Source organism: Pomacea canaliculata, linkage group LG13 (assembly GCF_003073045.1).
Source record: "Pomacea canaliculata isolate SZHN2017 linkage group LG13, ASM307304v1, whole genome shotgun sequence".
Classification (NCBI taxonomy): domain Eukaryota; kingdom Metazoa; phylum Mollusca; class Gastropoda; order Architaenioglossa; family Ampullariidae; genus Pomacea; species Pomacea canaliculata.
Window position 1 is genome coordinate 19,198,008 of NC_037602.1, and position 60,948 is coordinate 19,258,955.

A 60,948-nucleotide genomic window follows, 5' to 3' on the forward strand; every position below is an offset into this window, starting at 1 on the left:
ACGCATTAGCAGTTGTGTTTATCATCAGCATTATCTCCCTAACTGTGTACACTTTTTAAAGATGCCAGCAGTTTCCTTTTTTTAAATTTACATTATTGTCGATATATTGTTTTTTCACGACTTAGACATCTGGACGAGCGGCTCAGAGAAATCAACAGATGTTTTGTTTATTAAAAACGTGGTGTTCGTGTGTGTGTGTGTGTGTGTGTGTTGTTTGTTGACAGAACTTGAGAATCAACCACACAGCGACCAACAGTGCTGCCATGGGGCTGATATCTCCACGAGACTTCGTGGACGCCGTATTGAAGATTAAAGGGGAGAAAATCATCTCCACCAACGGTTAGCGTTCTTGGATCTGGTTTTTAGAACTTCTGTATAAATACAGAAACCTGTAGCTTTGCATTACACAAATAGGTTGGAAATTTGTCAATAATGTTGTTGTTGTTGTTGTTGTTGTTGTTGTTGTTGTTGTTGTTAAAAGAGGTTACATAGTGAGTGTGTGTGTGCATTGTGTCTGTGTGTGCGCGTGTGTGTATGCATGGTTGCTATGTGTGCAGGCATTAGTATCATCTGTCCGGAGTGTCCTCCCAAAGACAAATATGTACGAGGATGGAACTACCACTGCGGCCTGATGTGTATAGAGAACTCCGAGTAAGTTAACTGAGTTAATTTTGACTCCGGTTTGTAGCCAGCCATTCTCAGCAAATGGCGGGATTAAATTTTACAAACTCTCTCAACAATCGCTGGTTTTTCTGCAGCCAGTGTTCTGATTTAAAATATTAAGGCTGGCATGGACAAACTAAATTTCATGCGGTTCTTTTCTTTTCCTTCAATCTGGTTTTGCTTTCAAACCTAATTTCACAGCGACAATGTGAAATGGTGTCCATGGAGCCCAGTAACGGTTTTCATTTTTACCTCGCGTGTAGCGTGTGATCAATGATTGTCAAGGGAACGGATGTCAATAATTATCTGGGAAGGCTTTCAAACTGCATTTCTTCTTTCTCTCTCTCTTCTATTCTTTTTTTAATTTTAGTTTTGTTCTTTTTCTGTGGTTATATCAATTGAAAAATATTTTCAGAATGGCAAACACTTCTTGTAAATGTGCGTGTCACGCGGTCTGTCTTAATGGAGGAAAATACAACCACGAAGGTTGCTTGGAATGTCGATGGAACAGAATGAAAGCAAATGAAAATGAATCCGCGTCATTCTACAATAAGGATGTATTATTGGGAAATTATTTTATTGTTATTAACGTCGGAAAGAAAAAAAAGGTAACAATAATGGAAGAAATAAAGAGAGCAGGAAAAAAACGAACAAAGAAAAATGGAAGGAAGAAAATGAAATCGCTCAGAACTGCTATAAGTAGTTCCTTTTCGGTTCCTGGCCGCATCGTTGAGCGCTCGCCGCATAGCAAGAGGTTAAACGCCGAACATTCCAGAACTTTCTGTGGGCCGACACGAGCTTCCTGCTGCCAGCAAGTGAATGGAGGGCGGAAAGCCCTCGGAGGGTTGCTGCGGTTGTTGCTACAGCTCGTGATGTGGTCATTTCACGCTTCTTTTAAGAGAAGAAAATAGAGGGAGGGAGTCAGAGAAAACATCAGTCACGGGAAGTTGGGGTAGGGGTGGTGTCGTGGAGATGCTATCAGCACTCACCCAGCATGTGAGCTGTTTCTTTCGTTTTTCTTTCTTTTGCTGCATGCTTCAAGTACACCGCCGGAGCCTCCTGTCGTCTGGCTTCTTTCACTTCTGGTTTCTGTGTTGTGCAGACGACCCCAGCAGACGAAGTTGATGACTTTCATTCAACCTGACATCCGGGGAATGCTGCCTCGCTCGCTGGTGGATTCTGCCATCCCGGGCTCGATGGTCGACTTCTTCAACAACCTCCGCGCCTGTCTGAAGGCCGACGGGAAGCTGATAGACTGAGTGGACGACACCAACACCTGTGGGTCTGAGGGACCAAGACAGTGGCAAAGCCTTTTTTTCTTTGGATGGGTGATGATATTACCACAGCTACACCACAGCTGGTTGACTTTTTTGGAGGCTGCACCGACAGCTGTTTATCTGTTTACGCCACTGAAAAACTAAGAAAAAAAAAACAAAACAGTTTTGTCAACAAGAAGAATTAATGACAGTGTGGCGCAGACGATTGGCGGTGCGAAGAATAATATGTGTACAGAAAGATCGGTCATTTATCGTTGCAATAGATGGAGCGGAAAAGTATTTTTTATATGTAGCCAAAAAAACATGGCCAAAATGTTGTTGACAAATATCGGGTTGCTGATTAATGACCAGTATTCTCTCTCTTCTTTTTGAAGTCTGAAGTCTTTCGCGGTGTGTATGTGTTGGGTGTGCTTTGGGTGAGCTTTCGTATATAAGTGGATTGTCTACTCACTTCTCAGATGAATCAGCATTAAATTTGAGTCCAATGATGTCACAGCCTATTAACAACAGACCCTAGCTGTTACTTCCTCGTATGTCGAGTTATGTTCATAATTATACTTTTCTCTTATGTATCAGACATTACATCGAATAAAGCAGTATTTAGTTCTTTCCGTTATAATATTTGTATACTCTAATATTAATATCATTAGTGATACAACATAATTACAGTTGAGCATTTCCGCAGCATCGCTACTGGCCCTCTAGAAAAAGTTCTGGCGTAAGACCACAGGACTGGAGGTGGAGCTAACCGGTTTTTCCCCAGATCGGTTTTTTGTTTCATCCTAGTGCTGCTATTCGAGAAAATGTTGCCTTAGTCATCGCCATTGATTTTTTCCTCAGCAAACTTCAGCCATTGCCTGGTAAATCACAAGCAAATGGAAGTTCGAACAAAAAGGACAATTGATTTTAGTTTGGCGGAGTAATTTTGCGATTCATGAGCGGTATGCATCAATTAGAAACAAAGGGAGGGGGTAAATAGTTTTAGAAAGCTTTTGCACGTAGCTATCACAGAAAAAATGTTGAAAACGATGGAGAGAGAGAAAAAAAAATGAGTAAGAATGTGTGTGCGCGTGCGCTCACGAGGGATAGAATGTGCGTGTATTTACTGACATACCGTAGGTCAGATTTCATTCATTTAATTCCTTATCTGCATAAATATCATTATCTTCATTATCCTCGTCGTCATCATCTTCCCTTACCCCTGACTGAGTGTAGGGGCACCTGACGATTTCACTCCCAGCTCTCGGTTCTATCTAAGCTGTTAGCAACGGTTAGCACCTGTCACCAATACAGTGAGGATTGGCTGTCCTGGGTTCAGATCTCGCCTCGGGCACTCTGTTCTTTCTCTGTATGTGGCATCTGTTTACAGGGCTGGCTGCCTTGCCGTGTTATATCTTTAGTTGTTTGCTCGGCGTAAAACACCAATTGCTCTTATCTGAATGCGCCTAATACAAGGCAAGCCCACTCTTGGATGTTGTCTCCCTTTTTTTTTATTTCTAGTTTTAAGTCTCAGTCTGCTAATATATCGTGGTCTGTCTGTAAGCCACGTACGTATTGTGTCAATATTTTTATGTCTCTTAATTTCTTTATGAAAGGAATATAAACCTGCTTCTTGTGTGGGGAAATACACTATACAATTATCATTATTATTAATAGTGTTCTTGTTTCTTGCATATAATGAGTGAGTCTATTCCAATTCAACTTGCATTTTCTCACCCTGGGTAGCAGAACTATCAAGGGCCTAAATTGTTTTAGTCGGCAGCACCGTTTAAATCTTGAAGCACAGAGACAAAAAACAAATTTGCATATCATGAAATCTTCCAATCTTGGCCTCCGTAAATTTACTACCTCTGTAATCAGTATAAACACTCCACTGCAAACTTTAAACACATATCTTTACATAAACAAACGTGTGGAGTGAGTGGACTCTGCACTGCCTGACCCTCAACTCTCAAGGTGCCTCAAATATTTAAACAGCTCCAGCAGTGTGGGGAAGAAATCCTGTTTATAAGACAACCTTTATTTACAGCCTTTAATTTCAGATTACGAGGCTACAACCCACAATCGCCTCCGTCTCTGTGTGGGGGAGAGACCTACTGATCTGCTGACTTAAAACGGCACAATTGTTCTTTGAGCAAAAGCTTGTACACAAAAATGTTGAATGGAAATTATTCTGAACAGAAGACAAAGGGAAATAACTCAGCCTGTCCAGACTCGGGATTAGCCTCCCGTGCGAAATAAAGGCAACAAGCTTAGTGATAGCCACGGAGTTGTAGAAATGTATGTAACTTCGTGGTTATAGCAATGCTGATGTAAACCTCCGGTAAACAATGTGAAAGATCTTGAAAACGTGATCTTCGGTTCTTGGTAATCCATGAAATGTTATTCTTATTGCGTCAGAAGGTCAAGGCGCTTCAAAGGCTCGGCATCAAGAAAGGTTAAATACAAACAACTTCATCGTCTGCCGAGTGACGATGAAATAGATGTCAAGTCTGATGCGCACACAGGTGCTTTCCGAGTACACTTGCTGTAGCAGAGACACCACAGTAGAAGTATATCTGATACAGCCGCGGCAGTTCGCGGCTCAATAACTATGTTTATGTACTGGCGAGGGCTTAACGAGCTTGCACAGCCTTTCATTAAATCTGTGACGTCATAGATCGATGCATTGTTCAGAGGTCGGGACAGTTGCTGCACTCTCCCACCATCATCATCACCGCCATCAACACTATCTCTCCTATCCGAAGAAACCACTGATAAAATGGTAGTCAGTTGGCCCTCTCTACACACGCAATATGAGTGTGGGTCAGCAATTACTGGGTGGATGCTACCTCCATTGCAACCTAGCGTGTTTCTGGGTGGCGGAGGGGAGACCGGCCTCCAGTAATTGGAGGTTAGCTGCAAAATAAAGTGGGCTTGCTAGAACGAGTCTGCAGTCGCCCTGGTAGATGCTGGACATATCTGCACTATCAACCTGTGTAGGAGATTTACTACTCTGATATACAAACACTTGTAAGATGTGCTTATGTTGCTTTAGTTGCAAAAAAGCAACACAACGCCTCAACGCTAAAGGACAGACAACAAAGAGTTCCTTGACATGGTGCTTTATTAGTCTACTGCTGAAGTCCCCCAGGGAGGAAGCCCACACCCCGATGCCAGTGGTCGTGGTACCCCGTATCGTGGTGGAGCCAGGCTGGCTACAAAAATGAGGAATCATTGCTGAGGGAAACCTTCCCTTTTGCTGCAAGACGACAACAGGACGTTGTGTAGGACCGCTCGTCTTATTGTCACTCACGCCTTCCTTACCGGGTAGAATGTTAATCAGCTACCCGATACAGGCTTTGGGGTAGAACAGCTGCACACGGTGGCTTTGAAGGAGTGAGTGAGGGACCTGGTATGTCTAGAAGCACACAGCAGCCGTCGCTTCTTCTTTCCCCCGCTCTAACCCCGCAACACTAATAAAACCCTGTAATCTCGTGACAGTAATTAATATTTACGACACGATAAATGTAGTTGTTAATATTAATAATAATTTATCTCGCGCTTTACCTCACCTTCAAAGGCAGGTTCAGCACGCTTTACAAAAAAATAAACATTAAATTAGTAAGGATGGGAAAACAGCAGTGAAGAGCAGACATTGCAATCGTCACTCGAGCTGGAATCCTAATCACGTGGTTTCGCTGCGCTGAAAGGCTCAGTGAGGTAACGGACCCTTCTAGTGCACCCCGCAGCCATCCTACCCGACTGGTCCGACATAAATAGATTCGGAATGTAGAGAAAATATCCATACATCCTGTAAATTTCAGCGCTTGACGCACAACGGCTTATTTATTATCTGATATCAAATATGGCGATGTGCACCGACAGTCAGCACGTGCTGCAAGACCTCTTGCGCGTGAATAACATGTGACGTCACAGCCGGGGGCGCTCTCGATGGGTCTCGGTAAGCATGTAATGGCCAGAAGGTGGAGTAATACATCGGATTCATCAGACAATTTTCATTTAGTAGAGAAAGCCCTGTGTTCTCCAGCCCTGAAGGTGTTAAACTTTTCGTGTTTGAACATGACGATTGTGGAGGTTCAAAACACCAAACACAAGTATGCTGCTGTATCACAGGCATGGACTCCTCAAAACCCTCTTGCTTCTTCAACCTAGACATCACTGGGTACCATTCAGCCTGTACATCATTAGGTCACATTCAGCAGAAAGCGGCATTTCTACATAACAGACTGCTATGCAGGCGCAGTGGTCAGCTCTACCTACACCAAGTTGATCCATTGTCTTCTGAACGATGGCTCCTGTGGGAACGAATGAACATTTATTCTGTCATTATATTTTCCTGTGCATTCAACTCGACACAATAGTTTCTATATCTGCACGTGGGCTTTCGAGATTCTGTATTTTGTGGGCAGCTATTTTCCCCCGCTACTAATGTCACACATGGCTTCGGGGCACAAATAGAGATTTAAAGAGATGAGGAAATCGTTTTTATTAAACTTCTCGATATTCGTGCTCGAGGCATTAAAAGTTGTATGAAAAGAGTCCCTGAACGTGTTATGTGTCACCAGTCGGGTAGACCTTGAAGTCACGATGCTGACAAGGAGACAACCAGCGAGGAGACAATAGCACACGGCAAAGCAGCGACGATAACAGTCCCTGACTCTCGAGGGTGAGCAATGACCCCTAACCTAGGGGTCTGAACCTAGGGGTCAGCAATTACAAGTAACTGAGAAAGCCAACTAGATGAAAATATGAGGTGTGATTAAAAAAAAAGTCTTGTTGTAAAAACGCCTGGAGACAATAAATAAAATACAGCAAAGCATGTAATCATGACTCAAAAGTAAGAGCATCAGAAAGATTTCATTTAAAAATAAAGCTGCAGCCACCACAAGTCATCCCCCCCCCCCCACGGAGAAGGCTGCCACAGGGGTATGGTTGACAGCAGGCAAGTGGTTCTGATTCTCACAAGTCTGAAGACCAAATCATTGCTGTCTCTTTGGCATCAAGTGATGCTGACAGCAATGAGGCATGGGGTGGCACCTGCCATGTGCAGGATGAAGTTCATTCCCTCGTAGGAAGAGGAGTGTTGTCTTCGCTGCAGATGCTCTCATTCCCGAGGTTATAAATATTCAATGCCCGAAACAGCAGCCAGGAGTGAGCTATTAAAAGTAATATACGATGTTGAATCTTTCCTCGCAGGTCAAACGCAGAATGTCTGCACGACACTCTAAAGGTTTATATAAATACATACAAACCTTTAACATTAAACAATAAACTCATTCAATCAAAAAAGTAAGTTGTAGCTTAAAACCACAAACTGTGTTTAAATTTCCTCCTCCCATTCTTCTTTCACCGCCACTTCAGAACACACGATTTTCCTGTGGCTCGTCTCACCTACACCTATCTTCAGCTCTTGAAATCCAGCATGAATCATTGCTGGTGCTGCAGCCAAATGGCAGCCTTCACTGAGATAGTCCTTCTGTCCTTGCAATGTTTCGAAAGCAGTTTTTGAAACAGACTTCTTTCTTCTACGGGGAACTGCCAATATCGCTTTGGATAGATCGATCTGTGAAGTATTTGGCTGAGGCGAGTTGGCTGAAAACAATCTCTGTGTCAGGTATTGGTTTTGCATAACGAGTGATCTTATACATCTCATCTTTCTATTTGTTTTATTCATTCGAGCAGTCGTATAGAGTTCTTTGGACAGTGAGGCTTTCACTGCTCTGAGTTCCTGGTAGAGATGGGTAGGCCCGACACTCATGGCTTCCATATTTTGTCAGAGCACAAACTTGTATTACTGGACTGTTTACAGACGATGTTTTCCAATTAACTACTAAAACGAGGCTGGTGTATACAAAGCTTCCGGTTTAGACACGTTTCAGCATAACCTACTTGAACGAGGCCGATGTATACAATGGTTCGGGTTTAGTCACATTCATTGTTTAGGCTTGCGGAGAACTTCGCAAGATGCTAAGAGCTGGTCTCGGCAGACAGACAGCAATCCACCTCTACACGTCTATGTTTCAGAGCAAAGATGGCTGCTTGAAAATCAGAATGAAGAAATAACTGTTACTGTTTATGCTTATTTCCAATTGTTATGTAGTAAATACAGCTGTACTATCACTTCTGTACGGAATACACCTCCAACAGCATTAAAATATTTATTAATACTTGTCTTATGAACACTATTAACTACTCTATATTTTCTCTAGGTTCAATGCATAAACTCAACCTTCTGTGCTTGCATCGTCTGCCAGTCATCTGATGTTGAGCTGTTGTGACATCCACAACATTTTTACCCTCGTGGAGGCCGAGTGCGCTCCCCGCTGCTGCTTCCTCTCGATCAGATTTGACAATCGCTGTCATCTATTAAGTTAGAGAAATAACAGGATTTGTTTGGTGAAAACTGAGGTCTTGTTTTTTAAGGGGAAAATGTCTGGAGAAGGATGAGGAGACGAAATATCCTGCACGGTAGACAAAGGGGAATAACTCAATATGCACAGCCGCGAGTAGCCTCCCGTGAAAGACAAACGACTTCAGTAGTAAATAAATTACAAGCTTTTGATGAACAGTACGAAATATCTTGAAAACGATATAATCTTTGTATCTAGGTAGTCCGTGAAATTCCATTGTTATCTCGCCATAAAGTTTATCATCTGACAAGTGAAACGTGTCAAAGCTCGGCTCGCGAATGTACTTCCTGGGTGCACGTGCACTAGCGGAGTACACCTGCACGAGAAGTCTCTGACATCTGATACGACGATGACAGTTTGCGGCTCAATAACTATGTACTGGCGGGGATTTACTTGTCTTGCTCTGCCTTATGGCAAATCTGTGGATCCTACACGTGCATTGATCGCAGCCCGGGACAGCACCTGCCCTCTCCCACGAGTCTGACAGTCAGACGTCAACGGTTACACAACGGCAACCACACCATCGTCATCGTCATCGTCGACACCGACCCTAGCAACAGCTTTCCTTCCCGAAGAAAACAAGATGTGGATCAATCATAAAATGATAATAATATTCAGTTTGCACGCTCCGAGACAGTTATTTGTCTGTTTTTCTACTCATAGGTTAATGCAGTTATTAAAAATATAATGTCTCCCTTGATACTTTATTTTCACCTGTCCTTTACGGGGCTAGCTACTCCACAGCTGAATCCACGGTGTAGTTAGGGAGGGGCGCCCGGTAGTATTTCTCCACTTATCACCACCACAGGAAAAAAATCGACTGCCAGCAGTCCAGTTATACAAGTTCGTGCTGGATGTCTGACAACATGCATTTACCCAGATACCCATAATATGCATTTTCATTGACTGCTTCACGTGAAGGACCCAGCTAGACTGTTAGAGCCTGCGACACTCTGTCTTCCTAGTACCTTGACCCTCTGACCTGTGGCTGCACCTGTTGCTCTCGTGGTGGGCAAAGCTGTGGAGAGGCTTTCGACATCTGTGGATGATGTGGATCAACCACTCTCGACTCAATTTAGCAGCACTGATAAGGCCGGCAATTAACCGCAGTGCTACGAGTGGACTTTTTTTTCAGACAGTCTAACCCCGATCCAGTTTTCCGAGAAACAAATCATTATTTTGTAAACAAATTGGATCATGATGGAAAGCTTCCTGGCTTTGTCCTGTGTTAAAGTGCACAGTGGCTCTCGGTGACACCAGCAGCACGTGACACAGGAAATGAGGATCACAGAATTATTAATTTAGGTGCTAAGAATTATTAATTTACATATATATTTGTTTTAATGATTGTATGCGAACACATAAACATATTCGTACACACTTAGGATTAAACAACTGCCAGGGTCAGTTCTGTCGTTTGTCCACAGAGAAATCCACCCTCCACGTGCCTGCCGCTCGCGGGTCAAGAATAGCATCACTGATGGCTGCTCCAAACAAGAGTTCAAAACACTGGAGACAAACAAAAGAGCATTGGCCACTGTGGCACAGAAAAATATAGAATGAAGCAGGGACTGTTCAGTTGTTGCACAACTCGCTTCCACACAATGTTTGCTGAACTCTCTGATTCTGTCACTTGGTGAGGAGCTGTGGGGATCGTGCGTGCGGAGGTAACGGGTGGGTGGGTGGAACATCTCTAGAATCCAAAAACAACATACCTGTCTCAGGTGGGGGAGGGAGTTGCTGGTGAGGATGCGATGTTGTACAGGTTAAAAAAAAGTAATGTCAGAACATCAGGTGACAAGGGGTTAAGGTGTTGTGCAGACAGAAAACGTAGATGTCCGGCTGAATGTGACAAGAATTGAACGGTGAGCGGCGCTGTAGTCGCGAGCTGGGGAGGTAATCGATGCTGAAGCCGGTCTCATGCTACGTTCTAATCTTTTCCTTCCTTCACCAACGGCTGGAAGACAGACAGACCCAGGCTTCGCCACCGATTGCACTTAATCGGGTCGACGAACGAAGATTTTTTTTCTCCCTTATTTTCTGCTTGTCTTCCGCTCCCCCATCAGGACTGTAGAGTGTGGTGTGAGTGGTACAGTTGTTGATAAAAAGACAGAAAGTGTTCGCCTGAAGCCGCAGTTATTAAGGGCAGGGAGTTGATCCGGGGCAGAATGGGGAAATTGTGGCCAAGCTTCTTGTCTCCATGGTTACCAAACTGTGTCCAGAATCCGCAGATATTGTTCTGACTCCAATACAGGACATATTTGTCATCGCTTGACTACTTGTGGTCTCGTAGGTAAAGCAGCATCCTTGAGATCTGGACACAGCTTCATCACTACCCAGACAACATGCTTGTTGACGGTTTCCTCATGTTGTCCAGTGGCTTCCAAACCTTCGACCCTTGACCTCATTTCTGTTTGTGACATCATCCTATCTGTGCAACTCTCTCAACATGACATAGGCTGTGTTTGTATATTTGTTATAAACTGTCTGTGTTTAAAACTGTCATTGTGTGTGGTTCTATTATTGCTTACTCATATCAAGCAGTCTTCCTTTGCCTAAAAATGTCGAATAAATCTTTGTTATTCCATGCATGCATCCACTCACATCCTAAAAGCATTATAAAATATTCTGACAGATCATGATTTATTTATTCATCGCTTCACCAGTAAGGTGGCAGCCAAGAAGAGCGAATCCCTGTGTTAAAAACAATAATAATAACAACAACGACGACGAAGATGGGGGGGATGTATATCGAGCTTTTCCAATAATTTTATCAGAGCGCTTTACAGAAATGATAAATACATTGAATCCCCCACAGCCATGCTCCATATTCGCGTATAACAGACATTTTTACAACAGACACCCGCTCATACACAAAATAAACACAGACACTTTACGAAAGCTCAGGGTCAGGACAACTCTGGGCCACAGTGAATTCACCATTCTAAAAAGATATGTCTTAAGTTTGGTAAGAGATCCATTAGCAGGATTCATTTAGTATTCCTTCAATACTACAGCTTCATCAGTTTCCATTTTTTGTCAGAAAACTTCAGCTGAGGCAGAAGTAGAGAGCGTTACTGGGATCAGTTAAGGACGATCCCATAATATCAATACTACAGACCTCTAAGAAGGACCATTACCGACTTCACTCGGAGACTCTCCCCACCTACTGTTCTGGCTTTGGCTGAGTCTTTATTCAATGCACTTTGGATTTGGGAGTTAATTCTGGTGAAAGGTCATTCATTGTGAACTACATCTGAGTCATTACAAATTACTTGAAGATTATTTTAGCTAAAGTAGCATCCACCCGAAGAAACTAACCACAAAGCTCAACACATAAAGGATAACATGTTTGGCAAATACATTTATCCTGTTGCTGATTCTGAAACAGCCTCGTTTCCACCCCTTGCCTTTGCATAGGTTGCCGTTTGTTTCGCAAACCTATTTCTGAAACTGTTTTCTTAAAGTTTTACATGTTCTATTTTCGAGAACAGATTTTGCTCCCGACAAAATGGCCGCCGAAGCAAGAGCCTCTTTGGAAATGTAAACGATGGCTTAACCCTAAATGTAACCACAATGTTGCTACAGATGACATTGGATAGGTTTCTGGATGCGCAGTTTCTGACAACAAGTTTGTCCGGATGACATCGCAAACAACAACAAACCTAGAAAAACTCAAACTGTTTCCGACAGTTTTCAAAACTATTCCTCTTGGGCTTTATTGAACGCTGGCTTGAATAACACGTTTGCAAAACATTTTTTCTTTCTGTTTTGGTAGGGGGGTGGCTTGTTTGTTTTTCGTGGCCTGAAGCTGCAGGCCGTATCACTTGCTGGTGATGCTAAAGAAAATAAAAATGAGTAGACCATCAGGCTGGACAAGAAGACGCAGAAATATCTGACATTCTAGGTAAACCACCCGCTTATTGCACAGGTTGTCCTTAAAGTCTGTAAACAGATATAGAACTCTTTTATGAATTAAAAACCACTAACATTAACACTAGATAAAAGGGTAGAGATAGTCCTTCTCAGTAGTTGTCAGGGGTAGCCCCCAATGGGACGTGGACACACACACACAGTCAACGAAATTAAGTATGTTTAGTGTCAGTGCTACTAGTTTCGGAATGTTCAGTCCCCTTGTACCTTTCTTCTGTTTGTTTTGAGTTTGTTTTTGTTTTTGCGGTGGCCAGATCTTCACGAGGTCAATTTGTTAATGTATTGTGTACATAAAAAATTACCCATTTGAAATAATGACAAAGAACAAACCATAAATAAAAAAATTATTATCAAAATTTACAGAGAAACTTTTTCCTGCTTACGCCGATCCTGCTACAGTAATTGCTTTTCACAAACATTGCGTGTATTCAATGAACTCTCTACAATGTCCAATGCACTATTTTGGATTATATCGCACAAAGGATTCCACAAAATATAAATAATCATACAATCTTGAGCTGTAGGCAGTGCCAAATCATTGGGTCAGGTCAGTAGCATGTCTGAACGGTCACATCAAACAGCTAGCTAGCTATCAGTATTTTATATCCCTGTAAATTAATTTCAGCAAATGCGGCCCCTGAAGATCTTTGAACAAATGACATTTAACAAACCCATCTACACAGTCAGGAATATGACCGGATGTTCATTTAATGGTTTATTTTAATATGTTTTTTACCTCTAAATAACGCTGGTTCTTAACAGATGTACGATACACGGAGACAACAAAACCTGGACTTATGTTCATATCCTGTAGTGTGTTTAGAATTGTGTCTTTGATGAGTTGTCTTTCATAATCGAGTCCATTAATTCTTTCTTTTTGTCTCTCTGCCTGTCCACTTTTTTCAGGTGGGATGACAAGTGTATGGGGAGGATGAAATTGTACAGGTAGATTCATGGCTCAAATTTATATTATAGACTGGCATAGGCATACTTTTGGGCAAAGTACTCAAGGAATCGGAATTCTCAGAAATTACAAACTAAAGATGTGCACACTTCAATGCATCATCCACATCAGGCTGAGATTTTTTTCAATGTTATATCTTCCAGGAATAATAAATTTCGTGGTGTGTAAATCTGAAGTAATTGACCGCTTTCGATGCTGACCTCTTATTTATTTTTCTGTGCGAAACCTGCAGACGTCAATTGAATCTAACCATGTCATGATTTTCAAAGCACCTTTAATCAACCAAGACACAACATGTCGCATGGTTCAAAAGGAATGGTAACTCAAACGACGCTGCCCATCTTCTTTCGCAGCGCTTGTTTTGGGAAAATTTACAACCTCGTCCAAAGCTCCAAAGAGTTTCACCAAAGATGCGAACACTTGCAACAACACGAGCTTTAGTCTCATCAACACAAAAAATTAGCGAACAAGATTCCAGCATTCCGCGAAAACTGTCAAGCTGGTCATTCAGAACAATGTGCGTTACTTGCCCTTGGCGTAAATCTTATACACGTCCGAATTTCTCTTCATGAGTTCCAGACAAGGACCCAGAAGCCTCTCGAAGGACTCGCGCTCCAGGAAAGCCACCTTCACCTTGCCCTCGGCGATGACGTTGGCCGAGCGGGGCTTGTTCTCGATGAGGGCCAGCTCTCCGAAGTACTTGCCCTTGGTCAGGCGGCTGACCGTCTCCTCCGCGCCGCTGTCCTTCCGCAAGGTGATGCGGACGCTGCCGTCTTCGATGAAGTACATCCCGTCCGCCTCCTCCCCCTGCTCGATGATGACATCACCATCGGCGAAGACCTTGGAGTGCAGGGCGTCGGCCAGGCTCATGCGTTCGTAGGCCTCGAGGGTCTTGAGCATCGGCACGTGCTCCAGAAGTTCTTCGTACATGCGCCGCTTCTTGAAGGCGGCCTTCAGCACGATGCGCCGGAAGCTGACCCGATCCATGGCCCACAGGGAGCCGGCCCGTTCGGCCCGAACCGTTGCAGAGCGAGGCATGTTGTACATGAGGGCCAGCTCGCCAAAACTGCCGCTGTTGTCGAACGTGTGCACCTGCAAGAAGAAGTGGACTTGAGCAAGGTGGGATACGAACTCTACATAAAGTATTCATGAGGCTGCAGCTACATAAAGACTTGGACTCCAGCATCAAACGATATCGTGTGCATTTGTAGCACCACCTGGTGTGGACATGCATAAACCTGAGCGAGGGAATATATAAAATATTATTATCAACTTAATGTCAAATATTGGTCGTGTGAATCTGAAAAGGACTGATAATAGTTTGTTTAAATTATTCTCATCAAGATTATATAAAATATTGATGAAGCATTTTTTTTCTGAAGTTCACAGAGAATATAGGAATCATGTTGTGTAAAGGTCATGTGTCTATTATCCATGAGTATTTTATGTGTGAGCCTGACTTGGGTCTGAGCAAAGGGCGTGTAAGCTATCAAATTTACAGACGTACCCGGCGTTGTCCGGGTAATTGTCCAGCGAACGTTTCCAGCTGTGGTGTTATTGTCAATTTTCTATCTGCAGCTTCATTCGAGTCAAGTTTATTTGTGCCCGACATTAGTGTGGGGAAATAGGGAAACAATTGTACTCTTAGTGTTCCTTTCCTATCTTGATAGGTAGACAGGTTATGTTCAGCAACATGACATGAAGCAGCCTCTCGCTTTCTCCTCCACCTCCCTGCCCCACTTGCTGAAGCAAATGTTGTCTCACGGACATGAACACTGCTTTGAGATTGTTTTTCATATAGTAGATTTTTTTTTAAAAATCCGGACACATTTATCTTACCTGAAAGGAGTATATTGGCGAATTAATTAAGAGATTCGCAGCCATGGCAAAGCTATCCTTCACACTCAGTCGATACATTACAGCGCAGATGAAAGATGGGAGTAGAACTAACACCAGCAATATATTCATTTTAATGTTATTGTCCAGTCCCCTTCCTTCTATAAGCCCTGTTTGTGGATTTTTCCTTTTCTTTTTTCATATTTGTGTTGTTGTGTATGTCTTTCCCAGCTTTGCTATTGTCCTAGGCTCTACGCTGCGAGGTAGTAGCGCTGATTCAACTGAATTACACCGATATTTATCTGTGATGGAATGAACGAAGGATAGAAAAATGAAAGAGGTGAGACTGTTGAGCTGTACCGTTTTTTCCTGCCCGTTGCTGTCGATGACGACACTGTAGACCCCGGAATCGATGACGTAGAAATTATCGCCATCGTCTCCTTTCTTGATGACGATGTCGCCAGCCTGTACCCGCTTCTCGAACATGGCGTCAATGACATCGGCTACCTGTTCATCGAAAAGAAAGATTTCTTCTAACGATGGCCACAGCTGCACGATTTCCTGTAGTCCCGGTCTAAGAGTTTCTAGAATTTATTATCGCTTATCTCCGCCACCAGAAGAGCTCATTACTTTGTATGATTTGTGGGTGTTTGGAGTAACACCATCGGTCTTTACACGGCAATTACATTACCATTCGTCAATATTGACAGCAGATTTCTGTTTGAGAAAGAAAGAAAGAACGAAAGAAAGAAGGAAAGAAACAAACAAACAAACCACTGCATCGAAAAAGAATTTGTTACTTGGTCCACTCACCTGGTCTGAGTCCAGTGACCTGAACAGCAAAATGTGAGAGATGGCTTGCGACAGTCGTGACTTCTGCTGGTCCGTCTTGGGATGAACGACCTTCACCTCCTCCTCGTCGTCTGCTTCCGGGTCGTAGCGCTCGGCGGACACGGAGGTGCGGCGAGCGTAGCGCGTGCTCTTGGCACCGGACTTGAGGCGCAGTGACTCGGGGTCCGGCTCGCCCGCCTCCTCGTCGTCGTCGACGATGATGTACATCGGCACGGCCTTCGTCTTCGACGAGTTGCGCATGTTGGCGAAGTAGTCGGCAGCGAAGTCCACCAGACGCTCCGGCTTTTCCCGCAGCACGGCCACGGTGAAGTCTCGCAGCAGCTCGCCTAACCCCGGCGGTATCCTCAGATCCATGGACACGCTCCCTCCACGCGCAGTCGTCCCTCTTCGCAGTGGGTGTGGTGGAGTGGCTTTTTTTTCTCTCCTTTTGTTTCTTTTTTTTTTTTTTCCTTTCCTCTTTTTCTCCCCCCTTCGCGTTCAGAGGAAACAATGCGATGTAAGACCTCGCCAGCTCAAGTGGCAACTCGTCCGCTGCCAGAGCAGGTCGGTCCTGGTCGATTCGGTCAGGTCAAGGCCGAGGAAATTCTCGGACTTGACCTCTCGCTCGCGTGGTGTACGTCATCCAAGTCTTATACCTCTCTTCCTGGCACCGCCACAGTGGTCTGTGATAAACAAGTAAAGGCTTTCTCTCCAGGCCCGGCGCGGCGGTGTCCGCCATTATGACGTCACACCCCTCTACCTTTCCTCCACCCCACTGCCCCGACTCCCCCCCCCACTCCCCCACTGCCCTCACTAACGATCTTGTAGCAAGGGGGAGAACCGCTACAGGCGCAGACGATTGCAAAACTCCGTGTGGGACAGAACCAACCACGAGCGGTTCACTGGGCTCGTTTCAGCTTTTCCGATACTGTCAGCACCAGGACGCAAGTCTGCTTTGATGATTTATCCCATTTGTTTTAATTATTAATCGTTTATCCGATTTTCCTTTTCCTCCTCCCCCTTCCTTTCCTCCCATCCGTTCCCAACAAAACGAAGTCACACGGATGTATAATAGCCGCTGTTTCGTTCCGTCGTTTTAAAGATCTACTAGGGTGCAATGTTTTCTGTTGACTGGGTAAAGCTCAGTACAAGACACTATTTTCCAAAATTCGATGGGAACCCCCTTTTATTCTCGAGGTTCAAATATTATCACGTACTGAAGGAGTAATGGACATCCCGTTTGTTCACCGACATGCCTGATTAACTTATGGTCTCAGCTCTCCCATTGGCTGAAGTGTAAAGGTATCCATGTACAATCCTGAAGTTGGGGTTGTTGAACTTGACCTGTGCATGGTGATGTTTGCAGAACAGAAAGGATGGTGCAGGGTATTCATCCAGATGTGAGAAAACCCATGTTGCAATGAACTTTAAACACTCGTTAAAAAAAATTGCACTTGGCTGTACCTTTAAACGAAGGGCACCTGTCCCGCGTGGGTCGTGTATTTTATTGACAAACGTTCCCACAATGGTGGGGGTCGAGTAAAGAAGGTGGGATCGTCTGGCTATTGTTATTGATCAGCCAGCCTAATCAACAGAAAAAAAGAAGACAGCAAAGACAAAATGAGAAAGTTGAGCTGGGTGATATCAGCTCAGTGCTGCATCAGCGACTTTTGTTGCTGGTTTTGTTTGTTGTTTGCGATGCGATGTCAAATTTCTACAGAGGTCATTAGCGACTGTTCGTGCAATCGGGTACATCACTGAGCTACAGTGATGCCATCTCCAAACCCACCCTGATATAACTAGACGTTATGGGAACGTAAGTGGGAAAATGTCGTTCATCCAGGCATGTATGAAGAAAAAAAAATGTTTTACATCGGATGGACAGAACGAATATGCGAGGAAAGAGCTGTTTGTTTTTTCATGTGTTCAAGCGTGAGCGTTGTATCACACAGTATGTTTTCTTTTTATATTGTGTGAGCGAGCGCACGTGTGTGTGTGTGTGTGTGTGTGTGAGAGAGAGAGAAAGAAAGAGAGTTTGTGAGTTAATGAGTGAGCGAGCTCTTGAATCCTGCGAAATAAAGTGTGAGAGTGCCGGGACACTACGACCAGCTTTATCGCCGATTCTAATTAAATTTATTGATGTTGAAGAAAGCCGCTGTGTGCAATTGCGATACGTCGATATCTTTTTTCCTCTCGAGCCTCCGGCGAGTTCGTTGAACATGCAGCAGTACAGTACATGGGCTCCTGTTAAATTCTTGTTATTTACATCTACATCAGCACATGACTTTCTCATGCTGTCTTTGTTTCTGTCAGTCTGTCTTTTCTCTTTTGCGATTTTGATGCCTGTTTTGTATTAATTCGGTGTTATGTTTTTGTTTTTTTTTTACTTAGAGGGCTAGATATTTCAAAAAGCAAAACTGTTGTTTATTCTGTTACCCTCGTAATAAATCTGCCATTTGTCTTTCTTTCTATCCTCGCGTCCGATAGATGTAAATATAAAGATATCAAATCCTGAAGATAATTGGGAGATGAAAATATCAAATGCAAAGGATAATTGGGAGATGAAAATATTAAATGCCGGGAATAATTGGGAGATAAAGATATCAAATGTTGAGAATAATTCGGAAAATTCCGTTAAATGTCATTCCCCTCCACCTCCCTGTGTCAAGCAAGAAGAGAAAATAATACCGAAAAAAAAATGGTTTGGATTCTGTCCGTTCGTTTTAACCTGGAGGCGTTCGACCGGGTGGAAGCCTTGGAGCTGCCGATATTTCAGCGAGCTAAGGATCTCTTGCAATGTGATTCTCTCCAGACCAGCACAATGCAGTGGTCGTGTGCTTCTGAAAAAGGTCTGAACCTGATGACCTGGTGGTCGTTGCTGTCAACTGACTGCTGTCTAGTTACTTTTACGATCTGCCATAGAATGCATTTCGTAGTTTTATGATAGTCACCCTTGCAGTCCCAGTTCTTTCTTCGTCTTTCGTCGTTTTACATCTTCTCAACTGCTACATTTCTGTGTTCACTGTCAGCACTTAGCGATTTGTGCCATCAACGGCTAAGAACCCGTGCAACCACTACTTCAGTTCCGAACAGCGAGTGAAGGACACTTTGTTGAGTTCCCCGGAACATTTTGCCGAGTTGCCAGCGGTTTGCCGAGTGCACAAAACCTTTAAAATTTAAAGAGATCAAGCTGATTACATCATTTGCACAAAACCTGAAACGTTTCTCGTGTTTCTCTTCACCTTCACCACCACCACCACCACCCCGTCCATTGCTTTATAATCTCATTTCCCATCAAGAATGTGAGTGAACTTTGATCCCAGATTCTGGGTTACATGATCAATAACATTATTAGAGAAAGGAGAAAAGATAAGAGGAACTTGAGGAAAGCGAAATTTTGCCTTATAATTGCTAATGGGTTGAAATCTACATAAATCCACACAGTTTCTCCGAACCTCACAAGAATGGTATTCTTCTCGTTAATTGTAAGGTCAAGAGTTGTGTTCGGTTCATATATGTTGCTCCTGTTCATATTTCCTCTATCTAAGATGCTGCCGGTGGCTCCAAAAAAAAAAGGGGGTGGGGTGGGGGAATACTATATAGATAAGCCTCGCACAAAGCCACAGTTCAAGAGACAGGAAGAAAGTGAGAGGGAGCGAGCGAATCCAGTGGATGCAGGCACCACTGCAATTTTTCCCTCCCCTTCCTACAAACGGTCGGCGGCGTCTCTCTCCTCTTCCCAGCTTATTGCGATCTGCTCTGCACGAATGAGCTGTGCTTATACCTTGCCAACTCTTTGGTGGGACTCTTTAATAAAAAGATAAAACTGCACTGGTTACTTCAAACTCGAACGCTGTGAACTTAGTAACCCCTAACCACCGCCCCTCACTCCTCACTGAGAGAGAGACGAGAGCTTGCACAATAATTTTGATGAGGTACTGCAGTCACAATTTCTTTTGTACCTCACCCTAACGAATAAAAGCAAAAATGTGTGGGAGTGTTTTTGTTTTGCGGCGCATTGCACTGTAAGGTGATAAATAATGGATCGACGATCTTTGATTAATAAAAAGAAAATAAGGGTTTAATGAAACATTCAAACATGGACGAGTAACCTGGCAACGGCTCCTTCCCACCTAAAAGAGTCAGTACACAGGGAACCTGGCTCGCTATTCTCGAGGCCTGCCATCGGTATTGGCCTGCAGTGTAGCAGGCAGGTGCTGCTGGATCTCCTACTTCCGTTTCACGTCGATCTTCCGTCCTCGCCAGCCCTCTTATCAACACCAGCTTCCTGATCATCTATTCTTTTCGCGCCTGATGCAAGTGGGCAGCACTCCAGAGCGGGACATAGAGTGTACATGACTAGTCTTAATCTGTTGTGTATGCGAATGCGCTGTAGCACCGTCTTACGACAGCTGTTACGTTCTGCTCCGAAGGATGAAACGACTAAGTCGTTTTTGCAGATGTCGCTTCGTTATATATATATAAAAGACAATTGAGAATTTTCTACTTACATCACTGTGCCTGAAAATTACACTATAACACAAAGAAATAAATACAAATTTTTACGAATAAATTATGAATTACTCAATATACGCTTTATATAAAAATACATGAACAACACTGATAAAGCTCATCTTTTTATTTGCTTATATAATTGTTCAAGTTCTTTAGATAGTGAGGGCTTCACAGTTCTGAGTGCCTGTTGGAAATGGTCTGGTCCAACACTCACGGCTTGCAGATTTTCTGTCAGGGCACATAATGCTGCCTGCAAAATAGCATTGAAAAAACTTCTTTTACTGTAAATTCCTCCGTGCTTCCAAAAGCTGTAATGCTAGTTAACAGAAAAACGAGATCAAAAGCTTGCACCGATAAACAGATGGAAGGGGAAGACGTTTTAATGGCGAGAAGGGAGAGGAGATCCCAGTCAAAGGAAAGTGGGGAATAGGCTTTTTTTTTTCTCCTGACAATAGATTGAAAACTACTGACAGTGATTTCTTGTGTCACAATTAAAATGCTGCTGACAAAGGGCTAAATGCTACAAGAAAAAAAAGAAAACCAAAGCATTGGGTGTGGGGGGGGGGGGAATTCTAGCGATAAAAAATGTTGAGGTCTCGTATTATTTGTTACAAATCATTTTTTTATAAAAATTAACCACACTCCCCAATTGAAAAATTAAACATTTAAACACATCAAATATCAATAATTAATCATTAAAGAAAACTTAAACAGGGTGGCATAAATGCGGTGCGATATTGACCCTTGTGGATTAACCTTGCCTACAGGAGGTATGACATCTTTTGGGTTTTTGCTTATGGAATTGTAATAGAATTCATGTAGGCTTCAAAGTTGTAAACACGACTATATGAGAGAAAGATATGTGGATTGCAGAATGTGGTTTAGAATAGTATGACAGTCATAATTCGACTTCCTCGGGGAAGGAACAACCGCTTCTAGTGAATTAAAAGTGTAATTTGTGTTATTCGTATTCAAATTGACTGGAGATGCGAAGGGCGACAACCCTAGCTTAGTTGTGAGCCGAACTGCGAGTGATAGATGGTCGTGACCATCTTCTAGAAAGAACTGTGCATTGAGACATTTTTATATATATATCTGTGTTCTACGTTGTAAAGTCCTGAGCAAGTTGATAACGAAAATAACATGATTTGGACAGCCTCAGGCAATCGTTTTATTGTGTGTTGAAAGAGCGCGTATGGACGTCGTGTGTTGCTCTTGGGAGAGCCGGCGTCCGTGATAATTATGTAGCATATATACACCACAAATACTTAAAGCAAACAATTTTGTTTTGGAGTCACACTCTGAACTAGACAATAAAATCCCTAGCTTCCATGCATTTGTCACGAAAGTACAGTGGAAGATTATTACTGAATTTTGCTACATGCTGAATGTGCAGTTAAGGATCATGTGAAAAAAAAATTTGCAATAAATATTTCACATTTACAATCAGTGGTTGACCTTAGTTTTATGTCATTTAAGACTTTACGAGCATTCTCAATTTCACACCTGTTATACCTTCTCATTCTGTTGTTTTACTCTCCACATGCCCCATATATATATATATTTTGAACAAGTATCATTTTCTGCATTTTTTTTTCCAAACTTCTTTCTTAGTATAATTACTGACCTCTCTACACAAATTTTCAATATCTGCTCCAGTGTATCCTTCCATATCAGATGCCAGCTGGTGAAGATCCACTCCTCTTTGTGGCATTTTATGTGTGTGAACACCAAAAATCTGTAGACGAGCCTGCAAGGTTTAAAATTCCATTAAAAAGCTACTAATTGTTAAAATAAGTCAAAGCATTTCCTCTTAGGTTACCTCTAACTACAACTATAAAATCACTGCTACAGAAAAAAAATAGACCTAACATGATACCTCAGTATCAGGAGGAGGTACGTAAACCAAATGATCCATTCTTCCAGGCCGCAGCAAAGCTTCATCAACCAAGTCTGGGCGATTTGTTGCAGCAACAACCAAAACACGAGTGTTGTCTCTAAATTCTGACTCCTTTATGTCTGCTGGCTTAAACAGAAACAGCACAATTTTTTATAAGAAGATTTTTACTTTTCATGAAAGAGGAAAAAACAGTATTTCATTAAATTTTAGATTTAGTTCAAAATCAAAAACTGTGGTCTAGAAGAAAATAATCAAACACAGCTTGGCTAAAAGAATAAACATAACTGGAGTTCTTTAAATTTTTAACATGAGGATAACGTTATTAATCTTAAAGTACAGTAATACAATCAAACAAACCCCCAACATTTTTTTTCCTAAAAAAATTTTTAATAATAATGTAACCAACACCTCGATTCCTGATGGCTAGGTAGGGATGGGCTAGTCGCACAAGAACATGATAAAGATGGAAACTGCCACACAACTGTAGATTTTTATTCAGAGATTCACTTGGTGGATGGCCTACCTTCTCTCCACTCTCACTTCCAAATCCAAAATGAATTTCACAACTCCAAACCTACACTACTTATCCTATCTCCATCAAATAATCCAGAAACCATCCCCCACCTCTTCCCACAGACTGGTTACATAGTCACGACCTTTCCCCTTTGACGTGGCGGCAGTGCCCCCTACCCCACCCGCACCCCCACACCCAGAGTCCAAGGATGGACTTCCTAGCCTTGCTAAGTGTCTACATGTGAAGTGTGATTGAGAGTGTGTGTGTCTGTGTGTACGTGTGAGTGCGATGGTCATGTGTGAAGGTGGGTATGAATGCATGTACGTGCACATGTGTGTACACAAGCAAGTGTGTGCATGTATGTGCATGATAGTCCTAAGGGTGCACATACAACCCCCATCCTGTACGCAGCAAAGGAGGGAAGGGACAGTCATGGGAGCTGTTCGACAACTATCCTTTACAAAAATAAAGAAATAACTTAGTACACTACTAGAGTGCTACAATTAAAAAAATCTACACTGTACAAAATTTTGCTATGGTGATAACATCAGAAAATTGGTTCCATCATTTCAAGTAATTTTTTTTTTAATTTAGTTCTTTTACTAACTGCATTTGTACAATAGCCTTCCTGCACGTCTTCCTCCAACAGCCGATCAACTTTTTCATCTTTCCGTATTCCAACTCCATCCATTTCATTCAGCAGTGTAGACAGCACTCGCTCCTGGACGCTGTGTGAGGAACTGCCCTCTGACCGCCTGCCTACTATAGAGTCCAGTTCATCAAGGAACAAAATGGAAGGAGCCAAGGCTCTAGCTTTCTGAAATGCCTGCACATACATAAAACATAGAATCAGAAAAGAACATGAATAACACATCCATATGCTGAAAATATCTACTATCTACATACTTTGCCCTGAAGAGGATTATTGTAAGAAGTTTCGGCCTCCTAAAACATTACTCTCTTGATATTTTTCATCTAAAATTTTTTTTAAACTGAATTACAATTTGAAGGTGCATATATAAGTAGAAAAACTTAGAAGTATTCATGACCAAATACATTTCTTGTGTGCACTTTATTTTTACAGTCATCATGCCTTTACCTCTGTCAACAGCTGTTCTGAATCTCCAACAAATGGGGAATACAGCTGAGCACCACTGAGTGACAAAAATGTCACACGACTTGCTGTGGCTGCTGCTCTCACCAAGGTAGTTTTGCCACAGCCAGGTGGGCCATATAGCAGAACTCCCCGTGCAAGTGGCAGACCCATACGCTTATAAGCACCGGGATGTATTAACGGCCATTCTACAGCCTGTGCAAATGAGAAGCAACTCAAAACTAGTATATAAATTTCTAACCTTCTACAATATTCTTACAATATTCAACATAAAAACTCAGCTGTAATATGTAATGTTCATGCATATACTAGGAAACTACTTTTAATTTATATGGCATATATGCCTAAGTATGATATAAAAATAGATTAAATGAAATAAAAAGATGACTTTGTCATACCTGTCTGATTTTCATTTTGACTTGTTCCAGACCACCAATGTCTTCCCACCTCACTGGTTGTACATCAACAACACATTCTACACCTTTACGCAAAGATGGTTGAACAACCGACAAGGCTCCAATCATCTCCCTCATGCCCACTTTCTGGATTTTCCAATACAAGATGCACATAATTGTAAAAATATATCAACACTTAAATGAGCAAATAATCATTATGAACTTTGCGTGATATAAAAAACTTCGAGAAACAGTCCTGAAGTTAGATAATTTTCTTTCTGGGTGGAAATGTGGGTATTTGTTTTCAACCTAAAGTTCAGACTATACACTCTCAATGAACTAAAGTCACGCATAAAAAATAAAATGTAAATACTTGGAAAGCAGAAAGAAATTTTTACCATTACTGTCTGCTCTTCCTTTGAATTCAGATGCAAATGCACACAGAAACTAAAACTTCAAACTACTGCAGTTATATACTTGCCTTCTTTTGCTTTATTTAACTACTTTATGTTTGAAGTAAATCTGATGCTATGTAAGCATTAATATTTAAAACTGGAAGCAAGATTTCCTTCGTTTTCTTATCCAGCAGAGTATCTGCTTACTTTTGAAGGCAAACCTTGCCCAGCACTGTCCAGAAGAACATGCCTGACAGCTTCTGTGCACAGTCTGGCCAAGTCAGCACCAACATAGCCGCCTGTCATGCCTGCTAACATGTCCAAATCAATGTCATCTGCTAGTGGCATGTCTTTGGTATGAACCTCGAGAATTGCACGTCTTTGAGAATAGGAAGGCACTGATTTGTATACCTTAAAAAAAAAATAAAAAAGAAAAAATCAAAAACTGCACTGAGCAAGAACATAATAGCAAGACTGCTACAAGCTCATTTGGCACTAACAATATGGAATCTGTTTAAATTTGATGAAGTAATTAGCACATCCCTATATTTACATACACATACAAATACATACACCCTCTCTCTTTCCTTCTGTATATCTTTCAGAAATATTTAAAGTAACATTTTTTCTGCAGTCTAATTTTTCCATATTATTCAACATCACTTCTACTATCATTTATCAGCAACAAGAATAATCATGACTGAAGATGAGGTTCAAGTGCCTATTCCAACTGCCGATTTTAGCATCTGTTACAAAATTATGTCAAAATTTTTCCAGCTTTCTGTTTTTCTCTGTAATCCTAAAAAGTCATAGTCTTATTTCATCTTAGCATCTATCTTTCAATGCTGTCTGCAAATACAGATATGCTCAAAACTGTTAGCAGCTGACTGCACAGAATCTAAACCAATAACTGCATAAACCTTGATAGTTTTTTTTTCAACCATACTTTGATTCCAGCGAAGCAATCATATTTAGTGGGCAGGGTCTTAAACATTAACTACTTTACAAACAAACAACAGGCACCCTCCTTCAAGACACTCACCTCCTCTTCTAGTCGGCCTTGACAACGAACAGCAGGATCAAGTGCTGATGGTCTGTTTGTTGCTGCCACTACAAGGAGACCACATTCTTGTGCAACACAGTCAAGCTCTGCCAGCAAAGCACCAGTGAGTCTGGTGCTGTTGCTGCTGTTTGACTTAAGACTCCGCTGACAAATGCTGTCGATTTCATCGATGAAAAGAATGCACGGGCCTTCTCTGCTTAATCTCACTGCTTTTTCAAATACTTTCTTCAAGTTAGCTTCACTTTCACCTGGATATGACCCTATAATCTCTGGTCCACTAATTGCTACTAGTGCTGCATGGCATTCATGTGCCAACTTATAAACCAGTGAGGTCTTCCCACATCCTGGTGGACCTCTTAGTAGCACACCCGAAGACTTTGGAATGGAAAGAGTATCAAACATTTCCTGATGTTTCCGAGGCATCCAAAGTAAATCTGTCAGCAGCTTCATTTCTCGCTCAACACCACCCATGCAAACTCTGTATTTTGAGATTTGTCTTTGCATAACATTATAATGCTCCCAGCTTTCAATGTCTATGACTTTGATAACTGTTTTTTCTGTAATCCTAAAAGCTGTTGTATCATTAGCTTCCTCATCATCTCCGCAAGAAAGCACTATGCAGACACACATGCCAAGTAACCTTCCCAGCCTAGATTGAGAAAGCTCAACCTTGCAGCCTGGCGTAACAACCTTATTATAAATACAGTGAAAACACTTTCTACCTAGTTCTGCTGCCACATGACTATCCCAGTATTGGCTTTTATTCACAACTACTAGCTTAACTTCCAACTGTTCAGCATGTTTACATTCAAGGAGCTGCAAAGTAATTCTTTGTTCGAGATCTGCTCTTTTTATAATAGAATGAATGGACTGATTTTCTGTAACAGTGGGATCAATGTGAATACCGTTAAATGCCAAGGAAGGATGACAATGGTGTATGGTACCAATAACTACTAAATCAGGTGTTGACATGCGTACACATGATCCATAGGCTATTTTGTAACCATCTACAATTTCTGCACTCAGTCTAATTCTTTGTGTTCCAGAATCTTCTTTCCTTGTAGGAAGCAAAGATAATATGTGAAAAGATGTGTTTAAATTTTGTTCCTGTTCCTGCATATGATGAGGCGATACGATGTCCCTGACAGACATACAAAGGCAATCAATAAACATTAAAATGCAGTTTCATGATACCAGCAAATATTGTACATTATTTTAAAGTTTTTTTTATCAGGTGTTCCCATTACATGGTTATATAATAGACATTATTACATGTATAATTACAGCAAAATATAAATATATAAAATAAAAAATTTGCATTTACAGTCTGTAGATAAATTCCTGAGTTCCTTAGCATTACTGTTTAACAAAAATTTTAAATGCAGAAAGATAAGGAAAGCATTCCCAGCATAATAATGGGCGTGTCGATTCATTTTTATTCTTTATTGGTAACATGTCGAGTTTGTAAAATTTTGTTTTGAAATAATGCTTTGATAATCTTGTCCGTGATGTTTGGTCTGTAGATGTTTGGTTTATATATTTCCGAGAGTAATCTGTTTAAGGGCTAATATATATTTGTGCTGATAAGTATAAGTAACTTTATATTCTGTTGAAGCTGTTGCTGGGGCCCTACCCTCTACAGCCCCGGTTTTCAAGTCCTAGACTAGTATGTATATAGGAGGTTGGGTTGGGAGGTGGTACTCGGTCAATTCTAATTTTCGAAAGACTACTAATCTGGAAAACTGAAAACTGGGGCTCTGTAGCACATATTACTGTCAATATGATCATGGGAATGTAACAAATTTTCAAATAACATAGATGAGGTTTGCAGAGTTAACCAATTATTATAATTTTCAACGCACATTCTGTAGTTACTTGCACAACCGAAAGCAAGTTCACACCACGAACTCGTATAACACATCCATGCTTACACCATGCTGGCTTATGAAAATTTCGTGTAGCTCTGTCGTAATTCAAAGAAATTCGTATAAATAAAACTATTCTGTAGAAATGCATTAAAAAAATATTCAATATAAAATATTATGTTTGTTGATATTTTTCACTTTTTGATTTATTTCTGTTATTTTCTGTTTTTATGTAAAAAAATCCGCATTTTATCAAACCCACAAAAATGGCAGCACGCGTGCTTACTGTTGCCAGTGGGATCTCAAATAAGTATTTGGTACCCACTAGCTGGTGCCGTATGCTAGCTGCTCATTATGCAAAAAAAGTTGGTGGCCCTGGTAAGCTATTTAGTAAATCTATATATCTTGTTTTTACAATTTCTTGTAGATGAAACCTGTAGACTGGTATCCGTGTAACCTACCATAATCTTTCCCATTAAAGGAAAAACCTTCTAATTCAAAGCCTGTTCCTAAGAAAGACCTTTGTAAGGTTGGTTGGCAGAAAGGGAAGGGGGATTGTTGGCGATGTTTTGTGCCTAATTGGCAACTGAAATTACGGCTATGTCCATAATAGGCAAAATACATGTGACCAGGCCCGTTCTTACCCCCCGCGGGGCCCGAGGCATAGGGTATGTGCGGGGCCCTTGACACCACGATCGCCACGGTTGTTATTTAATGAAATGTAAGGGCCCCTAGGCAGATGCCTCGTCTGCCTGCCCCTAAGCACGGCCCTGCATGTGACTGTGGCAAGAGCTCGCTGCACACACTATCGTCTTGGCGTTAATAATTGAAGACGAAAGTTCAAAATAGAAGATAAAACCTAGTACAAAATTTAATAGGAGTCATATCTAAAAGAAACAGCCATCATTTTCACTAAATTCGGGGAATGCAATCATTGGGGGGGGGGGGACTTCTACAGATCATTTCCCAAGATGTGAAGAACACTGAACAGAAACATACTAGTGATCATTAGGTCATGAAATCTTCATCATTATTGCTAGTTAAAGATATTTATCATAAATATAATTTTAGTTTCCTTCATTTTAGTTAAAATAATATTTCAATCCCCATTACTTTTATTTCACAGGAGCGAAAATGGGTCAGCCAGTTAAAAAAGTGAAATTGGAAGTTGAAACTGACCCCAAAAGACTTGTTCGGTATTGCTGTGGAGCCAATATCTACATAACTGGTTCAGATCCAGAGCTCAAGCCTGACTCAGAATATCCTGAATGGCTGTGGACATTGAGGTTAGACCGCCGTCCCCCAGATCTAAGTGAGCTTGATCCGGAGGACTATCCATACTGGAGACGATTGCGCAAATTGACTTTGAGACGCAAAAACCAATTGCGAAAGGTGGATAAAATTAAATGACACATATCTTTTTTGCTTTGTATGCTTGAAAAAAAATGAATGCCTGCTTTACAATAAGTAAAATACTTTTATGAAAATTATGTCTGTGTCCTGATATCAGTTTTGAATGTGAATGCAAACCTAAAACAATAAAATGCAAGATGAACTATGAAAGAGTATATCATGATTATTATGTAGTTTACCCTACAAACTACTGCTCACAGAAAACATGGCAAATCACAGAATTTATATTCATTCATCTGCATTACATTGCATTCTGTGGTAAACTGTCTTCTATTTGTGCAAGAGATTTTGCATGATACAGCATGGTTCTCACTTTCCTGTCCCTCAAATTGAACACAATAACGTATTAAAAAAACTACAATGAGACCACAAATGCCTACTTCCCAGAAATGATTTCTTCTACTTATATGTTTATTGTTATGTATGAATGTGTTTACATTTTTTTCTTGGAAGAAATTAAATTTGGGCCAATGACTGTTGGCAGATAAAAAACAAGACAGTATTTATATATATGTTATCAGAAAGTGATTCATTTGTTGATGTGAACATAAATTATTATATTCTTGTTAATTTACTGGCCACAACAATTGATCTTGTATATAAGGACATTAATAAGTTTACATAGATCTCAAGAAAGACGTCCTGGATTTATTAGGGTTGGTGAGGTCTAGCAGTTCATTTTTAGTGCCTGCCAACAGATCTATTCCTTGCATTCCTGTTTGTAGTTTCTTCCCCACCGTGCTTGAGCAGCTCAGCCTATGGATTTTTCTCCCTTCAGAATGTGTACACCTCTTTCGACCTCTTCCCATAGGACTGGTAGGTCTGCAGGCTCACTGACTCTAGCCTGGTTGTTTTAAAAGATATTGATGTCAGTCTTTAGCTGAAAGTCGTACAGATCTTTGCAGTATTCAGTCCATCAATTGAGTACAGCATTGCTTTCTGTGGGAAGATGGCCATTGCTGTCTTCAATAACTGAGGTCTTGTGATCTTAGTGAGGTCCTTAGTAGTCTGAAGGCCTTTTTGCTGTCATCTCTTGCTATTCCTTCATCTATGTCCCGGCACTTAGATGAACCTATTCCTTGCTATTAGTGCCTAGGGAGCCTGTCAAGTCCGCCATTGTGGTGAACTATATTGGTTTCCATGTCCGTCATCTTTTATTCTAGATTATTTGCCTTACTCTTTTATTTTTTTCCATAGGTGGTTAGGTTGTCCAGTTTTTAACCATTTGCCTATCTTATATTAGTGTAGGGTTTGGGTGGCATGTTATTATTGATGCTACTAATTAAAGCAGACCTGGGCAAGGGGCGGCCCGCGGGCCGAATCCGGCCCGCCTCCTGTCTCTGACCGGCCCGCCCGCCAGCCAGTATACATGTATATATATATAAGGTATTGGGTAAAACTGAGTTAACTATATTAGTCCGGCCCTCTATAAAACCATCCCAATTTCTCATGCGGCCCCTTGGGAAAAAAATTGCCCACCCCTGAATTAAAGTCTATTATTCCATAGTTCTTTAGGTGGGTTGAAGGTCTGTGGTCCATAATGCTATGTTTCTTCCTGAAATGGCGATAGCAACGACCACATGGTCTTCTAAATTAGTTAATTAGGGCTTACGGTCTTGTGCAAGCCTATCTCATAGTAGTTGGAATATGTTTCGCTCTGCAGCGTTATACAAAAGAAAAAACATTACAAAGATGGATGAAGTATTAGATGAACCTTCTATTGATGTGCACACAGACACGTAAACAGATGCCTATAGCGATAAAAGAGCTGTCCACAGTTCAATCAGTTACGCTCTGAATACAACACATGGTGCATGTGAGGTGGGGTTCACGTGTACGCACAACACGACCTGTTTGGTGTGAACAAAACATCTGCATACACACCAAAATTAACAATAATGAGATTAGAGAAAATAGCGAGGCGCTCGATTGTGAGCTTTCTTCTCTTGGTGTGGCCTTGCTTCTAGCGGCCTATAGTATAATCACGACATTCGCAGCGCAAGCAATAGTTTATTAGTGCTCGAACAACGCAGTATACTGTTGGCAACATTTGGCGTGAAAAGCTATTTGTGTTATCAGTGACTGGTTGGTCTTTTGGGCATGGGTCATTTCGACTTGTCGAGACGATTCGGACATGGCAGGTCAGAGTTGAGGTCGATGTGGTTTGGGGTCGAAATGATCGATGAACGTCGATTATTGGATAATCCAATAAGATTTTGCATCCTTATATAGTTAATATCCCCATCTCATCGCGTCACATATGATTATGCATATGTACGTAAAGTGTGTCATTGCAGGAGATTGATAAGGTAATCCTGCTATATAGTCATACTGCGCAGTCCATTGGGTCTTTCACACAGCCACGCGTCTAGTTCATAATTACGAACTTGTATTACTGGACTGCTAACAGACGATTTTTTTTCCCGGTCAACTACTAAAAATAGGCATGAAACACAAAGCTTCCGGTTTATTCACATTTCAAATTAACTACTTAAACGAGGCATGAGACTATAAAGCTTCCGGCTTAGTTAAAGTCTTTGTTTAGGCTCGCCGAGACTAACAGCGGAGAATTTCGCAAGTGGCTAAGCGTTGGTCTTGGCAGACAGACAGCAATCCACCTATACACGTCCATGGTATAATCCAAAACGAGGCACTTTCTTCTGCGCGTACTTCCGCTTGGACGTGTGTGCATGTGACGACTGACGATGCAAGCTAAGGCCTACTTCGAATGCCTGATGGATAACTAAAAACGTGCAAGTGTTGTTAGACTCACTGTGCTATGCCTGATGATATAAGGATCTGGTGACCGTCAAAGATGGAAAAAATTTCAAAATGTGCCTTGGCCTTTGCGTTGATATCTTGTTTCTTATTTGTGTCATCTGCTAACACCAAAACAGCCGACGGACAGACGGAAGTGCATAAAGATGGCAAGAACGATACAGAAGTAACTAAGCCATTGGTTTCTGGGGATTTGGAAGGAAACTGCACTGCAAATGGGACTAACAAGTGTCCATCGGAAGGCAACGTATTTCAGCGAATCTGGGAAAACCGTGAAATGTTGATGCGAACAATGTATGTCTTGTTTGCAGTGACTGGCATAGTAGTTCTCTACTTTGTTGTTAGAGCTTTCAGGTGAGTTGTTTCTTTCGTTCATGAAATAGCCTATCGTCATTACTGTGTGTTATGAAATTTAGTTTATTTTTGATATTATTTACACATGACCAGCATACCTTTTTTTGCTGTCATGATCAAAGGGAATGCTACTTTTTTCTTAACAACAGATAAGAATACGAAAAGGATAATGATGCATCCAATACACTGTGGGGGCAAAAAGTCGTTACTGGAACAAAATGTAATATTAAGACTAAGAGAAATCCTGTTTAAGTACACAAAAGTGGAAGGATAGTGATTGAGGCAATAGTAACATTAATTATAGAAAAGGACATGAAGACAATGTAAGTGGTATTGGTGGTGATTTGTGAGCCAAGGCAGTGAACAGGGGACAGGTCAAGTGAAGGGAGGAAAAGAAGACTTAAAAAATCGCTTTTGTAAGAAAAGACTTTACCAGTTGTTTGTATAAACTAGCTTCACAGATAAACTAGTTGATTCAGTATGCAGGGAACATTTATTATTAACCATTTGGTTATGTCCATAGATTTTCATGATTCTTTAATTTTGATCTTATGTCTGAAGGCCTGTTACCGAAGAAAACAGGGATTATTTTCATCATGTTGATATTATCTTGTTCAGAGCTCTGCTATGTTATTTGAAAAAGAAAATAAAACATGACATTCAAATGGACTTTTAAGATTTAGCTATGTAATCTGAAGTTGGCGAGAAGTTGAGTATCTTGTCTTTTTCTGATTGCTGCTCAGAACACTAGGTTCGTTTTTTTAATGGGCATCTCCACTTCATTCAGATTTTTTAGTTTAGTTTATTCCTTGTTACTCCTTGAGGAGCATAGGGCCACTCAGATCTCTTATTTAGTATTAATTTTTCTTTCTTTCTTAATTCAGAACCATGTAGTTTTAGTTTGTTTAAAAAAAGTAGCATAAAAGGCAAGTTTTGATGCATAACTGTTTTCCAGTAACAGAGTTGTCTGTGGAGAAAAGCAGTATTGATTTTTGTACAAACATGTTTTAGCTCTGCAGCATCACAAGAACACTTGTGTGCAACCAACAGCTGTTGCCATTATAAAGTTGTTGTATGTCTGAATAGTTTTTTTGTCATTTACTGCATCCATAATCTATGCAAATTTTTGTACACAGAAATTTTGTTCACAAAGGACATCCTTAAAATCCAACTGTTGATTTTTTTGTTGTACACATTACATCATTGTGTAGCATCCATTGTAATTTTAAAATGTGTTCCTTCAACCTTTTCTCAGTAAGTCCATGTAAACTAAAATTATGGACCGAAGGACAGATTGGTTGATGGAAACTCAATAGCAAGGACCATATTTTAGTGTACATATAGATTACATGTAATAGGTAGCTTTTACTGCTAAAGTGTTAAGCTGACTCACTTTAACTCTGTTACTAACAAAAATTAGCATGAAAACTGCAGCAGCTTCTAACAAAGGAGAAAACCATTCCCTAATCACAGGCTAGAATCCAGGTTAAATTTGTTTTGAAAGACCTAGTAAAATAAGGCATTTATCTTTTCTTTTGCACAGTACAAAATCTAAGTGATATATCAACTCCACCTTTCCTTTCCTTTTTTCCTACAAATATCATCATGCACAGAAATCAGTCAAATATAATATGACTAATGAAACCATTTAATATACTGTTCCAGCTTTTTTATTGTCAGGTAAGGTATCAGTGAATATTTCTGATTCCAGTAATGGTAGCAGATTATTTCTATAGTTCATCTTCATGAATTAGTATTCATTTGTTACTTATTTCAGGTTACACAAACGACGTAGCAAGTCAAGAAAGTATGGTGTAATCACTACTCGAGGAGACTTGGAAATGGAGCCTTTAGGCCAGGGAGGCGATGATGAGGAAGACTACACTGTTTTTGAAGTGAATGGGAAACATAAATAGCATTGCCATACGACAAACGTCCTACATAACAATACTTGGTAAGTGTACCATTGTATTTATGTCCACAAATCTGGCTTTGACTGTGAAAATAATTTAATCAGCATAAAGAAAAGCAGAGATAGAGTCAAACAAATTTATTTGGTTTGAATGAATAAATTGGGAGTCATAAATGTATGATGATTGTCATTGTAAAAAAAGCTCTTTTTCTTTTCAGCTTTTTCGTCTCCACATGACAGACATCTGAAAGGGGCTCATACTTTGCAAATCTGCCATATATCTTATCATTCCATCTGCTAATTTGATTTGACTAATGATTTAGTCAAAGTTGGGTGCATTAACCAGGATTTAATTATTTGTATACATTGACTAATTTTTAATTCTAGCATTGTCAAAATATAATTAGGTTAATTTAGTTATAGCAGTGGAATATTTCCAGCTGTCATTTCCATTTTTATTGTTATTTTTTTAAAAGATTGAAAAAAAAAGATCCTGTTGTTCCAGGCCTGAGAAACTTTCTTTTAATTTGATGAGTCTAGTAGGGGGAAAGGGGAAAAATATAGTTTCTAAACAGCAAGTATCAGATATGATTCCCATCAGAATAGTCCTTAATTTTCACAGCCATCACCACAATAGTCATTTGTTGAAGGTCATTCAAAGTTTCTCTGGTTTGAAATGCGTAGCGCCTAGATTGGTAATATACCTTCTTCATTAGGAATGGACAGTGCACAAATACCACTATTTCAAATAAAGCAAGTCCAAATGACAGTTGATATATAAGATGTCCGTCATCACTGACATTCTTCAACTCCCAAGCCTGGATAAAATCTGCATAGTGCCTAAGATTTTTATAAATCTTTTAATTTAATTATTTTTGAAAAAGGACAATGACACTAACCACGTTGATGTGACTTATTGTTGACCCAGTAGAGGTTAGTTTCACACAGTCAGTATGGTGTGTTTAACTCTGGCTTCATTAAGCAAATCCATCTTTGAGTTTCTTTTTTTTATCCATCCTCCTTTTTTTATTTGCTGTCATAGATGACTTACATTATTGAGTTCATTGATGTACACCTGTACCCATACATGTAGTTAATGACAAAAGCAAAGCAATTGTGCTAATGAACCAATATATTAGTTATGTGTATATTTTGATGCCTCCATTACTGATATTTTTTGTTTCACAAGTCAAGATAAGAGATGCTTGGTGTATAAAATTTTGATAAATATGTAACTTTGATCATTGTCAGAAGCAAAACTGCTAACCAAAGGAATATTAACACAATAGCTCCATTAAATAGTAACATATTGTGCAGATTAGAAAACAACTAACACAAGTGTGGCTATTGACTTTCTTTAACTTGCAAGTTTGAGTTGATTTAGCAGATTAGTATTAATAATCAGTTAATAGGTAAGCAATTGCAGCATTTTGGTTGTATTTTTTTTTTACTTTGTTGACAATCTGTTGATATAATCTTTTGGTTGTAAACACTCGCTTTAATATGTTATTTGTAATAAATTGGACAGGAGTCTTTTTATATTATTTTTTCACTGTTTAAACTTAGTTGTATAAAGGATAATCACTGGTTCAACATGCTCTTTATATCCTTTTGTTTTAAATATCTGAATGTTTCTCTTGATGCCCAAACTGTACAGTAAAATATGCAGCACACCTCATTGTGATGGCATGTTTCACACAGTGTACAATATTTATCATTGTTAAAAAATGTATCTGAATGCTAATACCTCCCAGAAATATCCCTAAAAAGTTTTTTCTTTTCAATTCATTTTGTTATCCATGCTTTTTCATAAAACTCACATCCTTTGTTTTATTTCGCTTCTTCAGGTGGCAAGTAGTGTCTTCTTAATGTAGTATGCAGCTTGATTGAAATGTTGCCAAAATTGTGCAAATTAAAATCATGTAATGACGATCTTTTTCACACAGATTAGGGAATCAAAATTTCATATTCGATCTGAAACTTGAAGAATTTGTTTTGAACTTAGCAAATGTGCAATGATCAGTAATCAAAGCGAATTCATATTAATCAAGTATTATTGAAATATCCTTGAGGTGTGACATGACTTTTGTTGACCCATTCATATTTAATTCCAGTTCTTTATACTTAGCCACAGCTTTTTGTCAGAATTTCTGAGCTCCCCATTTGTCCTCTGTATTTCTGGCACATGGAAAGAGCAAAGCTTAATTTAAATTTGTAGGGTCAGCAAGTTATTTTCTCAGCTTATAATCTGCAATAGCAAATTGGTAGTGCAAAGGATAACCTGTCTACTCCAAGGACAGTCTTTAACAGTGTCTTCATCAAAACTACACAAGCTTGTGACAAGTGTCATGTGTTGCTGTTCAGGACGCAAAGCAACATACTCAGACTTAAACCTTGAAGTGAGCAGTAGTGTCTTGCTTTATGGCTAAAGATACTACTGGAAAAGTCAGTTCACATTATGTTTTCATCTGTAATTTGTATTACACCCCATTTCTTACATTAGACCACTAATTAGAACATGTTAACCTCTCAGTTGAAACTACTTTGCCATATGGCGCACTGTCAACCTTTAACTTTGAGAAGGGGGGTTTAGTTTAAAAACTCACGAGGCTCCAAGTGCAATAAGTGTCATGTAATAGCTGACAGCATCTGTGAAACTGGAAGATCCCTTCTTGCATTCCAGCTTCAGCATGTTGGCATTTTCTTGAAATTTTATTATGTTGATGTATTGTCTTTATAAGCAAAATTAAAAGTATATATACTTCTTTTGAGATTATGTTTTGGGCAAGTGAAAGGCATTGACTACAGTGAAGACAAATGTGGCAATATCCCACTATGAACATACCCACAAACACATATCACAAGCACTTTGTGCCAAAAGAACTCAGCCAACTATAGCAGCAAATTTCAAAAGTCCATTCTTTTAATTCAGCAAATGAACAAAGCAGATTGATCTGCTATGGTGTTTATTTCTTTGCTGGACGAGATTTCTTCTCTTTCTTTTCTTTTTTGTCTCCTTTCTTGGCTTTAGCAATCCTTGCAGCTTTGGCAGCTGAAGCCTTTCCTCTGGGAACCAGCGGAACAGGTGTTGTAATCTGAAATACAAATTTTAAACTGGTACTACTTTTTCTGCTAGATTTACAAGCTGCAATGAAATGTCTTCATTGAAATATAAAAGAAAACTGATCACAGTTGTCGGCCATGAAAAAGTGTTCAAGTATATCTTACCCCTCGCTTTTTATTGAGCAGTTCTTCCTTCCTCCTCTTTCTCCTTAGTTCAATACTTTTTGCAGATGCTTTGGCAGCGGCAGAATAAGGATTAAGTCGAATCATCACTCTTTTATTTTTTAAAGGATTCTTTTTCAATATTCGCCTCTGTACTTCTTTCCTGCAAATGTTCATATTTTTTAAGTACACACACTATTAAAAAACTTAATGCTTTAATACGTTGGCTACAATATATAGTAAGCTGATCAGAGCTGGTTAAGCTTTCTTTTCAGTTTATATCAACAACACGGACCAAAATGCTCATCATTTCAAATGCATTACACAGAAGGCAGCAACACATGATGGATGCCAGCTGCCTTGAACACATCAAATGAATGTAAAAACACCAGCACAAGATTCTTACTTTGGTGCTCTAAGGGCAGCTTGCAATTCCCGACTCTTCAGCAGACGGCTCAAGTCTGTATTGGACATCTTGTGCATTGGAAGGCTGCACAAACAATTCTTAGGTAAAACATGGAGAAGAAAACTGCTCACTTAAAAATTAAACGTTTACATACTATTGATCAGAAGTGGTAAAATTTGTTTTCATGTTGTTCAACAACACGGACCAAAAATTTCATCATATCAACAGACAATTTTCAACAAGTTAGCAGACAAAGCTACTTACTTGTATCCAGTCTTTTCTTGAGAAGCCTTCTTCCAGGTGCCATAAATCTTATCCAAACGACTAAAGGCAGACTGAGTCCAAATACAGAAACGACCCACATGACCACCAGGTGCAATCTTCAGCAGGTTGAGACGATCAACCTTGATCAATGTAATGCCTGCAGATGACAAACAGCAAGTCCACGTAAAGTTTTGCAAACCAAATCCCTAGAAACAAGAATTCACTTAACCTTTCCTAATTAATATGATGCACTAGACAATTACAAAACACACCTGGAATGTTTCTGAAAGCTTTCGTGATGCCGCTGTCAGTGTTGTAAATAATGAGAGGACCACGACGCTGAATTCTGCGACGATTTCTCATTTTACCTTTGCCAGCTCTGAAGCGCTTGCTGGCATACACCTAAAAAAAAAAAACAACACACACACATTAAATAGTAATGTTAAAGGAATCTTCCCTCTAAGCTGAAAGACCAGATAAAATAATAGGTTGCTATTTCACAAATGTAGCAAAAGACTTCAACATAAAGCATGCTGTTCAAGGCACATCTTTAACAATTTACCTTTTCAATGTCTCTCCAGGCCTTCAAACGCTTGAGCAGAGCAACTGCTTCTTTGGTGCGCTTGAGCTCCTCTGCCTTATCACTCACCACAAGAGGCACTTCTGGGATTTCCTCAATGCGGTGACCTAAAGCAAGATTTATTTATAAGGCAAATTTTAAGAGATATGTAACTTTCATGTAACAGGTCACAGCACAATATTTTGCGGATGCTTTGGCAGCGGTAGAATAAGGATTAAGTCAAATCATCACTCTTCTATTTTTTTAAGGAATTTTCAATATTTGCCTCTGTACTTCTTTCCTGCAAATGTTCATTCTTAACACATTATTTAAAAAAAAACTTCATGCTTTTAAACATTGGCTACTATACATATAGTAAGCTGATCAGAGCTGGTTAGGTTTTCTTTTCATGCTACATCAACAACACGGACCAAAGTGCTCATCATTTCAAATGCATTACACAGAAGGCAGCAGCGCATGATGGCCAACTTCTTTGAACACATCAAATGAATGCATAAACACCAGCACAAGATTCTTACCTTGGTGCTTTATTTTGCTATATGTCTACCAAAAAAAAAAACCAGCCAATGCACCTTACCCTTTGACATAACAAGAGCAGGAACGCCGGTAGCTGCAATGGCTGAAGTGATGGCATAACGACGCTGGTTGACATTTATCTTTCTGTGCCAACGGCGCCATGTCTTAGTGGGAGCAAACATACGGCCTCCACGGCACATGTTTCCAAAAGCACCCTGACCAGATCTGTGGGTTCCACCACCTCGAACACGGGGGATACGAGCCACAGCACGACCTGTACCCCAAGACTCTGCTGAAGTTTGGTGACCTGAAACACGATAATTCAACAGAAAACTGGTTACCAGTGACCGTGTCAAAAGCTTAAGTTTATACTAATACAACCTGGATGCTTTTTCTATGATTTAAAGCATTGAAACAGGTCAGTGTGTTCTTTTTACCAGCTTTAGTTGACACTGCATAGGGCTGGCGTGTATTTTTCAGCATCTCAAAGTGCACAAAGTTGACGATGTCAGGTCGGATCGGGGCCCTGAAGACTGCAGGGAGGGTGATGGTTGATCCTGTTGCCTCACCCTTTTCATTGTACACACTTATCAGAGGACGTGCAGCTGACAACGCCTAAAAGGAATTACAAAAGTCATTTTTTTAATTACCACGCTCGCATAAAATACTCTCTCTTTAAATCGCGAATAAGATGTGAACATTCGCGCATTGATGTTAGCCATCTTGGATCGCGGACACGTGTCTGTAAAACATTTTTACTTTGGGAAAGCTGGTAATTTAGGTTTTCTGTCTAGATAAGCATTTCTGCTGCACAACTCAACAGGAAATGCCACTGTTATGCCTGAACCTCTCACACAGTTTTCAAGATGATGTAAAATAACGAAACAAAATGATTACCATTTTCGGATACGTGCTCCCTGGCTGCGACGATGTAAAAGGAAGTTACCGGCCTACGTGCGTGATCATAGTACAATCCAATCCCACGTGATGCTTCCGCGGCACAAAACGGGATAATTTTATTAAGCTAAAAAAATTAGTTATAAACTTCACTACAGGCTAAATTTTGATATTACTTTTGAAAAACTTTAAGAAAAGGAAATAAATATTTTTAAAATTTATATATTATCTACATAGTTTCAAGGACAGCAACTCTGTGCGTCAAATACCGCCATTTACAAACAAGTGCTTACAAATGCTTCACGAATTGTTGCTCGCATTAACTGGTCACAGTGGTGGTGTTTTTAGAGATTCTGGGGATGGAATAAAGGTGCAACAATTTTAAATGTCTTCAGACCAATGTTGCTTCAATACCAGGCCGAGAATTATTGAGCCCTTTAGAACCTTATGTAACTTTGATTTTCTAGTTTTTCGTGTAGTGTTTAATGTCGTCATGAAGTCAAATCTTCCATTGAATGTGTGTGAGAGTGACCGGGTGAGTGTATGTGTCGGTCACGACGACACAAGCAGGAAAGGATTTGACTGAACAGCATCCTGCCCTGACAGATCTTCGATTTGCCTATTCTAATCCAAATATTCTTGACTATGCTATAAGCCGTATAAGGGTTCCTCACCAGATTATGGCGTAGATTGCATCACAATTAAAATCATTCTCATACCATTTTAAGTGCCACCCAGTAAATCAAGACAAGGTTTTAGTTTAGTTTAGTCCTTGTTACTCCTCGAGAAGCATAGGGCCGCAAAAATCAAGACAAGGAGTTTGGTCAAATGCCTTTTGTTACATCTCCCGTAATCTGACGTATAATTTTTTTTTTTAAGGTTGTTGCAGATTTGCCTTTCATTCACCCATCAGAAGTGACAATATTGAATGATTTATGTCGTCTTGGAACCCAGTACAGTACTTTTCAGAGATTTATTTGTAACCATGGAACTAGCTTCAGCATCAAGACCAGACGTATGTTTATCTTCAAGCAGCAAATTTGTTGAGAGTGCAACATATTAGCCAGTGTTATTTACAGATTCTGTTCTTGAAAGTTTATTTTTAATGTTAGAACATATTTTCCTATCAGTTTAATTCCAATGGGTTATGCTATATTATGTTGTTATAGTTGTAATGCCAACACATCAAGGATATTAAAAAAAATACCTTTGAAGGAGCCATAAAAGCCAATCTAATAACATTCAGTTATTCTTATACAAACTTTTTACATATATTAACACAAAAATGAACAACTCTGCTGTTGATTTATTATTGTCCTTTACACTTAAATAGTCTGTGATCTTTGCTCTGCAAGGTTAATTTCAACATAATTATTAGCTTTTGCTCTTGTTAATTTACTTATGCCAGTTTTTCAGTTCTAAATATCTTAAAATTTATCCCTTCTCCTATGCCCACCAGGAATATGATTACTTGCAAGGTACTGCTGCAACTTGAATCTTATCGTGTTATGTTTTTATGTAGTTCAAGATTCGAAATCTGCTCCACATGGGCTGTACATACAGTCTTTCTGCTGTGGACTAGACCAGGTTTTGCAAGACTATCGCCAAGCACTTTTAGACCTCGAACAAGAAATTCTTCGAGATCCACATTTGCCAGTGTCACATCTACAATACAAGCTGCAAGACGTAAGTCTGACAAATAAAAACCAATTATTTTTAAAGGAGAATCACAGTTCATGTTTATTTTGATAGTTTGGCATTTGAATGGCATTGAATTACATTTTTTGCATGATAGTAAAGACTGAGTATTTTTATTTTTGTAAACTGTTCACTATATTTGGCGTTGTTCATTATTGCCTTCTACTCATATTGCTGAGGGAGCAGTCTCTGTTTGTTCATACCTAGAATAAAATGGCATTTACTCTGTAAATTACAGGATTCTTTCCAAGGTTGTGACTCATTTTTGGCCTTGACAGTGAACCCAACTTTTAGATCAGTTTACTGGTTGCATCCATTTGGCTAAAGAGCAGGCAGACAAGAAACAAAAAACAGGTTGGCGGTTTGCCAAGCCTGCTTGCCAGCTGTTTCACAAACCAGTCTGGGGACTGCTGGTCACACAGCAAAACATTCAAGCATGCTGTTTTGAAAACTTTGTGCACAATGACAGAGTTGATCTGATCTACTCATGTTAGTTTATGTGTGTGTGTGTGCATATCTCAAAGCCAGCATCTGGTGCTTATTTGTTTTCAGCACTTATACCTCCACAGTCTGGGTTTTCGAGTTATTTTCTGCTATGGTTGTATTTGTAAACTAAGGAACGTAAAAAAAAGGAATGTCAGAAATTGCACATCTCTTAGGTAATAATAACATTGGAGCTGTTGGGGAGCTTCCCCAACAAACAAGCTTTCCTTTTTTCTTGCAGATGTCCTGTCTCACTAGTTGATGAAAACTGAGACCTGAAGATACCTGGAGGGCCAGCTGTTCAGTAGTGCTATTAAAGAAGAAACAAAATAGCCACACCAAAAAACACAAGAAAAATGTGGTTTTTAACTTTTCACTTTTCAGTGACAAAAAGATCAGAAGACTACATTTGCCTACTTTATCACGTCACTAGAAAAATAATGGCATGTAATTAAATAACATATATTTTTCTTTTCTAGTTTCAGCTTCTTTTCCAAGCTCTGGGTGCAGTTCTTGATCAGATTATCACACACAGGGTAAATATTTCTTTATTTGTAGATTTCTGTTTATCCTTTATCAAATTATCATGTATGGGGTATTTAATTATTTGTTGACTTCTCTTTAGCCTTTATCAAATTTTTATGTACAGGCAAGTATATATTGGTAGACTTCTCTTTATTCAATGTCAAATTGTCATGTACATGGTATGTATCTGTTTATTTGTATGCTTCTCTTCATCTGTTATCCCATTTCCACAAACATCTGACCATATCAAAAGTCTAAACTGGTTCGTAATTGAATTTCTAATTATTTATTTATTTCAGGGATTATTTGTTGCAGTGAAACTGGTACTGTTATTTATTCATAAAGTTTGCATTTTGAAGTAGAGGAATTTACACCAGGACAGGAAATGGTGATATAGATGGCTATTGTGTCTTATCTTTGACCTTTGCTTTTAGGCTCATGGCTGTTACTTGTTGGATATTCTTCACAGAAATGCAGTATGTGGACTGCCAAAAGTTAAGGATGCACTGGAAAGGTAAGTCATATTTAAATTTGTATATGGTGTCATGCAGCTCAGTTCATTTTATCAAGTATCAAAAATCAATTTTAAAGGACTTCTGCAATCAGTTTTAGTGACAGAACATTTTTGAAAATGATTTGATCTCCTTTCTCCTAAAGAAAGAGGGATGGACAGTTGACTTACCTTGTTCAAGGGTAAGAGTAAATCATTTTTATAAAAGTATTCACAAGTGGACTATATCTGCTGTTTAGAAATTGATATCAGAAATAATTAGTTGGTTATGCATTACTTTTAAAGCAGACAGGTGGAGTACTGTTGTGAATGTCTCTCATAAATGATGGATTTTGCATGTCAGTCAGAGCAAGAGATAGTAAATGCTGTATCTTGCTATAGGATTTTGCATATCCATCAAAGATCATGAATGGTGTTGTCTTGACTTAGGATTCTTCATGTCTGCCATGGAGTGATGTTCAAGCAGCTATGCTCATGGATGCTGCATGGACTGATTCCGGACCCCAACCAGGAATTTTTCATCCAGCATGCTGTAGGGAGCCCAACTGATGCCAAAAGTATGGCTAAAGCCAGTCCACAAACTCAAGAGGATGAAGGAGATCTAGGCATCATGGGAATTACTGGGCGCCAAATGCAGGCATTGGTATGTGGGAATGTGAATCTGTAGATGACATCATCTCGTACTTTTCAGATAGTAATAATGTTAATTTATTTAGTACTTTACCCCACCATCAAAGCCTAACTCTAAGCGCTTCATAAAAAATATATTATAATAATAATAACAACAACAAAAACAACAACAACAAAATAAAGAATTCATTGAGTTCACAGTTAGTGTAGCTGCTCTTGCTAAGAAGAAGGTAAATACCTTTACCATAAATTCTAATACCACTACCAAACTATTCCTTTCTAGCCTTCTCCATTTCCTTGACAGTCTTTTGACTTAATAATAATAATGAGGATTTATATAGCACCTTTTCAAAATTTTTGTTCAGAGTGCTTTACATAAATCATATATAGACTAGATCAGACCTGGGCAAACGCCGGCCCGCGGGCCGGATCCGGCCCGCCTCCTGTCTCTGACCGGCCCGCCCGCTGGCCGCCCACCAGTAAATATACTATATATACAGTATTGGATAAAACTGAGTTAACTATATTAGTCCGGCCCTCTAGAACCATCCCAGTTTCTCATCCGGCCCCTTGGGAAAATTAATTGCCCACCCCTGGACTAGATCATAAACAACCATGGATCCATATTCACATATAACACACACACACTCCTACTACAGTTTCTACTCATATACAAAGTAAATACAGACATACGTCATGCATGCTCAAGTTCAGGACAGGGTCACTGTGAAGTCATTTTGAAAAGATTTATCTGAAGTCTGGACTTAAAGGTGGTAAGAGAATCAGAGTGATAAAGGCTGATGGGTTATCCATTCCAAGTTGATGGGACTTGGTAGGAGAAAGACCTCTGTCCATATGTCTTTGTCTTAGTCAGTGGGACTCGCAGAGGCTTGGCGTCAGAAGATGACCAAAGAGGTCGAACGGATGTATAGATGGGAGTGATTTTGGAGGGATACCAAGGACCGGTGCTAGAAACAGCAGAGTAAATCAAAGTGGAAAGTTTGTAGGCTATACAGTCCACAATTGGCAGCCAGTGAAGAGAGCGAATGGTGGGTGAAATATGTTTGTATCTAGATGGTCTACAGATGAGGCTAGAAGCATTATTCTAGATCCTTTGAAGTTTGTCCAGAAGATACTTAGGAATTCCATTTAAAAGAGAATTACAATAGTCCATCCTTGATAGCACAAGGGCACATATTTGAGTTTTAGTTGCATCAGTGGTGAAATAATGATGAATGGTACTGATCCTATGAAGTTCAAGGTAGGCATTTCTGCAGACATGAGAAATATGCTGATAAAAAGTGAAAGGCTGATCGAGAAAGACATCCAAGCTGTGGACAGAGGTGGAGAAAGGAATAGATGAACTGTTTATAAAGACCGAGTGAGAAAAGGATGACTTAGAAATTTCTTTGGACAAGTAGCAGTTGAGTCTTATCGTTGTTCAGTTGCATTCTGCTTTGTAGCCTCCAGGACTACATATACATTCCTGTGTCCGTGACTTGCAGATGTGATTTGTAGTTGTAGTAGTCGGTTGTAATAGTGGTGGTGCCAGAAACAATGTAGAATTATTTATTTTTGGTGCACACATAACTGTCAACGAGGTAGCATCAACACAATGGCAGTGAAGAAAAAGAATAAATCAAAAGGTATTCTAGTAGACAGTAGATCAAAGAATCAAGTCCACCCTTGTTGACTCACATAGATCCAAAATCTAAAGCAGTGGGGAAAATGTTGCAAGGAAGATGGATGGTAAAGCAGAAAACATTGAAAACCTGTAGGGAGTGGAGAATTAATCCAGCAATCAAAAAAACGGAATCCAGATGGCACAGACGGCGTTTGAGACTGTTAGAAGATAAAGAAAACAGCAATGGAGGCACAGAAGAAAACATTCAAGAACAGTTCTAGGCAAAAGCAACTAAAGGCATTGATCATCATTATTCAACAGACATCAATTAAAGACAGCAAAAACCCAATGGTGCTACAAGAAGAAGAGGGAGAGCTAGTCTTCTCAGGCTGGTAAGGATAAGGGATATCACTCATGTCTCATGTCTTGCAGAAGGTAAATCTACTTCTGATGTGTCCCTTTGTTGTTGTCATTTATTTATTATTTGGCAATAGTTGGTAGTAATATTGCTAGTTAGGCTAAAGGAATGATGATAACGATGATGATTTTGCAGCGGAGCTTGACCTTACCAGATGTTGACAGCACAGCAGATTTGACTGGGCATGTTGTCCAAGCTGAGCTGCTGCCCAGCTACATCCCACTACGTGTTGCCAACAAAATATTATTTGTTGGAGAATCTGTGCAGATGTTTGAGACAAATCAGCAGGCCACCCAGCATTCTGGTGCAGATCACTCTAAGCATTAGTTCTGCTTTGTTTTGTATTCTTGTAGTGCATAAAACATATCTGGAGTATGCAGCTACATATCTTTTTATTGGTGGTTCATGAATGAAAACTCTGAAAAGTGTTTTCAAAGGCATAGATGGCATAATCTGCTGTATGTACAAAAAGGGAGTACATGTATAAAAAAAAATAAAAATAAAATAAACACAAAACATGAAACAACTGGGCTATGCCAGAATTTGAGAGTGCAAAGGGGCTCAGTTCATGAAAGATTTACCTAGCACAGTATTGTTAAGAAGTCAGTTCTTGAAGAGTTGAAGAAATGATGACCTTTTTTTCACCATTTTTCAGACATTAATTTTATTCACTCTTCCCTTGAGGGATGTGGAAAAAAATGACATTATAGACAAAAAAGCAGTTCACCTGTAAGAGTTTGAGTTAAAGTACATGAATGTTTTATTATTCATGGTGTCATTGGTAGATCAGTTAATGTAGTTCATGGTACCTATTGCTAGGTCGGTTCATGAAAGGACGGGAAGCAGAGTTTACAAGAGACATCCAGCAGCTTGCTCAACAGCCACTGTTCAGTGCCTCAGTATTTGAAAGCCTCGTAGACAAGATACGCACACATGTTGCAGAGGTGAGATAAATCTGACATGTAATCTGTACTGTTATAAGATATTGACTCTGCTTCCCCCAAGTGTTGTATGCCAACTACTGACATACTGTTATCAGCAGAACTGTCTCTCTACTGTTCCAGCAACTGTGGGTAATGGTAGTGCAGGAAGCAGACCTGACTGGCCAACTGCGAGTCATGAAGGATTTTTTCTTGCTGGGACGTGGGGAGCTAATTCTTGCCTTCATCGATCAAGCTCAGCACCTTCTAAAAGGGCCCCCCACGGGCAGCACAGAACATGGTGGGTTTTTCAATCTCAGAGTCTTTGATCCATCAGTGAGCATCAGAAGGGTGGTTTCAATACTTTTCAAGTTTTGTCTGCAAATATTTTATCAAATCATTCATCCAGGTTAGGTACAAGATAGTATTTCCTTAAACACTCAAATAATCACTCTTCATTCTCAAGATACACTTCAACAGAATGCCAATAGCAGAGTGAGAACATATGTTTACTCATTAACAACTTCACCATGTGTGTCATTCAGATACTCAGGTATGCATGAATTTCAAGCATTTTTACTGAATCATAGAAAGCAAAAAGTATGATCAAAGTGCAAAATATTCAGAAATGAACTGTTCATAGCTCATTTTTTTCTGACAAGGTTTTATTTTTCTCTCATATTTCAAAGACAGTAGGCCATGTGCTCACCAACGAATTCTTCATTTAAAAAAAATTCTTGACAAATTTCGTCACAATCAGATAGATGAAATAAATTTGTTTCACAGATAATTTCAGACTAGAGCAACATGTGTAAATTGTATTACCTAGATGCCATCTTTTGTAAAAAGAAGAAGAGAAGTTTGAGAAATCTATACACATCCATTAAAACGTCTTCCTCTTTACTAGTTAAGGGAGGGAACCCCCTCTGAAAATATTTGTTTCTGTAATATTATTAAAACTATTCTCATGAGTGCATGACCGGCCCCACTTGCATGAGTTCACCCAGCCTGTGTACGAACATGTTTCCTTTACATCGGGTACCACTGTTACCATCTTGTAAGAATTCAGGGATGTGGAAAAAACATTACTCAGTTTATGTCTGCAGCAACTGAGATTAGGCTGCAGTTTGTATGTGGCATCCTACACAGTAATCTCAGCATGTTAATAAGCATATACCTGGGCATTTGTGACCTCATATATTTGACTCTGTTTTTGCGTGGTGATGTTTGTAGGTCTGTATCTCAAGAATAGCATCGTACACTGAACTCAATTCACTGGCTCAAAATAGTCGTTGTGCTCTGTAGACTTTTACATTGATAATAAGTTATTTAAAATAAAATCTCGTTTGTTATATAAGATCATGGTATAACATTTTGGTGACATGAACTTAAACCAGTAAGAGGGAAGGTGTTTAAGATCCAGTTGGATAAAGGGGAAAAGAGTGTATGTTTTATTTCCTCCAGATGTGAACACAGCCTTCCAGCAGGCAGCACGTAATGTATTGCTGGAGAATGAAGCAATACTGCAGCGTTTTCGATTGACAGTCACCACAGCCAGTCCCACTGGCATCACTTCCAAAACAGAGGAGAAAAGTAAATAAATTTGCTTACTTTTAAGACCATTACCACAACTTTATTCGTTATCGTAGCACATCACATCACTACAAAATAATTTCCTCTCTCTTTTTACATCTATCTCCAGATTCAATACTAGAATTTCACAAATGTGACTAGAGTGACTTAAGCTCAGAAAGATTTTTGTCATCCAAAAGAATTCCTAGAACTAAAGTTGTTTGTTCTTTCAACAGAGACTTTAGATGGAGCTCAGTTGAATTCTGATGCGGCTGTAGAGACAGGCTGGAACTGTCTTGGTTTGGTCTACACTGTTCAGTGGCCTCTCCACATTTTCTTCACTCCATCCATCCTCAAGAAGTAAAGTCTGGCAAGATTGATGCATCTTCTCTGAATTTTGGTTGCCAATACACATGTACACAAACACACCCCTTAAATTCACATACATTTTAAAATCGGCATTCTTGTCTAGATTCAGTAGAATTTAGTTCCTTATGAAAGGTCACTGTGTCAAAAAACTTATGGTTCCCTTCATGCCTTTATATTTTGTGTGTGTGTGGGTTTATATGTGGGTGGAACATTAATACAAACTATTCACAAACACTGAATTCTTTGTGTTATTAACAGCTAATTTTAAAGTTCATGTTGGAGTGGATTCCACTTGTAAATCTTTTGTTATAGGTATAATCGTGTTTTCAAGTTCCTGCTAGCTGTGCGGCGCACACAGCAAGACTTACAGTCACTGTGGTCACTACAAATGTGCAGTAAAAAAATGAAAGATGGTGCACACCCTGCAGATACCAAGATGGTGTGGCAACTGCGGCACCACATGTCCTTTTTGGTTGATAACCTGCAGTATTATTTGCAGGTCAGGGTTGTTTGACAGTATTCTGGAAGACACTGTAGTTAACTTTGAGCAGTTATATTTCCTTCTTTTATTCTCAAACAATTACACATGTCATGGACTCATGCTGCTGTATATGTTAGGTCAGTATAATTTCTGTATGACTTTTATCTCCATCAAAATCTAATGCCTAATTGAAACATATCATAGTAGATTTTCTACAGTCACACAGCCACTCGCTTGAAAAGGATGCTCATTTGAAATTTAGATATACAGGTTGTGACTGGGGTATACATGCCACCTTTCGTTTGAGTTTTCTTTTTTAAATCGTGCAAAAAGGACAGTATTGTGTTTAGGGTAATCATTGTTTCTAAGATGTTTCTTTCAAACATCAGCATTTGAATAGCAGCTATAATGCTATGGCCACTGACCAGTCAAGGCGAATGTGTTTATTGAGGTAGATGTGAATGTATCCTTCCTAGAAATAGGGGTTAAGGTGAGAGAAATAGCCTCCACATTAGTTATTATTAGTTAGCCTCCTCTTAGTTATTGTTCTGGATCAGAAGAGTTTGTTTACAGAAGGCAAAATATGATTGCAAAGATTAATGTGAAGTCCTTCACCACTTACCAGAATGAAAAGAAAAACTTTTTGCGTGATATGGGAACTGGGATTTAAATCAGAAACCTTAACCTGTTTGCTATGTGTGACTATAAAATTGCCATTTAGGGTCCATGTGATATGGGTGTTAGTGGTTTATTTGGGGCTGCTATTGTCTAAGCAAATTTAATCTACTGACTAGAACAAACTAGGAATAAAAGAACAGAAACTGAGGATGTTTATTAAAATACACTTTATAGAATTGAAATGTAGTGGTGATTCAGTAAATTTTATTAGCCATTGGTTTTCAAGAGTACAACTTTAAGTCTCCCCAAAACAAAGTTATCTTACTTGATGTTTACTTGCACTGTGGAGCTCTTACATTTTGTTATTTTCACAACAGGTTGATGTTATTGAGTCACAGTACGGATTGTTGTTGGATAAGATTAATTCCACACGTGACTTTGAGGCTGTCAAACTGGCACATGAGCATTTCCTGGCAGCATTGCTGGCACAGAGCTTTGTGCACATGAAGTCGGTATGCCCTTTGATTTTATTTCCTTCAGCTGTGTAACCTTTCAGGTAGTTACTCCTTTTGATGTTAGTTTTTGTTGGTCCTAGGAGAGGTTTTGAAATGTGGGCACACATTTCAACATGGAAAAAAATCAACTAATGAATAGTGTATACTGTATCAGTAAGTGTTTGTTTTGCGCTTTTATGGCACAAGCCAGCGAAGACCTTTTGAAGGTTAACAATACTCTTGGTGCAAATTAGACATAGTATGGCAAGAGGATGTGTTGTTTTATCTGTTGCAGTTTGTTCTGAGGGATAAGATGTGCTACAAATTTATCAAAATTTTCCAAGACTGACTTTGTAGAACATGAGTTCTTAAAAACAGTCAAGGGTTTGAGAGTACAAAGACAGGGTTGATGTAGAGGTAGCAGAGATGGGTGATAATTCACCAGCCTTTTGCTTTCTTATTTTGTGTTGAAATGTTTACATTCTAAAACAGATTAGTAGGTTAATAGTAATTGCTCTAAAAATGATTGATGCCCACCTGTTGCCCCATAAAGCTGTCACTGATTGCAGGTTTCACACTGTTTATATGAAATCCTGGATCTCTGCTCATCCGTCTGTCGTCTCCTTGCTGTCAGCACCTCACCATCTGTGGCCACAGAACATGCACAGCTGACCACTATCACCAAGGTATATCAGCAAATCATTCTTCCTGACCTAGCATGAAAAACTGGCAATCTAAGTATTGCCACTGTATTTTTCTCTTATTCTGTTTCCAACACTGTATCTGTTAAAAGAAATTTCATTAAAATCATGTGTTAAGTAGCACTAAATGTGTTTGTTTTTTGTTTAAACAGAGCTTCCAGCGACAGTCCAACATCTTGTTTCGCATTTTATCCAGTGTGTCCAGCCACAACGCTAGCCCTCACCTGACCCAGCTACTTTTGCGTTTAGATTTTAACAAGTACTACACAGCTGCTGGAGGTCAGCTTGGCAGGTAAATGGTTAAAAGAAGCAACTTCTCAAGCACAAACAAATGCCTTTCAATAAGCATGGCAGCTTTTAGAAGTTGAAATAAACATGCCTGATCCTCAGGGGAGGTATTTCCATTATTATAATAACAGCAAGGTTTTCTGCACACATAAAAAAATGATGTAAAAAGAAATGCAAGCACAAGATTCCATTCAGAATCAAGAGAGATTGAAGGTCAGCTGCAAGGAGTCAAGGAAAAGTACATTTTTGTTTTTAGTAACTATGGTTTTGCATTTTAGTTCAGCATTATAGTTGCACTTTTCTTTCATTACAAATAAAAATATTTTTAACGTTTGTTCCAGTGTCTGATGAGATTTTGAGAGACACCAGGCATGCTTCTTCCTGGATTATGTGCTTTATGAACCATTAAAAAAAAAACAACAAAGATTGGACATAAACTAGAAGGGTTTGGAATACCATGGACAATCCAGATGAAAACAACCAATGCAGCATGAAATAGAATATATATATATGTGACTTTTTCCTCATGCATGTCAATTTTTTGACATTTTCTCTCTGGAAAAGAGCTTGTATGCAGCCAAAATAAAGCTGAGAAAGAACCCTGCAGTTACAGCAAAGACATTCTGACTGGGCAAGCCGTGGAGAGCAGAGAAAATAAGTGTATATAAGGTGAAGGATGAGCTCAAAAAAGTGCAAAAAACATGCACATCAGCAATTTAGTATATAAGCACCCAAACTCCATTACCTTTGCACTTTGGTGCAAGGTTTTCAAGTCTGTTCCTGCTGTGCTCATCTCTCAGAGACAGCTTATTGCAACATGCGAGGGAATATGATTTGCAAAAGTTCTTATAACTTGATAACGGTCCGATTAGTTTACATTAGAACTTGCCTCTCATTTAGGGCATCCTTGGGGAAGAACAGAAAACCAAGAAAGTAGGCACGAGTAAACGGTAATGTTGTCTAGTATAGTAATAGGGGAACCTGACACTATTGCATGTACTTCCAACTAAGGGAACTGATATTGGTAACCAGAAGGTAAGTCTCTCTGTCAAAGACAAAAAACACATCTGCCTTGCTCCTATTATTTTAAAGTTCCCTGAGACTGATAAACTGGGCTGGATTTATATTTTGGGCTTCACTATGTGCAACCTCTAAGGCAGTGCTACTGAGACGCTCTGGGCCAGAAAAAGCTACATGTCCTCACTATTCCTATATTTATGACCACTTGTTGACTTGTCCTATTTGGCGGCAGGAAGTTGTCCTTTGCAGATTTTTGGTAGGCCACATCCATGCCACACATTCCCATCTTTCACAAGATGACCACCCAGTTTGTTCTTGGTGTCCAGGAAATTTTACTGTTGTACACATTTTTAATTATTTATCCAGAGATCCACCAGCAGTTTTTACAACTAGGTCATTGCTTTTGTTCAGGTCCACTCTGCTGACAACTATTTTGTTTATAAAAACCACATCTTTTAGCAAATTGCTTTCCCTTTTTCTTCAACGCTTATCCATTTTCTTTTTTTTTTTGGGGGGGGGGGGGGTAGCGCTGGTATACATATAGTTTATTCAGTGGTTTTATCATTATATCATCATCAGGAAGTTTGTTTCCACAGCGTCAATAAATCGAACAGTCTCTTGCTGTGATGCAGGCTTTATTGCTGGCATGGCATGAAATAATACCTACCACCCTTGTTTTGAGCCATATAGGGTATCACCTCGAGTGGCTCCAGGCACTGTAGTTACGAAGCAAGAGTAAGTAGTTTTTCCTAAGACAAAATTGGGAACTCAAGCAAAAAAGTATTTTTTTTTTTTTTTTAAGTTACATTGCCCTTACTTCAGAACTACAGCCCCAGGAGGCTTCAGTTGTGTTCACATCTAGTGTGGACAGGACAAAAGAGCATGGTCTGGAAGCTTGTGCCGCAAAGACAATCCAATCTGCATAGCAGAAATGAACCTCAATTAAGTTTCCCCTAGACGAGTGTCGAGAAAGATTAAGCCACTGTCGCAGAAAGAAAAAAAAAAACAGGCTCTTGAGTGTGAACACACATTTTCACGTATCAAGTGCCAGCTACGCGGAATTTATTTTTATTGCTTGCAAGAGAGTCGGAGAGGGGGTATGGAGGCGGACACTGTGAGAAGTTCGCTGACGTTGACACGCGGTTACACCAGGAAGATAGGTGGCTCGAACAACAGTAGCACATTCGTCACCAAGACACAGGATGGTGGGTTGTTGGTTCAAATCTAGCCTTGGCCACACGTCAGCATTTTTAAGCATTCTACTGAGAATAATTAAATTTGAAATGGTGCTGTATCAACTATAGTTGGTGGTGTCAACTTAATTCAATGGTGGAAAGGTGTTTCAGTACTGGAAAGTACATAAGCTCAGAGCAAAAGAAACTTGCATGTTTTGTGTGAGACGGCAATGAAATTTGTGGTATGGTGATGAGAATCTGTTCAAAACCCAGAAAAACGTCAAGTGCCGAAGAAAACATTTTAAAAATGCTAAACACTAACAGTCGTGCCTGTATTTTAATCAGAAACCGAAAGAAAATGTTACTAAACAGTCACCACAACAAACAGAACTTGACTGCGGTCCAAAATAAGATCTACCGCCGATCGCCAGGAATTGCGTGCGGTGCATGTCCCTGTGGGGACGCTGAATGACGGGCTGCTGTGGAAGAGCTCATTTCCAGGTTAAGGGAGACAGGGATCCACCAACCCACTCACCCACCCCACTTACGTGACCGAGAAAATGCTGTCCAGCGCAGAAAGGTCATTGACTTTCCTGCACTAAACTTGTACTTTCGTGCCCCGACGCCCGCGGGAGAACACGGTCGCTCACACCCAAGTGCGAAAGAAAGTACTCGTCTTGCACTAGCAGTGTACTTGTACGTGTACCGCAAGCATACACTGTGCACTTAAAAATCCATTCCGCACTTAAAAAAAAAAAAAAAAAAAAAAAAAAAAAACAATGACCGATATGTTTCCAGCGCTGAACTAAATAAAGATCAGTATAGGTTCAAGCGATTTTGATTTTTGGGTCGTCGCTTGTTGTTTTCGTCTGGAATCGGTACGCAAAGTTCTTCCTCTCACATGTTCGCAAACTGTTCACAGCAGGTTTTGGTTATTATATTTATTGACCTGGAAATAATTAATATAATTATTTGTTTACATCCTTTCGCATGAACACGTAAACTCGATCTTCAACTGCAAAAATTAAAACAAATAAGACTTGTCCGTCCTTTGAAAGATATGATATATATCACATATATTTTTCAAAAATAATGTTTCTAATATATTTCACATTTTTAAGGACTGGGACATCGGGAAGATGCTTTAAATTGTTCACTTCAGCTTTTTAAAAACCAGAAAATGAATTGTATGAGATCCTCGCTAAGGATGTCTGGGGTAAAATTGAGAGATCTACAAGGAGATGGAAAAAAAATACAATAACTTCCTCCAGATCCTAGTCCTCGCTCGAATGCGTGTAAATATATACACATACGAGGTAAACAGTGACCTTTGTGGCCCTGAAAATGACCTCTGCACCTCTCGTCTGCTGTGCTGAAGGTTACGACAGAAGTTCAAGTACACGCCCACTTTTGGGATTTTTTTTAAAAAGGCGATCTCATTAAAGACACGGGGGGTTCAAGATACACAGATGCAGGTCAGGAGGAGGGATGGGAGATACCGTCGATCGACTGGGTTGGGGAGAAGAGTCCATTTTAGGACACTACTAGGATACCGATACAGGAAGGACGGAACCTTGAGTGAAAAAAGATCTACTGACGTAAGAGAATATATTCAGTGGAAGATGCTCGGCTTTGGTGGGGAAGAGCCCAGGGGGGATCCATGATGACAGTTCACATTCTTGCCTCCTCGGAATTTTGTTTTGCTCCTCCTACGCCTCTGATATGTTAAAAGGTGCTGTACACACCCGTGATGCTAAGACAGACAGGGTCGAGAGGAGAACCCAATTATGGACAGGACGATACCATGACGAGCAGACAAAGACGGGGGCGAGGACTGGCTTAATTAAACGCAGTGGAGGAAATAATTCGTTGTCCTATTTTTAATAAACTGACATTAGCAACAGCAAAAATAACACGCGTTTAATTTTTGTTCATATTCTTTCTCATTTGTTTTAGAGACTTCGTTGCCTTCTGCTGAGATTTGTGGGTGCGGACGTTGATCAGCAAGGGACGTTATCAATAAAAAGCCAGCGAAAAATGAAGGCTGGGCTCCCTTAGACACGATGAACCGCTTATAATTCACGACCCTTGTGGTTTCTGCATTATGAGATTAAAAAAAAATCTTTTCTTCCACTTACTTTTTTATCACTGACCCTTATTTAAAAAACGGTCCTATCACACATAAAAGAAAGCAACAATATCAATCCAACCATGGACGTAGATCAATACCACAAAAATGGATCCTCCCTCTCGCTCTCTCACACACACACACAGGTTAATGGAGGAAAGATATTAGGAAAGGCTATGAAAGGATAAAACGTAAATAATAACCACTGATGAAAAAAAATTCAGATAATAGTCACAAAAAGCTATTTTCTTTTGAGATAATTCAGCATGGAATGTGACTGGTTAGGGCAGCCTTTTCCCTTGGCCTTCTTCCCCAGTCCTTGAAAATTGTTTGATTCTACTAATGAAGTAGCCATATTATGTCTTTGTAAAGCAACATCTGCTGCAACTTCCCGTTGGAGGAAAGGGGGAAGAGATGCAAAGAGATCTGGTGCAATGCCTGCTGGGACTGGCATTATTTCACTGGAAAATTTGCTCGACAGACTGTTTCTTCTTTCATCTTTTTCATAACAAGTAGACTTTGGTACTTCAAGATCTCTAGCATTAGAATTAGTATTAGCAAGCACCAAGGATTTCTTTGCAGACATGTCAGGCGCTTCACCCGCTTCAGAATTGAATCTTCTCTGGCATGAAATCCATGACGGTGACTCTGAGGGCAGTGTCTCATCTTGTGTTGTTGTGCTCATGTCATTTACTTTTGGTGCTTTCTCACAAAAGTTCACCTGTTCACCCTCAATGGCCTCTAATGAGTTTTCCAGAGATGCAGAGTAAGTGCTTTCCTTTTTCCTTTTCTCCTCCAGTATTATCTTGGAAGGACAGAAGAAAGACTTTATTGATAAGGGATTGGTTGAAGAAGTTTTGACCTGTGAAGACTTTGCTACATTCTTGGGGCTTTTACATTCAGCTTGTTTTTTAATTGTATGTGAAAATGCAGGTCTACTTTCACCTACAATTTCTCTCTGGATCTCTAGCGGGAGCTGAGCAAAAACCTCTGGGTCTACCTCCAGTGGCAGAGCAGACATATGAAGATCCGAAATTTGAGCCTTTTCTAAGCACCACGTATTTGCAAAGCCTTCTTCTCTCCCAGATTTTTTCTGCTTAACGCCAAAGAAATCCAAGGGCATAGCACTCTTCCTCTTGCTCTTGGAAGCATGTGTTGTGTGCGATTGTGAAGCCTTTACAGTAGAATCTGGTACTGGCGAAGATGATGGTTCAATGCTAGCATCAAACCTTTTATCCATTGTCTCAGTCTCACAGTCCAAAGATTGTGTGGTGTGCTGTAGGTGATCATCTCTCTTTGTCTCTTCTGCTCTATCATGTGATAATAAATGTGATGTGGAAGTTGCTAGGCGATGACATTCTTCCCCTGAAGCAACAGCAGGAGTCAACTGACAGGCTGAGTTCTGTGCAGGCTGACAAGAAGAGCTATGGAGTGGGTGATGCAAGGATGATGATAAGAAAGCACTGATGCTGTTACTGGATATCTCAACCATGTTTGTGAAGGCCACATTTATAACTCGGAGATGGAAAGGACACGTGACATCCACCACCCTTTTGAACAAGTCCATTGCTATGGTAACTAGACGCTCTCGTGCAGTTTCCGTGCATCCTGCAAGAATCCATCACAAATATGAATCAATTAGGATGGAGGAATCCAGTGAAAATGTTAAGGTTTATGAAGACACATAAGCATACATTTCATTTAAGCTTTCTGAATACTTGGATTCTCTTCTCTTTCAATCCTTTGGGCACTAACACTGATTCTTCTGGTACGCATTTTTTTCAATAAAGAAAAAACTAACAATGTTAAATGTGAAACATCAAATTAAACGGAATAAAAAGATTTCCAACATATTTTAACTTTAGAGAATACAAAACATGGTAATACTGGTGATGAAACAGCATGACTTACCAGCTCGCAGCTTAGTGAAGACACTAGATGGCAAGGAACACTGTCTGCTTTCACGTCTGTTCCATCTGTGCTCACTATCTTTACGCACACTTAGTCGTAGGGTATGAGGTGTACGTCCATCTTCAATCAACCTGATTTAGAAAAAATACACAGTAGCAATATTTTTCCTCAATCTGAGGAAATGTCTAAACCTCTAGACTTTATGCCCATGTATTGGTGAGAACTCAAAAAAAAAAAAAAAAAAAAAAAAAAAAAAAAACCCATCAACATTTATAATTAAGAATACTTTATCATTTTTAGAATGCTTGCGACAAGAACAGATCAAAACTAGAAAACTTTCCAAGAAACAAATTATTCCATTTATATTTCAAATATCCATTGTTTGAAATATTTTCTGCACTTATTAATTTTTTTTCTTTTCTTTTCCATAATCTAAATTCAAGATGTTCTGGTGCTTTATAACTGAATAAGAAACCAGATATTAAACTGCATAAAACACCTTGGTAGCAGGCTGTCTATTAGTTTTGAAATGCCAGTCTGAGCATCTGCCTCACTGCTACACTGTTGGAATGACTCTTCTTCACTTAAAGTCTGTCCGGAGAGAAAGCTTTAGCCATGAAATGTTAAGAAAGGTCATTTCATGTAATATTTAATTTTTAAAAAATAATCTGTCATGACTTTGTGACCACCATCTTGCACAACAGAATGTGTATAGCGTTAAATTTGATTCATGTCCGAAGGTGTAGGGGGGGTGTGTGTGTGCATGTGTCTGTGTTTGGATACTTAAGCATGTGCAGACACAAACACATACAAACACGTGTCTCTTGTGAATACAAGAAGAACAATGTGAATGCTAAAAATACTGTAGCAAAAAATGGTACTCATCATAAATCAGCATGAACCAATTACCTGTGGCTTGCTGAATTTCACAACTGGTGAATCATCCACACCAAAACTCAAATTGTGTACCATGGCTGCTGGGGAAATGCCAATTTCTTTCTCAAGAAGTTCAAGGGAAAATTTTTGCAGGTCTGTAACTGATACAATGCCTAATGTCTTCAGTCGTCCCCAGGTAGCCCATCCTATCCCTGAGATGAAAAAGCAAATACAGAAGATCCATTTAGGGGTATATATTGACTAAGTAATAAAGCAAAGGTGGATAATATAAATAAATGGTCCCTGATGCAACATATGTTTTCTTAGCATTAACCATTTTGTAGAGAACTACAGTCTTAACTCGTTATCTCACCAAACCACCTTCCTTCTCCCAGTCTTTATAGCAGAAAGGATTTCCCCTAAAGTTGCCTTCCCTAGTGGAACATATAACCTCTTTATGTTGCCACCCTTATCTCTCCCTTAATATTTGCATGGGAGGGATAGTGAGATAATAAGTAAACTGCAGTAAACTAAGGCTGATTCTTCAATGACATAATCATAATAACAATGCTTATTCCATGTTTCAATGTTGCAATATTTGTGTGTATGCATGTCACATTGATAAAAGAAATTAGTCACATAACATCTGTCTCTTTCACCATCACTACTTGCCTGGGATCCTGTGTGGGCTGTCAAGATGGCTAATATAGTGCATAGCATGACCTGGAAACAGTGTGGTCTGCTGGTTAGGTTTGTGTTGACTACCGACCAGCTTAGCCAGCACCTTGTTGTGGGCCACTCCTGCACAACCTGTTACACCCAGTTCATGGTACAGTGCAGAGCGGATGTCGGCTGCTATTTGTGAGCCAACTGCTAGTCGATGGTGACATCCACACTGGCATTCAAATGATGATGCATTTGCTGAATCTGTTTTGAGTAACACAGTCATGAATATTCTATAATCAACGAGAAGGATATTTCTTTATTCTTTTTTGAAAATTGAAAAACACATATACACACACACGAAGTTCTTATTTTTGAACTGTCCTATTTATATGCATTTACGCACCTTCTGGTAAATACAAATGACCTTCCACATCTGGCTTTGCTAAGCCACCATTTATTCGATGATTCACCATTTCTGTGACGTCAAGAAAATTCTCATCAAAGCCGAGCCTTTCAACATCTGGGGTGTACTTCAGCAAAAACTCTAAAGATAAAGAAATGAAAACAATTTACTCTTGTATCTTATTACTTAATAACACACACCTTTCATTCACCACTCCAAACTATAATGATCATAAAATTCAAAATGTATCTGCTAAAAAAAAAAATGATAATAATGAGAAGCAACTTCAAAAGAATTACACATCAAACCTGAAATCTTGTAGGACATTTCCCTGTAGTGAGTCAGATCCTCTCCATTTACGACCACAATCTCTGGGCATATTTTGATGGCTTCTGTTATGCTTATACCTTTTGTGACTCCTTTCTCACGAGCAGGGTAGTTACATGTCACTAAACAATACTTCTGCTTGATACCTGTATGACACATTTCAAAAGCATTAGCATAGCAACTGGAAAAGTTTGCCTCAGTGAAACTTCATTAGAACTTTTATAAGCTCAAATAAAAAGTGAAACAAACTTTTTAGTAACACCAAGATTTAATGGCATCTGTCGGAGTCCCCCAAATGATTTACGAAGACAGAATTAATCTACATACCAAGAGGCACATTTCTGAGTTTTGGGTTGCGAATCATCTCCACCTGAGCGTAAAAACAGTCACTGTCAAAATGGATGATTGTCCGCCGATGACCAAATCTTGACAATGGGCATTCCGACCCTGAGAAAATGTCAACAGATTATTATTTGTTGTAGTTTATAACTGTCACTTCAAAGTAATTCTTAAGTACATACGCATTGTATTCTCATCGTCGAGTTATATATATTTAATTCAACGTTTGTACAACACCTGCACTTCTGTTTTCGCAGTCAAACGCCGCAGAGTTGCTGGGATCCCCAGTGAAACGACTGTCATGTTTTGTGTCTGAAGCAGAAGGTAGCGACCAGTCCTGCCCGTCATCGTCGCTTCCTTCATTTCTGTCGCTTTCGAGATCAAACATCGCATTTAATCGCCTATCAACGTTTAATATGATCTTGCTTTTATAATAATAAAAAGGCAGCTGTCACACATTTTTATATACTGAGAAAGTGAATACCAAGCTCGAATTCAGACGTCAACACGAGATCAGCTGGCGCCAAGTTTTTAGTGCCATGAGAGTGGTCTCTCTTGAACATCGCAATGAGAGTGGTCTCTCTTGAACTTCGGAATGAGAGTGGTCTCTCTTGAACATCGCTGCTGTGCCTGGGAAACTCGCAGATTTCTAGAATCATAGAACCGGCCTTAGGGCAAGAAGACTCGAGCCATACGTTCATTTTCTTTTATAGAAGCTATCTTTGTGGTCCTTATTCGAATTGGCTGT

At 39.8% G+C, this 60,948-nt stretch overlaps 7 protein-coding genes across 7 annotated transcripts in view; 3 read left to right on the forward strand and 4 right to left on the reverse strand.

Annotated features, from left to right (window-relative positions):
* The window catches only part of LOC112554200 (stAR-related lipid transfer protein 5-like), a 21,142-nt gene extending 17,565 nt beyond the window's left edge, over positions 1-3,577 (forward strand). The window contains exons 4-6 of the mRNA XM_025221852.1: positions 225-339; positions 558-651; positions 1,766-3,577. Coding sequence (XP_025077637.1) covers positions 225-339; positions 558-651; positions 1,766-1,922 — 366 coding nt within the window. The 3' untranslated portion in view covers positions 1,923-3,577. The remainder of the gene's footprint in view (positions 1-224; positions 340-557; positions 652-1,765) is intronic.
* Positions 3,578-12,735: 9,158 nt separating this feature from the next.
* Positions 12,736-16,660, reverse strand: LOC112554691 (cAMP-dependent protein kinase type II regulatory subunit-like). The gene is made up of 3 exons (XM_025222644.1): positions 15,900-16,660; positions 15,447-15,593; positions 12,736-14,342 (listed from the first exon to the last, which is right to left on the reverse strand). Exons 1-3 carry the CDS (start codon positions 16,290-16,292, stop codon positions 13,773-13,775), a joined length of 1,110 nt encoding a protein of 369 aa, XP_025078429.1. The 5' UTR covers positions 16,293-16,660; the 3' UTR covers positions 12,736-13,772.
* Positions 16,661-20,541: 3,881 nt separating this feature from the next.
* LOC112554610 (spermatogenesis-associated protein 5-like protein 1) lies at positions 20,542-27,757 on the reverse strand. Its single transcript, XM_025222498.1, has 9 exons — positions 27,676-27,757; positions 25,793-26,954; positions 24,958-25,161; positions 24,359-24,502; positions 23,946-24,155; positions 23,454-23,672; positions 22,312-22,458; positions 22,060-22,182; positions 20,542-20,682 (listed from the first exon to the last, which is right to left on the reverse strand). Exons 1-9 carry the CDS (start codon positions 27,732-27,734, stop codon positions 20,548-20,550), a joined length of 2,403 nt encoding a protein of 800 aa, XP_025078283.1. The 5' UTR covers positions 27,735-27,757; the 3' UTR covers positions 20,542-20,547.
* Positions 27,758-27,928: 171 nt separating this feature from the next.
* Positions 27,929-29,165, forward strand: LOC112554022 (39S ribosomal protein L54, mitochondrial-like). The gene is made up of 2 exons (XM_025221590.1): positions 27,929-28,056; positions 28,805-29,165. Exons 1-2 carry the CDS (start codon positions 27,945-27,947, stop codon positions 29,086-29,088), a joined length of 396 nt encoding a protein of 131 aa, XP_025077375.1. The 5' UTR covers positions 27,929-27,944; the 3' UTR covers positions 29,089-29,165.
* Positions 29,166-37,036: 7,871 nt separating this feature from the next.
* LOC112553909 (60S ribosomal protein L4-like) lies at positions 37,037-40,134 on the reverse strand. The gene is made up of 9 exons (XM_025221392.1): positions 40,024-40,134; positions 39,564-39,741; positions 39,188-39,433; positions 38,593-38,717; positions 38,303-38,432; positions 38,031-38,187; positions 37,767-37,850; positions 37,364-37,523; positions 37,037-37,230 (listed from the first exon to the last, which is right to left on the reverse strand). The coding sequence occupies exons 1-9, from the start codon at positions 40,024-40,026 to the stop codon at positions 37,102-37,104; spliced, it is 1,212 nt and encodes a 403-aa protein (XP_025077177.1). The 5' UTR covers positions 40,027-40,134; the 3' UTR covers positions 37,037-37,101.
* Positions 40,135-40,271: 137 nt separating this feature from the next.
* Positions 40,272-51,959, forward strand: LOC112554575 (gamma-tubulin complex component 4-like). The gene is made up of 16 exons (XM_025222410.1): positions 40,272-40,393; positions 40,903-41,038; positions 41,546-41,709; positions 42,684-42,740; positions 43,164-43,243; positions 43,670-43,883; positions 46,048-46,216; positions 46,732-46,856; positions 46,977-47,133; positions 48,297-48,425; positions 48,641-48,764; positions 49,086-49,272; positions 50,250-50,384; positions 50,936-51,052; positions 51,220-51,359; positions 51,697-51,959. Exons 1-16 carry the CDS (start codon positions 40,319-40,321, stop codon positions 51,701-51,703), a joined length of 2,016 nt encoding a protein of 671 aa, XP_025078195.1. The 5' UTR covers positions 40,272-40,318; the 3' UTR covers positions 51,704-51,959.
* Positions 51,960-54,394: 2,435 nt separating this feature from the next.
* On the reverse strand, positions 54,395-60,740 carry LOC112554639 (DNA polymerase iota-like). The gene is made up of 9 exons (XM_025222551.1): positions 60,438-60,740; positions 60,189-60,308; positions 59,843-60,007; positions 59,535-59,675; positions 59,138-59,392; positions 58,499-58,677; positions 58,089-58,180; positions 57,590-57,720; positions 54,395-57,286 (listed from the first exon to the last, which is right to left on the reverse strand). The coding sequence occupies exons 1-9, from the start codon at positions 60,586-60,588 to the stop codon at positions 55,920-55,922; spliced, it is 2,601 nt and encodes an 866-aa protein (XP_025078336.1). The 5' UTR covers positions 60,589-60,740; the 3' UTR covers positions 54,395-55,919.
* Positions 60,741-60,948: the final 208 nt, after the last annotated feature.

What these genes read in the sequence shown, in the direction of transcription:
- LOC112554691 (XM_025222644.1), bottom strand. Translation starts at nt 16,292, where the DNA reads ATGGATCTGAGGATACCGCCGGGGTTAGGCGAGCTGCTGCGAGACTTC. An exon ending in GGTCACTGGACTCAGACCAG is followed by an intron (nt 15,594 to 15,899) that starts GTGAGTGGACCA and finishes TTCGATGAACAG; the next exon opens with GTAGCCGATGTCATTGACGC. An exon ending in GCAACGGGCAGGAAAAAACG is followed by an intron (nt 14,343 to 15,446) that starts GTACAGCTCAAC and finishes TTCTTCTTGCAG; the next exon opens with GTGCACACGTTCGACAACAG.
- LOC112554610 (XM_025222498.1), bottom strand. Translation starts at nt 27,734, where the DNA reads ATGTGTTATACGAGTTCGTGGTGTGAACTTGCTTTCGGTTGTGCAAGT. An exon ending in CAGAACAGCTGTTGACAGAG is followed by an intron (nt 23,673 to 23,945) that starts GTAAAGGCATGA and finishes ATGTATGTGCAG; the next exon opens with GCATTTCAGAAAGCTAGAGC. An exon ending in AAGGCTATTGTACAAATGCA is followed by an intron (nt 22,459 to 23,453) that starts GTTAGTAAAAGA and finishes TTTCTGTTTAAG; the next exon opens with CCAGCAGACATAAAGGAGTC.
- LOC112554022 (XM_025221590.1), top strand. Translation starts at nt 27,945, where the DNA reads ATGGCAGCACGCGTGCTTACTGTTGCCAGTGGGATCTCAAATAAGTAT. An exon ending in AAAAAAAGTTGGTGGCCCTG is followed by an intron (nt 28,057 to 28,804) that starts GTAAGCTATTTA and finishes TTTATTTCACAG; the next exon opens with GAGCGAAAATGGGTCAGCCA.
- LOC112553909 (XM_025221392.1), bottom strand. An exon ending in AGCTTTCAGAAACATTCCAG is followed by an intron (nt 38,188 to 38,302) that starts GTGTGTTTTGTA and finishes TGTCATCTGCAG; the next exon opens with GCATTACATTGATCAAGGTT. An exon ending in CAAGAAAAGACTGGATACAA is followed by an intron (nt 37,851 to 38,030) that starts GTAAGTAGCTTT and finishes TTGTTTGTGCAG; the next exon opens with CCTTCCAATGCACAAGATGT.
- LOC112554575 (XM_025222410.1), top strand. Translation starts at nt 40,319, where the DNA reads ATGCTTCACGAATTGTTGCTCGCATTAACTGGTCACAGTGGTGGTGTT. An exon ending in ATTCTGGGGATGGAATAAAG is followed by an intron (nt 40,394 to 40,902) that starts GTGCAACAATTT and finishes TTTTTTTTTAAG; the next exon opens with GTTGTTGCAGATTTGCCTTT. An exon ending in GCAGGCCACCCAGCATTCTG is followed by an intron (nt 46,217 to 46,731) that starts GTGCAGATCACT and finishes ACCTATTGCTAG; the next exon opens with GTCGGTTCATGAAAGGACGG.
- LOC112554639 (XM_025222551.1), bottom strand. Translation starts at nt 60,588, where the DNA reads ATGTTTGATCTCGAAAGCGACAGAAATGAAGGAAGCGACGATGACGGG. An exon ending in ACTCAGAAATGTGCCTCTTG is followed by an intron (nt 60,008 to 60,188) that starts GTATGTAGATTA and finishes TGTGTCATACAG; the next exon opens with GTATCAAGCAGAAGTATTGT. An exon ending in CTTCACTAAGCTGCGAGCTG is followed by an intron (nt 57,287 to 57,589) that starts GTAAGTCATGCT and finishes GGATTCTTGCAG; the next exon opens with GATGCACGGAAACTGCACGA.